This window comes from Podarcis melisellensis, assembly GCF_964234715.1.
Source record: "Podarcis melisellensis genome assembly, contig: HAP1_SCAFFOLD_325, whole genome shotgun sequence".
Lineage (NCBI taxonomy): Eukaryota > Metazoa > Chordata > Lepidosauria > Squamata > Lacertidae > Podarcis > Podarcis melisellensis.
Window position 1 is genome coordinate 1 of NW_028112884.1, and position 58821 is coordinate 58821.

A 58821-nucleotide genomic window follows, 5' to 3' on the forward strand; every position below is an offset into this window, starting at 1 on the left:
GCTTCTTGGAAAGATCTGGCTGGCTTAGCTTTGGAAGAGCCTGGGCAACACAAGGTCTGGAGCTGAAACTTACCCCGGGGGATCCTCCCGGTGCCCTGGCACGTAGGGCAGGTGACGGAGCCACGGCTGGCAGCGCCAACACAAGGAGCACAGGACGCCTCTGCAGCATTGCCTCCGTTGATGGTACCATAGTAGGGTGCTTCATCCTCATCACCCGAACTTTTCTCCCGTAGCGAGTCGCGTTCTCCTTTTTCTTCTTCGGCCTCTTCCTTGCCGCAGAGTTTCCTCAGCCATGAGAGGACTCTGTCCATTGTTCAGGGATGCTGTCTGACAAAGAGACTTTGATAAATGAAGATCTAAGGGTCTTGTGCAGGGGTCAGCAAACTTTTTCAGCAGGCGGCCGGTCCACTGTCCCTCAGACCTTGGGGGGGGGCGGACTATTTTTTTTTGGGGGGGGAATGAACAAATTCCTATGCCCCACAAATAACCCAGGGATGCATTTTAAATAAAAGCACACATTCTACTCATGTAAAAACACGCTGATTCCCGGACCATCTGCGGGCCAGATTTAGAAGGTGATTGGGCCGGATCCGGCCCCCGGGTCTTAGTTTGCCTACCCATGGTCTTGTTGGTCCCCAAAGGCAGTACCGGTACTTGATTTCTTAAATGAGCCTAAGAATCAAGGACACCTGGAAGGCACACCTGGCACAACAAAATTACATTCCCCAGCAATACCTTTTCCCCTTTGTGACTACTACTACTACTAGTAGTAGTACAGTAGTAGTAATAATTTTATTATTTATGCCCCACCCACTCTGGGCAGCTTTCAAAACATAATAAAATGTCAAACGTTAAAACTTCCCGATACAAGGTTGCCTTCAGATGTCTTCTAAAAGTTGTATACTTATCTCCTTGACATCTGCTGGGAGGGCGTTAAACAGGGAGGACTCCGCTGCCGAGAAGGCCCTCTACCTGGTTCCCTGTAGCTTCACTTGTCTCAGGGAGGGAACTGCCAGAAGGCTGTTGGAATGGTTTACCTCAGGGATGGGGAACCTGTGGTCCTTCAGATGTTGTTGGACTCCCACCAGTCCCAGCTAGCGTAGTCAGGGGTCAGGGATGATGGGAGCTGTGGTCTAGCCATGTCTAAAGAGCCACATGTTCCCCATCACTGATATACATTCAAACGTGTTTGGCTCTTTTGGTTACCATATTTTAACTGCTGCTGTTGTTATATTTATTTATTCGATTTATATACCAAAGATCCCAGGGAGGTGTGGCTGAGGCAACCCAGGACTCAGCTAGAATGGTAAAGACAAAGTGTTTTGTATGTGTTGTATATGCGATATAACACTGTGACACCAGATGGCGGTGTAGAGTCCCATTTTCCCCCTACCCGATTTCCCTGTATGAGTTTACAACGTGTTTAACTAAATCGCCTCTTAGATATGTCTAGATCCAGCCTCAGTCAGATGGGCGGGGTATAAATAATAATTTTTTTATTATTATTACAACCTTAAGAACATAATTTACACAGCATAATAATAAAAACATAATACACATAATGATAATTAAATAACCACAACAACAGTCTCTCCGCCCCTATTTAGCAGATTATTTAATGGCCAAAGGCTTGGGTAAAGAGGAATATATTAACATTTGCATTTTCCCTCTGTGCCATTGTAGGAGGGTGAAAATTTTTGCATTTTTTTTCCAGTGAGGGTGTCTTAAACATAAGTTTTTGAGAGTGAGGCACTTGAACCTGCTATTATTTTTGTGAATGGACAACATTTAAATTTGCAAGTCTACATTTGATGAAGAAGCACATAAAGTTCTTTGGGAAAACCAAATAATTATAATTTCACCTTCTGAAAAAGTCAGGTAACGCTAAATAATAAAAATAACAAATATATGTAACTGGAAGTACTTGGCAATCAGGCAACCATTTTAACAATTTTCTATGCAATTTTACACACATTTCACTCACCAAGCAAAACTAAATTATATTAATTTAACCAAAATACACCTTGAATTCCCATGTCATATTACAACTTTTGAGCACCCCTCATTTTTGCAATTTGAAAAATTCAACATGCCCAACTCTGTCATATTCAAACTCATCTCCTTCTGCCATTCAAACTTGTCTCCTCCTTCTCCCCTTTTCTCCCATTTCCTCCAGCCTTGTAAGTTCAAAAGCAATGCTTCAGAGAACTGAAAGCAGTTTGAAACCAGAGCCGTAGTTAGGTGATCTTGCGCCCCTGAAAAACCATCCAGATTGCGCCCCCTAGACACAGACAAATGAGCTCTTATTTCTGGGTCTCCTCCAACCCACCACCCATTCAATTCACCCTCTATTTATTGCAAGAGGCAATATTATAGTTCATGTTCCAGTGATGGAGAAACACTTGAGGGTGAGAAGCAGGGCCAATAGGGGGTGTGGCCTGGGGAGAATCTCAAGGGCCAGAGAGGAAGGCTTAGAGGGCCACATTTGGCCAATGGGCCTGAGGCTCCCCACCCCTAGGGCATAGACTCATACCACATTTGCCTGTAGTTAGATACAGCATCACAGAATTGCAGAGTTAGAAGGGACACCCAACAGTCACTAGTCCAAACCCCTGCAATGCAGGAATCTTTTGCCCAACGTGGAGCGTTCCTGTTCAGGGTGCTAGCCAGCCAGCCAGCCAGGTAGCCAACCCTCCCTTCAGGAAACCATAAACTGTAAGAAGTTCAAGCAGGGCTTCCACAATCTTCTGCTTTTCTTCTTCAACTGACATTTAACGTTTCATTGCGACTGAGTATGCTCAGTTTTCACATTAGGCTTTTAAAAACCTTTTTTTTTTTTGTAGTTCTGCAAACACTGAGGTTCCCGCTAAAACATGTTACCGTAATTCATCCCTCTTGTTTCTCAGTTTCTGTCAGTGCTTGCCACCTGAGTTTGCATTTATTGTTATTGTTATTTATAAAATTTGTATACTGTCCTTCATCCATAGATCTCAGAGCATAAAAAACACAAGGTTAAAAAAACAACATATGTAATAAAAGCACTAACAAAACAAGCCAATAACCAGTAGTTGTTTTCAGCAGCAAATTCTGGAGATATGGCTTAAAAACAGCTGGCTTCATGGGCATGGCCAGGATTTTTATGGGGGTGGGCGGGGACAGGACTTTGTTGGGGTGCAGAACTGATGTGATTGATATATGTATTGTTTTACTTGATAATGAGGGGCAGCTGCCCCCTCCCCGCTGCCCCTTGGCTAAACCCATGGCTGGTTTCTTTCAGCAACTGTGCGAAGGGATACTCAACCTATCTTATTGGAAGGAGCTTGAGGCGGGCACAGTTCTTACCTGGGAGTTGGGGAGCCAGAAGCAAGGAAAAATCACTCCCAGAAGTCCCTACTTAGGACAAGTATCAGAGGTAAATAGTAGCAGACTCCCAGAACAGGCCCCAACCAGTGTCAGATGTTTAACATTTCCTCTAAGGAAGTCCTTTCAATACCACAAATCATATCTAGGAGAGGCAAAGTAGGAATGATTGGGGGAGGAGGAGAAAAGAAAATTGGGTTGCAGGGGGAGAGAAAGGGGAGATACAAATTTGAGAAATCGTTTATCACCAGGTTTCAAACACTGCTGTTGAACTCCCACCTACCCTCAGAAGAGGAATCGTGGTACCAAATAGTATGGGAAACAGCCCTACTAGAAAAATTAACCAATAAACTGAAACTACTGACACGGGGACAAATAGAAGAAGACACCTTCACCCCGGTATGGCTCCCCTTTATCACATACACAGCCCAACAAGACAAGGACAAAAATCCACCAACAGCATACAAGTCAATATGGTTAACCTGATCCAAAACACCCACCCACCCCACTCATACATGAAAACAAAGACCCTCACAGCCAGCCACAAATGAACAACCACACCCTAGGCAAACCCCAACCTCTCTCGGCACCAAAGGAACATAAGCGAACAGCAAAGAACCTGCACAACACTGACACCAAACCCTACATATAGTAAGTAAAATAGAAACATTGCCACCCCACCCCCACCCATCTTTTCTCCTCCACCTCTTTCCCGCTTTTCTTCCTAATGTCTCAACAAATGAAACTGATTTGTAAAAACGTTACATGGGGGGGGGGGGAATACGAGAGAGAGACATTGCACACACTTTTGTAAATCAAGAAAATATTTAATAATAATAAAAAGAAGAAGAAGAGGAGGAGGAGGAGGAAGAGGAGGAGGAGGAGGAAGAGGAAGAGGAGGAATCGTGGATTTCTGCTGGGTAGGGTCACATGTGTACTCAAAGAAATAGAGAGGAGTTCAACAGGTTAGAAATGGAGAGAAACATTTTCCAGCAAGTCCACCTGCTAACTCAAATTTACCAACAAAATAAACGTATATTCTACCGATTCAAATATTTTACAAACATTCCCAATCGTGGAGGCTACTAGATACACAGTGTTGGAAACTACAAAGTGTTGACTTTTGACTTAGTGAACTATAACTTTTGACTTTAACATTAATTAGCAGTGTTTATCTTTCATAGCTTTTACAACTTCAGATATTAAACTGTTAATCTGATTTTGACCTGGGCTGATTGAAGCATTTGCTTTGAATCGGGTTCAGTGATATCAAGGCTTAGACAAGATAGTTCTGCTCCATAACCTAGCTGACTGACCTGTGGTTTCCTCAGCCTTTTATAAAGAACGAAAAGGAAAAACTGCAGACTCAGTATGAGCCACAGCCCACAAAACGTCACAATTCAAAAAAGTATTTCTCAACCTATGCAAAGCTTTCCCCCAGTTCCAAACTTGTGCCGATCTTATTCTATTTTAAAACAGGGTGGATTCTCAATACCTCTGCCTAGCTGAAAGCAGGATTTAGCAGCCAGAACAAGTACTGCATATCTGGGATTAGAAAAGGAGAAATTCTAGATAAACACACTCTTTTTATAAACTGACTACAGGAGAGATTCAGCTCTTTTAAAAGGGGCAGGCTTCGTTCACACACAAAGGAGACTTATCCCCTTCTTTGTGTTTTAATGGGCTGAGCTGTTCCTTCTATTCAAAAACTCAAGATCACCTAGAAAGGTAACCCAGAAATACAGGTTGCACATACCTCACAGGATGAGCACTGAAAGCAGCATGAAGGCTTGGGAGTAGTGCTGCCAACTCTTCAGTCAACCCCTGTCACTTTGCCTTTAACAAGCAGATTAACAAAACATTAGCAGGTGGCAACACTTCATCCTCAAATTGAGAAGAGTTTTAACTACTGATTTCACTACAATTTAGATTAGCTGCTGTAAATAAAGCCCAGGAACATCCCAGGCTGATGAATTGGCAACCCTACTTGGGAAGATATATACCAGGCATGTCCAACAGGTTGATTGCGGGACCCATATTAGGAGGTGTGACACGTTGACGTTTATTTCCTCCCCAGCAAGGAGGGCAAAGAGATGGGCTCATTTGTCTACTGGCTGCTGTAGCGCTGTGTGCTATTGTCAGCGGTGGACAACTCTGGTCAACCCTCCCCCCAAAAATGCCAATGGGTAGATCACTGCCTTTTCTATATACTGGGAGTAGATGGCGGGGAGCTAAATGTGGACAGAAAAGCAAAGAGTGACCAAGTTTGAAGCCTGTTTGGAAAGATTAAGGAGTTTTGGCTGGCAAAAGTAGCTTTAGATGGGGCTGGGATTACCTTCCTGCCTGTAGCAGTATAAAACCATGGAAATGTACAGTGGTACCTCAGGTTAAGAACTTAATTCGTTCTGGAGGTCCGTTCTTAACCTGAAACTGTTCTTAACCTGAGATACCATTTAGCTAATGGGGCCTCCTGCTGCTGCCGCGCCACGGGAGCACAATTTCTGTTCTCATCCTGAAGCAAAGTTCTTAACCCGAGGTACTATTTTTGGGTTAGCAGAGTCTGTAAACCGAAGCAGACTCTGGTTCCTGGTAACCTCACTTCTCGCAATGAGGGAACAGCCAGAAGGCCCTCAGAGCTGGACCTCAGTGTCTGGGCTGAACGATGGGGGTGGAGACACTCCTTCGGGTATATTGGGCCGCGGTCATTTAGGGCTTCAAAGGTCAGTACCAACACTTTGAATTGTGCTCGGAAACGTAAAAAGGTAAGGGTAAAGGACCCCTGACAGTTAAGTCCAGTCGCTGACAACTCTGGGGTTGCGGCGCTCATCTCGCTTTACAGGCTGAGGGTAGCCAGCGTTTGTCCGCATACAGTTTTTCTGGGTCATGTGGCCAGCATGACTAAGCCACTTCTGGCGCAACCAGAGCAGCGAACGGAAACGCCGTTTACCTTCCCGCCGGAGCGGTACCTATTAATCTACTTGCACTTTTGGCGTGCTTTCGAACTGCTAGGTTGGCCGGAGCTGGGACTGAGCAACGAGAGCTCACCCCTTGCAGGGATTTGAACCGCCGACCTTCTGACTGGCAAGCCTGAGAGGCTCAGTGGTTTAGACCACAGCGCCACTCTTGTCCCTTTCGGAAACATCTTTCAAGACTGGTGTTATGTGGTCTTGGTGGCCGTTCCTAGTCACCAGTCTAGCTGCCGCATTCTGCATTACTTGTAGTTTCTGGGTCACCTTCAAAGGTAGCCCCACGTAGAGCGCCTTGCAGTAGTCCATGCGGGAGATAACCAGAGCATGCACCACTCTGGCGAGACAGTGCGCGGGCAGGTAGGGTCTCAGCCTGCGTACCAGGTGAAGCTGGTTGACAGCTGCCCTGGACATAGAATTGACCTGCGCCTCCATGGACAGCTTTGAGCACAAAATGACTCCCAGGCTCATAGCTGTCAACCTTTCCTTTTTTTGCGGGAAATTCCCTTATTCCAGCATCGTTTCCCGCTGCTATACCGGATTGTTAGATATCCTGTAGACTGTCCCTGGGACAGGTGAGGCTGCTGATCCCTTATTTTCGAGGCTGCTGATCCCTTATTTTCAAATCTGAAAGTTGACAGATATGCCCAGGCTGCGCACCTGGTCCTTCTGGGGCAGAGTTGCCCCATTCATGACCAGGTAGTCCCCTAAGCCCAGAAACAATCCTTCTGTCTTGTCGGGATTCAAAGCAGTGGCGTAGCGTGGGGGGGTGCAGGGGGGGCGGCCGCACCAGGCGCAACATCTGGAGTTAGGGTTAGGGTGCGCAAATCCACGGGTTAGGGGGCACAAATTACTTGCCTTGCCCCGGGTGCTGACAACCCACGCTACGCCACTGATTCAACCTCAATCTGTGACCCGCCATCCATCCTCCAACCGCATCCAGACAATCACCTTCACTGCTCCACTCCCTGCTTGCTTTCCCATTTTGCTCAACCAGGCCATGTTGCTGCCAGTTAATAACTTTGCAAAATGGCCATTGTTCCTCTTCCTCGCAAAATGCCACCTTAGGGCCAAGGAAGGCGAGGCTGACACGCGCTTCCCCGGCGAGCCCGACTGTGCTGCAGGGAAGGGGGCTCTTGGGTGCCTGTTTTTTTGGGGGGGAGGGATCGGGGATCCTTTCCCCAGACCCGCCAGGCAGGCGGCGGTTTCAAGGGTTTAAATTTGACGATCCGGTTGTCGAGGCGCCGAGAAAACGAGAGCCAGGAAGAGGAAATGGCAGGGCAGTCGCAGCAAAGAAGAAGGGGAGAAAGTGGCAGCAGCAGGGGAAGGAAGCGAGGGGCGAGGGGCCGGTGGTCGCACGCGGCCCCTCAGAGGAGACCCAAGGGGGACACCTGCTCACCGCGCCCCGCCTGAGGAGAGCGGCCAGGCTGCTGCAGCGTCCGGCGGACTCCGGAACGAAACGAAAGCGAAAACCGGCGGCGCCTCGCCCTCCTCCGGCCACCGAGAGGGCGACAGCCGAGCGGCTCCACCCCCGGCGGGCATTTCCCGCCCGAGAAGGGGGCGATGGCGGCGGTCCGCTCTCGGCTTTCCCCTCAGCGACTGATTTTAGCCGGTGCTTAATTTCAAATAGATTGGGGGGGGTGGGGGAGCCGAGCTCGGACCCCGAGCCCCGAAAAAAGCACGGCTAGTCCGGCCACGCCGCTGGCATTTACTCGCGAGTAAGCGTGGGGCTCTCGGCGCCCTTTACTCGAAAGTAAAGCCTCCCGCAAAAGGCGGCATAGCGTTATATTCTCTCCTGGTCCATAAATGGCGACGGCCGCAGCTTCGTGGGTGAATCGCCCCACGGCTTCGAATAAGTCGCCTTCGGGGCTCGAAGATGCGTGTTGTTGCCCTTTCCCACGTCATGGTTGGCCAGCATCTGCCAGCGGCCCTAGGCTGCGTGAAGGTTGGCGCGTTCCGAAAATGCCTATAACTCGGTTTTTAAACCGTCTTTTGTTTTAAGGCATTTGAGATTCGCTTCTCAACTTGTAACTGAGGTAATGGCCTGAAGTGTTCCAGGTTTAGTTTTTCACTCGCTTCCCCCCCCCACCCCCTTTGCTACTTTTTTTTTTTGCGCTCAATTCAGAACATAAACCCCTTTCCTCCCTCCATTTATGCTCCTTCCAAAGTCCTCTTTTTCACCTGGAGGGCAGCCATGACAACTGGGCAAAGCCGTCCTTCCAGTTGCTCTCACTGCTCTGAGAGGAAATTGAGCAATCCAGGCTTTTCCATGGAATTTCCTCATTATGTCTGCACCTCCTCAGCCACAAACCAAGGTCCCCATTGTTCTCCCTATGGTGAAAAAAGCACAACCTGTTTCCCATGACCACGCCACTGAAGCCCAGTTTTACAATATCTAGATTTAAGGCGATGAAACACCAGCAGCCCAACTTTCCACCAGAGATCCCTTCCGCCACAGAACAGTGATATTGGTTGCTTATTGAGAAATCCTACTTCGTTGAATTGGGGTTATGCCTAGGAAAGTGTGCCAAGGACAGTAGCTCTATTTGTGTTTATTATTATTCTATGCATGCCTTGCAAAAAGAGCTAAAAATTTTTTATAGAAATGCAATCAAGGAGTCCAAAAATTGGAAAGGTTTGCCAAGGAGGACGTGGTTTCCTTCACCACATCCATAACATTCATGTGGTACTTTTACCTTTCCATACCATAAATAAGTGTGCCAACCAAAAATATTATCATGACCTAAGTCTAGAATATATGAATTCTCCAATATCATCCATTCTTTCAGACAACAAAGACAAGATGCTTCACAATATAATCTCATATCTGGCAGGGAGAAACCTCTCTCTTTTGCATCTCTCAATGTTTTACATTTTATTCTTGGGTTTTTCCCCTTGCCAAAAATATTTAGAAATATCCTTTTGCCATGTATTGAAACACCTTGCCAATCACCGGAATTGTTTGAAAGAAAAATAACATTCTAAATAATACATTCATTTTTATGGTTGACAGACTCGATACTGCCTAATAGTGAAAGATTCATTCTGTTCCAAATAACTTTCCAGCTTTTTAAATACTTATCTTTATACAGATTTATATTATTTGCTGTTACCCATACAGTACGCCTAAATACTTAGCCTTCCTTTCAATCTTTAATCCAGACGCATCTGGATTTATTTTTACTCTTATCATTCATATTCTTAACCAAGACTTTGGTTTTATCTTTATTAATCTTAAGACCTGTTGCCTCACCAAAAATTTTTATCCCTTGTAATACTTTCGTGATTGACTCTTGGTTCTTCTACCAATAATCATCACATCATCTGCAAATGCTTTTAATTTATATTGTCTCTGTCCCACTCATCTACCTTTAATATCTTGATTACATCTTGTTCTTTGTGCCAATACTTCTAAAACCACTATAAACAATATTCATTTAGACACAAGCTAGGTAGGAGAAATTGCAGGGCATGCTATGGCAGAGAAGTCCCCAAACCTGTCCAGTCCTGATCTTGGGAAGCAAATTCATCTCACCAGACACGAATGCTTATGAGAATTGCTTGTTCTGACAAATAATAATAATAATAATAATAATAATAATAATATTTATTGTCATTGCCCCCTCTCAGGGACAACGAAATTACTTGGCTGCTCCATCCACCCAGATAGGGCACTCCACTCAAAATCAGAACAACTATAAAAACACTAATTAAAACAATATAATATAATACAGCAAGGAAGATTAGATGACTTTCAAAGTCCAGGTTTCCCATTCAGGGCTGAGATCGCTCTGGAGAAGAAGCTGTTCTTGAGACGGCTCGTTCTTGTCATCATCGTCCTGTATCTCCGTCCCGACGGCAGGAGCTCAAAGAGACAGTGACCAGGATGCGATGGATCTTTTACTATGTCCAGTGCCTTCCTATGGCACCTTGTGGCATAAATCTGCTCTAAGGTGGAGAGTGGGCAGCCAACAATGCTCTCTGCTGCCTTAACAACTCTGCACAACCCCATCCTGTCTTGGGTAGTACAGCTTCCGTACCACACACATAAGCCATAAGTGAGCACGCTCTCAATGGCACAGTGATAGAAGGCAAGCAGCAGTTTCTGTGGAAGATGGTTTTTCCTTAGGATTCTTAAAAAGTACAGTCTCTGCTGTGCCTTCTTCACAAGCCCCCTTGTGTTGACACTCCAGGACAGATCCTCTTGTAATTCAATACCCAAAAATCTGAACGTTGTTACCCTCTCCACACAGACCCCATCAATCAAAAGTGGCTGGACATTGCTCTTCTGTCTCCTGAAGCCCACCACAAGCTCCTTTGTCTTCCTTGTATTTATGAGCAAGTTGTTAGCTCTGCACCACTCTGTCAGCCGCCCCACCTCATCTCTATAGTCCGTTTCACCCTCCCTTTCAGAGATGAGCCCAATCACGGTTGTGTCATCTGCAAATTTGACAACCCTATTACTAGGGTGAGCAGCGGCACAAATTGCCCAAATCCAGGCTATTGAGGGCTTTCAAAGGTCAAAACAGCACCCAATTATGTTTTGTAATTTTATTACAAGTAAATAATAATGACAAAAAAAAAGGTACCCCACCCGGCTCCTGAAAATAATAATGCAAGAGTTAATAACATTTTGCCAAAGATTACTATGTGTGCCTGGCAGTTGTAAACTAGGCTTACCAATAAACATGTACCAAATCTCAATAAAATAATTGCTTTTGTTGTCCCTTTGAAGCCTGCGTTCGTTCGGCAAGTTTCTCCATCGGAGCAATGGACCAAATTTATCGTTTCTATTGGTAAACTGCCCAAGCTCTTCCAGTTGTGTGCATCTGATTACCTCGCTGCCACCGACAGAAATATAAGAAGCTCTTTTATGTGGTTAAGTCTCTGTTCTCCCCATCAAAAAGCCAGGTAATTATTAAACACTTGTGCTATAAAAACTGTCACCTGGTTTGCTTAAGACAGTCAGGCATGGCCAAACTTGGCCATCCAGATGTTTTGGGACTACAACTCCCACCATCCCTAGCTAACAGGACCAGTGGTCAGGGATGTTGAGAATTGTAGTCCCAAAACATCTGGAGGGCCAGGTTTGGCCATGCCTTAAGTCAACCCTTGAGGATATTTGAAGCAGTTTGCTTAGTTTGTTGACTGTTGTGCTTTTCCTACTTCTTTTCAACAGTGGATTGTGCATCTAGCCAACAATCAGCTGAGTTTTTGTGTGGTTTTTTTTTTAAAGAGAAGTTTCAGAAGCTCTCTTAAAAACCCAGGGATACATCACTTGAAAAGTATTCCCACTGCTGTTTCCCCGAGACACATGTACACACTTACAGAGCTTCCACAGACCTCTGGCTCTGGGTTCAGGGGTGCTGGGCTTCAGCAAAAAACAGTGTGCCATGCAGTTAGGCAGCACTTAAATTATCTTAGCAGCTCTGGGGGCAAGGGGAGAGGCAACTTTTTAGACAAAGCTTGTTCAGTGTAATGTTTTTTTGTAAGCAAATCCTCAGACCTCCTCCATGTGCCCCCCCCCCCAAAGAAAAATAGATGCCAGAACTCACTGTGAAGTTATGGGAAAGCCAGACAGATGGGCGGGGTATAAATAATAAAATTATTATCATTATTATCATTACTATTACTACTACAGTAAGTTGCCGGGGGAATCAGGACAGCCCTGAACAAATGCGAGTTTGAGAACAGCTGCATTCAGCGCCCGGGGAGGTCTAAAAACCAATGCAAGCTGTCCCTTTAACTGGTTTAGGGGTTGCCTCTGGTTCTGGTGCTGGTCACATGTTCCCCCGCCTCTCTCCTCTTAGGTTCAGACGGATAGCTAGGGCAGCTTGGAAGGATCTTTGTCTGAAGAAAAGGAAATACGAATTGGCTCTGCCATGTAGCTTGACCAAATGCAGCTAGGAGCTAGGTAAAGTCGTAGATTAAAAAATTGTAGACTCGCCCATGTTGGCCAGTTTCCATTTTGATTTGAAATGTTTGTTTTTTGGGCTTCTTAGAAGGAGAATTGGGGGGGGGGGTGCCAGTCCTCAATGGCACCCACCGGAGAGGTAACAGAAATGTGTCCCAGCTGAAAGAAAGCACTAGACCTACTGCCATTGAATATAAACAAGTGTGCCTCGCTCGAGAAGCCCTGCCACCCCAATTTTACTTGAAATGTTTCATTTCAGTGGAAGTTACTTTTCTCGAAATAAGGTTAAGAATGGTTTCCCTCATAAACCCCACCCAGCAAGGAATGTTTGGTGAGCTGGTTTTATTTTCATAAACGCAAGGACGCTTATTTAATGTATACTTTATTTTAACATTTGTCACACCCCAAAGACTGTTCAAAGTGTTTATTCTAAGCAATATACAAAGATCTTAATATTTGCACTTTTTAAAATTATCATCCATGCACCCCTCTCATAAAATATATGAAGCCAACAAAAGAAAAGTTCAGCTTTTATGAAACCTAAAAAGAAAGATCTCTCTACCAGGGTTAACAAGAGGTTTGCCAATAGGATTGGTAGCAATAGAACTAATTCAAGTCAAACAATATGATCTACCTAGGAATACCAAGATTCTCACCCACCAACCCAAAGCAAACTAAGTCCTAATCTGGAGATCTCTGATCAGAGATATGTAGCTTTCCATGCACAAGTTAAATGAGGGTGGGGAAAGGCAGTGCACTGCAGAAGTAGGTGTTTCGTTTCGTTTTCCCTCTTCTAAAGCAAAAAGGGGTCTGAATCGCTTCCATCATTTCTGAATTTTCCCTCCCAATCATATTAGCCCAAAGTTGCAGGAAAAAACAGACCTGTGTTTACACCCCAACACACAAAAAACAGGTATGGGTTCAGCCACATCTCCAAGGGTAGGTGTGTCTTTTTTTAAACGATAGCAGCCATTCTTTTTATATTGTTTGAAAAGTCAAAGGAGCACCTGAGAGCTAAATAATCCAGTTGGAATGGGCACACATCCTGTTTATTCAATGGGGTTTGGGCAGAACTTCCTTCTGTCTCTTTTCCCTGATGGGATGGGGGAGACTTCCTCCCTTAATGCCATCTCTGATCCAGCATTTCCTCATGTTCTTTTATGCTCAATATTATGCAAATGCATATTTAAGGGCTTCATTAGCATGCTTAAATTGAATCAACGTTTGTTAAAAACTGTGCATCCCCCCCCCAAAAAAAATTGGTCCACTGGCTGGGCAGGGTGGGTCAGAAATCTTGGATGTGAGAGTCTAGTCATCTAAACAAGAGGAATGGGTCTACAAAAATAGTTTTGTGTCGTTTCCCCCACCAAGCATGTCTTGACCATGTGTCAATCAAATACTTAAGTTATGATAGCTATTAATAATACCTGTAAAGATTCACACAAGAGGAGCAACTGCTCTTTGTTTTGGTATTTTTATGGCGAACCACCCACCCAGTCTTGCTACCGACTTTGCTCCTTTCATAGTCTATTTCACTCCCAGTAACTAACAGCAAACAGCAGCATTTAGGTTTTGATGGGATTGGCCAAGAACGCCAACAGCTAGACTATGACGAATGCATTTTAAGGTAGCGTCTGCAAAACACAACATGAAAATGCTGGTGGAATTATTGCTCCAACAAAACGCAGGATGATTCCAAAACTAGAGGACGAACGGCTCCACCACTGCCTTCATGAGAGGACAGAATCTGGAAGAGCTGGTCTTTAAGTTTAGCTCCACCGCTGCCACCACCAGATGGGCAGGAACAATACAGGAAGGCCCCTCAAGTTCTTGCTTGCTTGCCGCTCATGAATGAAAGCCCTAAAATTCTTAGGAACACAGCTCACTTATATTTTGTGTGTACATTCACCTCTTTTTACTACAACAAAATCTGGTATTATGCCAGTTTGGGGAAGGAACAACCCTTAGTGTTTTAAAGAAATCCTAGCGCCCGAGTCATTGGATACTGGTGGTAGTGCTGGTGATGAACCATGATGCAATGGGAAACAGAAGCCAAGCCATCTCTGCTGTGCTGGAACAGAAGGGAGCTGGGAGCTGCTGGTGCCATTTACTGCTCAGGTTTTAATGAGCACGGTGAGGGAAAAGGTTCAGTACTGGTTTTCGTACCAATCGCTGTGACTCAGTTGCAGCAACTCAGTGACAACTTGGGATATATCACAGTTGTGTTTCCGTAGCAGCCTGAGGTTAAGGTGCCTGTCGCAGAAGCCCATCTCGCTCAGGTTGGCTAGGAAGGGGTTCATTTGCTCCTCGGTGGCCACAGGAAGAGCCTTGAAAGATGGAAGGAGAACGATCAAAACCAGGAAACGTGCATGCTTACATCTAGGGTTCTCTGCCAATGCTTTTCCCAATCTGTATGCATGAAATAAATCCCCACCTTCCACAGGAGAGGATGATATCTTGGCAATTATTTAATTATATTCATATCCCACCTTTCCTTCAGGAAACCCATTTCCCCCCATTATTTTATCTTCACAACGGACAAAATATACGGGTTACTCTTCCCACTCACTCCACAGCCAGCAGCATTTCAATAACAGAAGGCTTTCACATCACTCTGGTGGGTGAAGCTACCACCCCCATTTTGATCCTGCCTATTTCTGCAGCACTATGAGGGACGCGGGTGGCGCTGTAGTCTATACCACTGAGCCTCCTGGGCTTGCCGATCAGAAGGTTGGGAGTTTGAATCCCTGTGACGGGGTGAGTTCCTGTTACTTGGTCCCAGCTCCTGCTAACCTAGCAGTTCAAAATCATTCCAAAAAGTGCAAGTAGATAAATAGGTACCACTCTGGCGGGAAGGTAAATGGCGTTTCTGTGCGCTGCTCTGGTTTCGGTGTTCCACTGCGCCAGAAGCGGCTTAGTCATGCTAGCCACATGACCTGGAAAAACTGTCTGCGGACAAACGCTGGCTCCCTTAGCCTGTATAGCGAGATGAGCGCTGCAACCCCAGAGTCGTCTGCAACTGGACTTAACTGTCAGGGGTCCTTTACCTTTGCGATGTAAAGGATTTCTGGAATACTTGCTGCCAACTACAGGTGCAACCCTCCCCATCTCTTCTCCTCTCTGCATAGAGCAGGTGGGAAGGTAGCTCCACTTTTGCTCACACAGCCAAGTTCCTTTCCCAACCGCTATCTATTAATTTTTAACAGGACAGAGCACTGCGTGTGCTTGCTTCTCCCACTGCCCAGCTGTCGTCAAAGGGAAGAGAGAGCACCAGTCAACCAGAATGCAATGGGAGCAAGTAAGGTTTTCCACTCTGGTTCTGGAGCATGGTGAGACACAGGAGGCTAGTGGCAACTAGTCCAAAGAACAAAGCAGCTCATGGGTGCAGTCTGACAGAACTAGGCAGGTGACGGTCCCAATGAAACGATACAGCACCAATTTTCTGGAGCCAAGGGCCATCTGTGTGATGCTGCAGGTCTTCTGAAACCATTTCAAAATGGCTTCTCCAGATGGGCAAGGCGCATGTGAGCATTCAAGGGAGCGCAAGATCCCAATCCTTGTTTTAGGAAGCTACCCTCCTCCTTGCTTTTCCTGATAGCCCACGGCTTCCAAGGAATCCACAACTACAAGGTTGAGCTTTCAACATTCTGGAGATCAGAGCATCAAACCCGGAGTCTTTTGAGCCATCCAGTGCTGATTTGAGACACCAGCAATTGACCTCTTCGCCTATCTGCCCCAAAAAAAACTTCCCTATTTTCTGTCCAGGTTTCCATCAGAGGAAGTCTAATCTGACTACGGGGACATAAGCCTTCTTAAAGCAACATTTAAACGTGAAATGTTTATCTGGTGGCCAGCATCCAGCTCCTGGACATAGCAATCCCTGGGGCTACAAGTTCTCAAGTTCATTTTGCATCCACAAAAGCTAGAACCCTGTTTTCACGTGCACGTAACACCAAATTTGTACTTGCAGTGCGACCGTGGAGAGACAAAATACACAAACTCTGCTCCGATCCCTTTCTTGCCCATTCCTGGGGGAGCATTATCATCCCAAGGAGCTGCCTACCTGCTCCACGGTGGGTGGTCCAGCAAACAGCGCTTTGTAAGCAGAGGCAGCCACTGACAAGGCCCCTTTCATGAGGTCACCAGCGAGGCTGTTCCCATGGGTGTGCCTGCAGAGTTAAATTGCAATTAAAGGACATAAATAACAAAAGTAAAAGAACCGAGCAGGGTGTCTTAACGGAGCACATGATAGGGTTTGGCTTAACGGTAAGGTAAATGGGATGCACTGCTTGGGCCAAACCTTTCAGGAAAAGAGAATGCTAAAAGGGAGGATTTCTGTCTTCTGTGCCTAAGCCTAAATAAATAAATATTCTGTACTAAGAAAACCACGATCCTGTGACTTGACCAGCATTTGACAGTGTGTTATACCAAATAAGCCTAGTGGTTCATCTAAAGGTAAAGCTACCCCTGACCGTTAGTTCCAGTTGCAAACGACTCTGGGGTTGTGGTGCTCATCTTGCTTTATTGGCCGAGGGAGCCAGCGTACAGCTTCCGGGTCATGTGGCCAGCATGACTAAGCCGCTTCTGGCAAACCAGAGCAGCGCATGGAAACACTGTTTACCTTCCCACCAGGAAGGTAAACTATTTATCTACTTGCATTTTGACGTGCTTTCAAATTGCTAGCTGGGCAGGTGGTTCATCTAGATCGATATAAATTACAGTCATACCTCATGTTGCGTCCACTTCAGGTTACGTGTTTTTGTGTTGCGTCCCGCGGCAACCCAGAAGTACCGGAACAGGTTATTTCTGGGTTTCGCCGCTCGTGCAGAAGCGCTAAATCATGCCGTGCACATGCACAGACACAGCTCTTCGGCTTGGGTCAGTTCAGTGTTACAGACGGGCCTCTGGAACGGATCCCGTCCGTAACACGAGGTTCCATTGTACTTAGAATGGCAGCAGATCTCCAACCCTGATACTCGAGCCTCTTTTATGTGGAGATTCCACAGAATGAATATAATACAGAAACCTTGCTGAAGGCTTTACCGTATTTTTTGCTGTATAAGACTCACTTTCCCTCCTAAAAAGTAAGGGGAAATGTGTGCGTCTTATGGAGCGAATGCAGGCTGCGCAGCTATCCCAGAAGCCAGAAAAGCAAGAGGGATTGCTGCTTCACTGTGCAGCAATCCCTCTTGCTGTTCTGGCTTCTGAGATTCATAATATTTTTTTTCTTGTTTTCCTCCTCCAAAAACTAGGTGCGCCTTGTAGTCTGGTGCGTCTTATAGAGCGAAAAATACGGTATGTCTGGATGGAACAAGTGCCCAGGAACCCTTTGCACGCCAGATTCAAAGTTCTAGAGAAAAGGGGTTGGGTATTAAATGAAAAGAAGTAATCGTCCCCTCTGAGATTTCACAAGGCATTTCCCATTCATTTTCATGCCCATCCTAGCAGCCATATTAGCTAGAAGCTTGCCCCTTATTAAAAAAACAAAAACTATTGTGTTCAAGTTGCTGAATTCCCACTATGGGCCAAATTTTTGTTAAATTACAATCCTGCCTGTCTACCAAAATGGTGTTCAGGGGAGACTAACCACAATAATACAAATACAACAGCGATAAGATGCAAGGAAAGAAACAAGGCAGGTAAAACCAAAAAGGATAATCAGATAATACCAATCTATTTGCTACTGGTACAAGTCCACTTATGAACAACAGACATCTCTCATAAAAAATGTCACTGCCAGCCTACGTACTTGCACAGTGCAGTTTGCAACTCAATAAACACACCTTGCATAGCATAAATTAAGTTTACACAGCTGTCAGTAGGCATTTTGGGTAGGAGTGGGAGGCGATCTCAAAGCATACAGAAACAGACACTTATTTTTCAGTGAGAAATAGGACAAATAGGACAGATACCACTTGCCAACCAGATCACAACAAAATCCCAGCCTGACCCAGCTTCTGTTACCTGGAGAACTCTGGACATGTTGGTGTGCTATTTACATTCCCTGCAGGCGGAGGTTCAGGAACATTTGCTCCTTGGACCACTAGAAGAGAAATATTTGGGAGCTTGAGAGCAGGAACTGGCAGGAAAGAACCAAATAGCGACTATCAGAGAAATTTAATGGGAAACAGCATTACCCTTCATTGAATCTATTTAATGAAAGCACCTTTCATTGATTTGCCACCACCCACCTTGAGGCTCTGGAAGAGGGTGGGCTGTAAAACTAATGATTTGAGTTAAGAGCAGTTGCTAACCAATTATCAGCCTGTAAATCATAGCACAGTACCTTCTCTGGTTTGGTCTGGAACCCACCAAGAGGCATCCTCTCCACTGGGAACACTTGTTTCTTGGGAGCTGTTGCTTTGGGGTGGGGCCAGAGATCTATTGTTAAAAAATGGAAGAAAAGCAGGCATGTGGGAAGGTGTAGTAGCCAGAAACTGTAGAAAAAGCACACCCACCAAACCTGAGCTACGCTACACAAGCCATTTCCCTAGTAACACACCCTACTTAGTTTCGCCTGAGTTTTGATTTCTGTGCTTTGGTTGGCTGGCACACTAGGCCCAAACTCAGCACCGACCCCTTTTATATCTCCTTCTGAAGGTTGCTTATGACTACAGAGACAAAGAAGTCTTAGCACACTTTGGTTCCGGGTCCACTTGGTACCTTGCAGGCTGCGGTTCCAGGATCTGAGGGGTCAGGGGCACCTCGTCCAGTGTCTGCGAGGTGGTTAGCATGTCGTTGATACTGTGAGCTGAGGGCTGGTTCTCTCCCGCAGGGCTTGCCGAGGCCTCGGACACTTTTTCCAAGCTGGGCTGAGAGAGCGCAGAACTGTACATAGACTCGCCTAGAGGGCGGCTGGTGTCAAAACACTCTGGGAGGATGATGATGTAATCCTCAGAGGAGGAAGAGGATGCTTGGCTACAGACTTCATCCTTGGCCTCATCCTCGGCCTCTCCATCACTCGATTCCGCCCCGTCTTGCAGCAGGAGTTCCTCTAGGAGAAGCAGCGGAACAATTTGATTACAAAGACTACTGCAGCCCCTTTCTATTGATTCAACCCCCTGCAATGCAGGAATCTTTTCCTCAATGTAATTTGTTTTGCCCTATTGGGCACCATGGGATGCAGGTGGCGCTGTGGGTTAAAGCCTCAGCGCCTAGGACTTGCCGATCGAAAGGTCGGCGGTTCGAATCCCTGCGGCGGGGTGCGCTCCCGCTGCTCGGTCCCAGCGCCTGCCAACCTAGCAGTTCGAAAGCACCTCCGGGTGCAAGTAGATAAATAGGGACCGCTTACCAGCGGGAAGGTAAACGGCGTTTCCGTGTGCGGCTCTGGCTCGCCAGAGCAGCGATGTCACGCTGGCCACGTGACCCGGAAGTGTCTCCAGACAGCGCTGGCCCCTGGCCTCTTAAGTGAGATGGGCGCACAACCCCAGAGTCTGTCAAGACTGGCCCGTACGGGCAGGGGTACCTTTACCTTTTTTTATTGGGCACCATAAAACTAAGATAATCTCCACAAAAGCCTTTTTGTGTGACTGAAAAACAGTAAAAAGTACAGCCCTGTCGCCTATAGCTCACTTCCATAGATCAGCCTAAGCAATGCACAGCTGCAAACAGAAGCTGGGAGAAATAAAATAATAATAATAATAATAATAATAATAATAATAATAATAATAATAATAAAATTTATTTATATGCTACCCTCCCCAGCTGAAGCTGGGCTCAGAGCGGCTAACAACAGTAAAATAATACAGCATTCTAAAATCAATTCATTCTAAAATCAGTTCAAATCAAATTAATGGCAATCATTGGGCTAGAGTTCTGTGAGGATTACCAAAGGAGGGAGTCAGGTTGTGCCCTGGCCAAAGGCTTGGTGGAACAGCTCTGTCTTGCAGGCCCTGCGGAAAGATGTCAAGTCCCGCAGGGCCCTAGTCTCTTGTGACAGAGCGTTCCACCAGATCAGAGCCACAGCCGAAAAAGCCCTGGCTCTGGTTGGGGCCAGCCTAACCTCCCTGTGGCCCGGGACCTCCAATATGTTTTTGTTTGAAGACCGTAAGGTCCTCCATGGGACATACCAGGAGAGGCGGTCCCATAGGTACGAGGGTCCTAGGCCGTATAGGGCTTTAAAGGTTAAAACCAGCACCTTAAACCTGATCCAGGTTTAATGGAAAGAGCTCTTAATCTTGGCTCCTAAGAAAGGTTTCACCACCCCCACTATCATGCTCTGCTTTGAATTTATTCCAGTTTGAATTTATCCTTCTTGAGCATGGGGATCTATGATAAGCTTTTTCCACCCATGGGGCAGAGAGACTGATACTGTCAGTCCTGGTCTCTCTTTCAAAGAAGCAAACTCTAGCCACTTCTCCTTACCAAACTCAGGTTCTTGGGCCACCTCCATGCCTTGATTCTTGGACTCTGGTTCCTGTAGTGTTGGAGAAGGAACATTTTCTATCCTAACAGGGTCCTTGTTTGGGCTGCAGTGGGCATTGTCCTGTAGTGCTTGTAGAGAACCTAAATCAACAAAAACACAGGAGCCGATCAAAATGCGAGATCGGCTTAAGCTTTTTCTGTACATGTAATGCGCTCAGCAAGATGACAATGTAAACACTCACTCTGCAACGATTCCTTCCTCTGTGGGGGACTGTGGTCAGGCGCAGCATCCAAGGTGAGAGAGCGAATTACTGTTTCACAAACAAACTGGGTCCCACTCATGTCTTCCTCTCCTTCCTCGGAGTTAGCCGGATTCTCAGCCTTCCCTTTCCCTGCCTGGGCATCTGTAGGATGCAAAGTTCTCATTAGCACTCGCCGCAAGTTTTAGAACTCAAGCAGCCCTAGAAGCTGGAGGCTTGATCTTCATCCTCAGTAACCAACCCAATTTATTATACAGAGACTTGAAACAATGGGACAGCCTGAAGGAGGAGCCCAATACAGATCAGATCACCAGGTAATTGGGAAGGTCCATTATTTCAAAATAACAAATGAAGGCAACTAAGCAAGGGCACAATTTATTACTGGGTGCGGATTTCAGCATTCTAAGAATCTCAGCGTTCATTTTTGAAAAATACATATGCTCTTAGGACTTATGGAAGCGCTGAAATAGGCTTCAAATTGCTTGAGCCTGGTGAAATCTCAGAGACACAAGACAGGCTAAGTAAGACCTTCTAGTCTGGCAGTGGATGAAGCGTAGCTTATTGTCCCTTCCTCTAACGAGAAGAAATGTAACACAACATTTCAGGCTTCAAATTTACATGTTCTCCCCCTGCTCTCTTTCTGTATCTGGTCCCAGCCAGCCTTCTCCAGCAAGGAACTGACATGGGGCAGCAGTGACATGCACCAAGTCATGTCTAGAAGAGCAAGATGCCACCTGAAGGAACAGGAACCTGCTCCTGAGATTCCCAAAACTATTTTTGTGGACTGCCTCAAGTGCTGCGCAGGTGCAGGAACTCAAACCCGCCTGGAACTGTTCCAAATAGGCAGAAAATGCTAGGGATTTCCTTTAATTACTTAGTGGAAAAAGAAATGCACCGGACATGCTAAGTATGGCAACACAGCTCAGGTTTAAGCTAGAATGGGTTACAAATTCATCGCCTTTGGGCGCCCATGATTCGACTGGCCGGCAGTCTCGGACAAAACTATAAAAACCCTAAATGGTATCTGCTCGGGCAAAGCAATCAGGGAGTCTAAGCCAAGCAAATGATGGCCCACAGGCAAGCCAAAATCGGGGTACAGTCCTCAGCACAGCTTCAAAGCGGCACAGACAACCTCAGATGCAGCTGTGGCAATACAAGAGGGAATTGCCAAAAGAACCTGCCCTGGTCTGCAGAGGAGTTCCAGGCTGGTGGAAGCTTGGGACCTATTGGCGAAAAGCTCTGAGGGGACCAGCCTTGTCTGCCTCTTCTCTACCACTGAAAGGGGCAGGTAACAAGCAAGAACCGCAAGGAGGAGGAGCAGAACCAGGAGTCTCTGGGGACTGACAGAGGGGTTCCTACTGAAGCACGGGTCCCGACAGGTGCCCAACAATGTCAGCTCCTCCTACTGGCCCTGGATGGAGTGCTAGACTTGCATCTCTAGGGCATATGGGGCAAGGATGTGCCCATTACAACTACCACCCACAGGCTTCCTGGGGTTGGAGTGATGCTTACCTCCAGGAGTGTTGTGTGGAACCTGCTCCAGTTCCTGCACTATGTTAATGTCCAACAGTTCAAAGGAGAGCAAATCCTAGGAGGGAGGGAGGAAACAAAAGCATTCAAGTTAGGGGCTAAAAAGAGCGACAGTCCATCTCCGTCCCTCTCTGCCACGCCTGGTCAGCTAGACACCAGGTTTTAATAAGTTTAAGAGAAAACAGCCTTGCCTCACTGCAGAATCTTTGGTGTTGAAGGGCAGAACAAATGCGGAATTATAGATTTTCTGTGAACCCTCCCTGCCTCTAAGCTTGGCTTGCACTTGACATTTTACCTGAGCTGTGAGCAGGTCGACTGACGGGATGTAGAACTCTCTAGCGCTGAGGATGCTCTTCAGCTTTGGTGGAGCAGCCCGACCAGCCACACCTCCCGTCATGGCACCATCAGCAGTTTGCAGAGTTTGCCCCTTGAACTTTGAGGGTCTTTCCTACAAGGAGAAAGAGAAACAGTGAAAGGACCACGGAGGGGACTCTTAAGGCAAGCAACCTCATCCTAACTTAGGGCAAGCAAAAACTCCATCTTTTTACTGTGCCATCAACATATAGGACAGTTTCTTGGGCACTAGAGTTCCATTTCCTGGGGAAAAGGGTGTAGAGGGGAAAAAAAATAGAAAATGCTTAATTATGGGCTGTGCCAAGAGACCAAAGGAATCACAGGGACTAACAACCTTCCTCTCAATTCTCTATAGCTGACCGCACAGAATGTTTGCAGGATCTTGTAAAATCCTGCTGGTGGAATAAATGCCATATAGAAAGCAAGATACAGAGTGTTTGTTCTTTTCCCACAGAAAAAGATGCATCTTTCACATCTGTTCAATTACATTCATGCTCCACCTAGGAACACGGGAAGCTGTCTAACTACCACAGTGCTGCCTACACAGGCAGGCATCAGGGTTTGCAATAGAAATCATTCCCAGCCCCACTTGCAGGCAACAGGAACAAAACCTCGTGGGGCCAGTGGACACCACTGTTAGCTACTCTTTGCTCAAAGAGAGTGTTTTAATTCAACGAAGAAGGGAGACCAAGAAAAAGCAACACAGACATGTATACGTATGAACACAGTTACTAAATGGATGTCACAAGCCTTATCTCTGCCGCTTGGGAGGCCCAACTTGCCATTGGCTAAACTGCTATGACATCACTGACTTGACTTAGACTTTCTAATCTTATTTTCCATATACAGTGGTACTTTGGGTTAAGAACTTAATTCGTTCCAGAGGTCCTTCTTAACCTGAAATGATTCTTAACCTGAGGCGTGCTTTTGCTAATGTGGCCTCCTGCTGATTTCTGTTCTTATCATGGGGCAAAGTTCTTAACCTGGAGCAACCACTTCCTGGTTAGCAGAATTTGTAACCCGAAGCGTCTGTAACCCGAGGTATCACTGTATTCAATAAATATTTTTCCATTCTTCTTTAAATATATGAAGTATGGAAGGAGAAGAAGGGAAGTCATTGGATATTTTAAAGTTTGTAAAAGTTTAATTTGAAATAAGAGAGAGAGAGAGAGAGAAGGGAGAGGAATAGGGGTGCCTGGCGGCATGGTGGCTGAAGGAAGGTAGTTACATGGAAGTTTATGATATACACAGTGCTACCAACGTTATATTACACCACATACTATTATTAGTGCAAATACAAATGACCCTTTCAACAGTGATTTGTTGGCAATAATTCGAAAAAATCTTAAGAGGAAAGTGAGCTAATTTAGCCGAGGAACTTGAATAAACCTTGTTGCTGAAGGAAGGAGAGGGGAAATATATATGCAGAAAGCAGAGAAGCAGAGGCCTGAGGATAAAGATCTAAGGGAAGGTGGTAAGCAGAAAGCAGAGCTGGGGGGAAAACAACAACTTACACAGGCTCAGGGATATAAAATAAGGGCCTCACCTCTTTCTTACAATGAGAACTGCCCTTCTGGAAGAAACTGGACACCAGTTTGCTATTCTCTGGGCACTCTGTGTTGCAGGAGGGGTCTACCACAATGCTGCACCAGATCCGGGGCCCAAACTGCTCCCCTCTGTGCGATAACCGCCAATGAGACGTGTAGGTTCCTTCCATTGGAGGAGCTACAAACTCCACAGAAACAACCCCCTCTTGCCCAGGCAGCAGGGAGGGCACAAGGACATCCTTCTTGTCCGAGGACACCAGAGTTAAGTTCCCCCACATGAATTTCAGCTGAAGGATGGAGACAGAGAAAAAAACAAAAGGCCATTAACTTCTTCCTCGTCCCAACCAAGCATGCGAAGGGAGCCTCATTCACCGCAAGTATCTTTCGGCAACAAAAAAAGCTTTTTTTTTAAACCTAGCTTCCCCCCAAGTCAGTTCTAAGGAATTAACTAGACAGCTTTGGAGACAAAAATCCTAAAGGCTAGCAAACTAAGGTGGCAGAGGGACAAAGGCTGTTCCCGTATTGTTTTGGGTTAACGTGATAAATGATAAATATCTTTTAAATTAATGGTGTCCCAACCTAGGGCAGGTTAAGTTTGGAATGAGTTCAGAAGCAATGTGTGCGCTGTGGGGCACAGTTAGAGCAATTTTATCAGACAGACACATGGTCTCCTACTGCGCCTTCCACACAAAAAAGCAAAAAATCTGCTTGTCAATGCTTCACTGTGTTTCTTAAATCAATCCTGTGGCTTTGGATTTGCTCAGCAGCAAAAATGAACAACTACGGCAGGGATGGGAAAACTGTAGCTGTTAGGCTAGAATTCCCTCCAGCCCCATCCATCATGGCCAATTGTCAGGGATGATAGGAGTTGTAGTCCAGCAACATCGGGGGAGGGGATGGACAAAGGTTCCCCAGCCCTGAACACAATGGAACTTGGGGCTTTGCACCTTTAGGAGTCTGGCCAATGCCCCATGTCGGTTGTTGGCTGGCTGAGAATCTAAACCAACTCCTCACCCAAATAATTTACAGGTGGTGATAGGCAAAGGATGGCAACAGGGCTCTGTACTGAAGCCTGTGAAATAATAAAAAAGCCGTACAGTAACCTTTGGGTTACGTAACTTGCGCAGAAGCACTCTGTGCGCCGCGTCCATGCGCAGAAGCGGCGCCTCATGTTGCGGACTTTTCGGGGTACGTACGGACCCCTGGAATGAATTAAATTCATATCTGGAGGGTCCACTGTATGTTGTGCTTCTGCAGGGTGTCTTTCTGTTGCTGCTGAGTAACCAAAAACAGCACCTACATATCTGGGCTGAAGAAAGTGTGGGGACTAGGGCATCGCTTGCAAGGAGATCTCAGTTCCAGCACATACCTTAAGCACTGGAACGCACCTTAGTGTCAGAGCTCCACTCCATGTTGCCAGTGTTCCTCATGCGCCAGTGTTTAATGAAGGTCGTCCTTGGGTGCAGGCGAGTTCCGTCAGGAAGATTCTCATCCACAAAGGCAGCGCTCAGCGTTGGGACAATGACTGGGCAGCCCTGGAGGGGACTGCAAAGAGAGGGGAAAGTCAGGACAGTTGCTGATCTCAAGCTGAGAGAAGGAAAGTTCACTCCCTCCGCTTATGGGAGGCAGATCTACAGTAAAGTTTAAAGGATCTGCATTTAACAGACGTTCTAAGCTGCAATCTACCGCCGACTCTCCCAAGCGGAGTGCTCTGGAGAGGTAGGTCTAAGAAGGGACTGGGGATCTTGAACAAAGGATCCTCAGCAGCCCAACTTATAAATCCCGGGGGCGCTATCCAATGCATCTGCTCCGCAAGTGCAAGCAACTTGTGCTAGTGGAATGTACCGTATTTTTCGCTCCATAAGACACACCCTTTTCCTCCTAAAATGTAAGGGGAAATGTCTGTGCGTCTTATGGAGCGAATGCACTGGTTGGCAGAGGGATACCTCGGCTACTGCTGCAGTCGCGAGCTGAGGGATGCCTCCGCAGCTGGAGCCATGGCTCCCGTCCCTCGCTGTGAAGCCAGCAGAGCAAAAGCCGCTGCACAGCTATCGTTCTTGCTCTGCTGGCTTCAGCAAGAGCTGCCCAGCGCCTCTTGCTCTGCTGCCTTCACAGCGAAGCGGGAGGAGGGACGGATGGGAGCAAGCAAAGCGAGAGCCGCTTACATGGCTTCTGTCCCGCTTTGCACAGCTCTCACTTTGCTTGCCCATCCCTCCTCCCGCCTCGCTGTAAAGCAAGCAAAGCACCTGTCCCAATCTCTCCTCCTCCTCCTCTTCTTGCTCCGGCGTCACCGCGCTTTACAGCGAGGCGGGAGGAGGGATGGGCAAGCAAAATGAGAGCTGTGTAAAGCGGGAGAAAAGCCCTGTAAGCGGCTCTCACTTTGCTTGCTTTAAAGCAAGAAAAGCGAGAGCCGCTTACATGCTCTGCGCAGAATATTTTTTTTCTTGCTTTCCCCCTCTAAAAACCTATGGAGCAAAAAATACAGTAACTTTCCCCTCCTCTCTGCTGTAGCCCCATGAGTGCCTTGAAGATCAGCTCCACAAGACTGGGGCGGGGGGTTGGGGGAAGGAGAGGAAACAAGAAACACCACTGTGCTAGCAGAACTCTGCTGGCTCTGCTTTGCATATAACCCCAGGGTTCAGGGAGTCAAATAATGCTGGAAACGTTGCAGAGATTCACAATAGCCCATAGCTTGGCTAGGGCGCAGCACCCCCTAGAAGTGCTCCAAACACGCAGATAAAATTGCCTCCCCCATGTGGCCCAGTCCTCAGTTTGCTTACAGAAGTGTATTGGGCTGCAGGCTCTCCGATTTGGCAGCTGTCAAGCCAGCATTTTCCAGAGCATGGACAGAGTTCCACAGATGGATCTTCCGGTGCAGCTTCAGCTGCTTCTTGAGTTCCCGCACCTCAGCTTTGCGTTGCTTCTTCTCTGCTCGCAAGCGCTGCTTCTCTGCCTTCAGAAAGCGCTTGTCCATCTGTTTCTGAAGCCTGCGCAGGTTGAAAGCGGAGACTGGTTTGCTTACAGGAGGATCTGTACACCTAAAGCCAGACCGAGGCTGTTGGTTGGGGGGGGGGAGGCGGTGGCTGTCGAGGCCATTTCCTTCAGCTGGGCTGAGTGTCAAATCCAAAAGTCCCCCGGGTGCCAGTGGGGCATCTCATTGCAAATGGGGACATGAAGATTCTACGCAAAAGGTAAGGAACCTGTAGCCCTTGAGATGTTTGTAGGACTTCAACTCCCATCAGCCCCAGCCAGCAAGGCCAGTGGTTAGGGATGATGAGAGTTGGGGGTCCAATAATCTCTGGAGGGCTACAGGTTTACCATGCCTGCTCTACACAGTAGGCTCCTGTGTGCCTACTGGACAGAGGAAGAGAAAGAACTGCCGGGCCTCTCCAAACACTGTTTGGAGTTGAGGCTCATACCCTCAACTTAGCAGCCATTTCATCAGGAAATGCTGAAACACAAGCAATGTTTGGTTCCCCCTCTCAGTTAAAAATCTTCCCATTCCAGCTGATTGTTCTGCATCCTCCTGCCTCCCTATTCCTTTTGTGCTAGGCAGTTTGGATTCACATTGCATTCCTTGCATATTGTACACAGGTAGGCAAAAGAAGCTTGAAGACAGAAAGCCACAGAACACAGGATGCCAGGTGGAAACTGAAATTTACATACTGATTGAACTTAGAACCAAATCCTTTTCTGCAGGCCTCTGGGTATCCCTCTACTGGTTTTCTTAATTGTGTGCTTATCCACTACCAGCACACACCCCAAATATGTAGGCAAATCCAAGGTGACTCACAGTTTGCACAGCATGGGCTACTTACCTGGCTTGTTCCAGAGTGGCGAAGCGAGGAGCGAACTGCCCAAGATTATACGTCTCTGAGATACACAATACTGGCTTCCTCAACTTCAAAAGTACATGGTTAGGGTCGTGGGCATATGTCCCCGTTTCACATGATTCACAGATGCTATAGGATGGGCACACACTGTCAATAGAGGAAAGGCTATGAGATACCCAACAGCTTTTTCATCTTTTACTAACTGAACTGGTTAAATCAATTTGTGTTAAGATGTGATTACAAATGTGAGAAAAGCTTGAAATAAAACAAAAGAAATTTCAATTCTGTTAGCATGCAGGCTAAAAGATTTCACTTCTCATAAAACGTTACCTTGCTTGTGAACTATTCCACCATCCTTCCCGCCCCCAATTGGCTGAGCTTTTGCATTGCCACGACATGTTCACAAACATTCTAACAGCTTAGTGTGAAGGTGCCAGCAACAGGATTCTGAAAACACTGCAGCTTTTGAAAGGGAACTGAAATATAAATTTGGATGGGAGGCTGGTGGCTGGGAAACTGAGTGGGTAAAGGACCCAGAAAGTGAAGAGAAACTGACCCCTGAAAGATAACCAATTTTACTACCAGACGATGGTGGTGGAGGTAAACAGCAAAGCTCCTGATTTTTAGTAGCCCTGCAGCTGAGCTCCGTTGTCGTCTACATCTCCCTTTCACGGTTGCCAAAATGAAGAAGCATCAGGAAAAGACAGACATCAGTAAGAGAATTCCTCAACTTGCTGATGTAGCTTGATTTGCCTTTCTTAATGCAGATTTTTTTTTAAAGTATAAAAAAACTAAGAAAGGCAAACAGGTGAAGACAACAAATTTTTAAAAAGGGCAGAAGTGCCAATGAAAAAGGGGATTTAAAGGTCACTGGATTCCCCTCCCAATCCATAGAACATGCTTCCAATATTTATCTTGGATAATTTTAGTCATAAGGACTAGAACTCTGACATTTTACATAACTACACACACACACACACCCTCCCTTGCTTTCCCCTTGGAGTCTCTGGATGACAAATTGGGACATTCTGGACACAAAGAACCAACACAGCTGTACAATTTGTATTTTCACCCTTCTGCCCATGTCCTACCTGCACTGGTAGCGAATACCCACGATAGAGGCCTGACAGTTACTGCAGGAGAGAAGCCAGTCAAAGGGGTTTCCTTGCACAGAGGGGCTCGCAGGGGCGTGGGGCGTGGCGCTGCTCAAGGAGCTGGGGAGCTGGCCAGAAAGGAGGAGCTTCTCGCTCAGCTTCTGTTCAAGCATTTCAACAGTCTCTTGAACCACTTGCTCCCGGAACTGGAAAGGGGAAGAGGTGCGTCATAAGCAAAGTCTCCTAGATTTTCTCCAAAAGGTACTTCTGCTCCACTCCCCTGTCCCAGAACTGGTGCATGCAGAGATACGCTAGGATTGAGAAGCAATACGTAGGCTGATGACAACAAAATAGTGTTGGCCACAAACACACACTGTTATGGAACCCAGGACAATCACCATACAGTGGTACCTCTGGATGCGAACGGGATCCATTCCGGAGCCCTGTTTGCATCCTGAAGCGAACACAACCCACGTCCGCAATTCGCTGCTTCTGCGCATGACAGCATTTTGAGCATCTGCGTATGCGCAAGCGGCGAAACCTGGAAGTAACACGCTCCATTACTTCCAGGTCGCCCGAAAATACTCATCCTGAAGCCACTTCAACCCAAGGTATGACTGTATTTATATGCTTTTGATTACCAAATACACTCCTCCACCCATTACAACACTTAAGATCAACTAAGCGCCCTCTTAACAATATGAGCCAAGCATTGGATATTTATCCAGACTGCAATTTGATGTAGTGTGGTGTCAAATTTCAACTTGCGAGCCAAGCTCCATTATGTTAAGGAAGCACAAGTGTGTGTTTGCGTGTGGAAATCTGTGGTTCTCATGGTCTGCTTGAGAAACCCTCCAATGACCCCTTCCCCAAGGTCTAAAAAGACAAACAGAAATCTAAGAGCGGAGAGGAACTCACCCTTTCCAAATAGCTGGTGAACCACTCAGGAGGGGCCTCACTGGGATGCTGCTCACTCTGGGGAGACAAAAAGGGGGGGGGGAATGCAGCCACACAACTTATCACACAACTTCCTTGTACACAGTTCATAATTAATTTGAGACTGAGCAAACAGCGACATGCATTCTTTGAAGCAGGACAGAGTGTTTTTCCTCCAAAAGAAAGATGCACACCAACTCCCTGTTAGGAATAGGAGTTTCGTTCTTCTGGCAAAGCAAAATGTAAGCAGCACCTTTCTACTTATGGAGAGCAGTTCCTGAGCATTTGTCTCATTTGTTCAGTTGCCTTAGCTGTGGAAAAGCCAGAGGCAAGCAAGCATCTCCCACTACTTCTCAACACCACAGCTTTGAGTTTACAGAAAGCAGAATATCTGCTTGCCACTGCTGGGGAGGGTGCAATGTGGAGCTGTGTTATAACTATCTGTTGGAAGCGCATAACATGTTGATATGCTTCTAGCACATCAGGTAAACAGGATGGCTCCAGGGGCCCAAGGCACACACATCTTTTGTTCCTACCTGTCTCCTCTCATTCACTCTTCCAGTATCTCTGTCCTGACCCAAGGTCCGAGCAAGCATGGAATAGTGGGCAAGGGGCTTCCTCCCATCTCTGGGGCTCTGGGTTTTCTCAGCCTTCTCGGGGGCTTGCTGTGTAGGCATGCCCAGAGGAGCGCTTATTTGATAAACATTCATCTGTAGCCGATTGCCTTGTTTCACTGCAATCTAAAGAAAGAGCTTGCAATAAATATACTTTTACATGCACTCACACTACCCCATGAATCCTGTGCAGGGCTTTCTTAAAGAGGCAAAGCCAAAAATGAAAATCACATGCGAACCTGGAATCAGTCAATCTTATTGTTCAGGGGAAACACAGCTGTTTGGAGTTAGAATAAAACGCACAAGCACACAGCCTCAGAAACAGAGCAAACAAGAAGTTCTGAATCTGAGGCTGAGGAATGCTGCCTTGGTTTGTTTCCAAAGGTAGCTGGTAAAGTCAACATGTAGAAATGAACCCTAGGAACAGTGTCAGGAAATGAAAAATATCCATCAAAAGCAGGGGCCAGGATCAAACTAAGGTTAACTTCTAGAAGAGAAAGGCAAAATTCAGACAGCGCGCCCACAAGACCGCAAGTCTCTTTATGGGGCAAATTGACAAGCCAACAATTCTGCCTTGATGCACAGTGCCTTGGCCAATTCACTTTTCTCGGCTTTAATTCTGCCAGCCTGTAAAATGGAAACAGTGAAAAGGATCTCTCACACAGGGTGGCCTGGAGGGTAAAACACCCACCCACAAAAAATTAGCTTCAATGTACTCTGCAAATCCAAGTGCTATAGGTAAGAGAGAGGCCTTGAACCTTGAAGCATGACAGGCAACTCGCATAAGAATGTCGGGAAAGGTGATGTGATCAGAGTTATATGAGAAAAAGAGGAGCTTAGCGGATGTGTCCTGAGCCAACTGGAGAGGAAACTGGGAGTGGAGTTACAGCAGTCCAGCTAAGAGGAGATCAGTGCACAGACAAGTGATCACGAAAGTGTAGTGTGGATTCGCAAGAACATTACAGCACCCTGGAATGCATCAGTGTGTGTTAAGTGTAGCCGCTTTTACCTACACTGAAGTACAAGTAACACCGTGACTCAAGCACCATCTACTCAAGCATGGTGCTTATCTTCTCAAGCATGATTAATATTACAGGAACAGTCCTGCGAGGCTTAACATGACAGACAACAGAGCAAATATTTGATCTACAAAATTGGGGGGGGGGTTATATGCAACCTTCAGTGCAAGGACTTTTGGCTGTCCCTGCCTCCTCCTCCTCTGCTAAATTTGTTGGTGCAAACAGAAATCCTTGTGCCAAAAAAACGAGTGCACTAGATGTCACGCTGGGTCCCACCCCCTGCAGATTTCATGCAAGGTAGGCCTATTAGCATTACACTAAGCCTTGGCTAGAAAAATATGTAAATTCTTTTTGACAGCAGCAAGAGTGTGTCACAAGCAGACATACCAGTGAAGGAGGCCTTCAAACTTTGCCCCGCCTCCATTCTGCTTCAGATATGAAATTTATGTGGGAGCAATGCTCCTACAACCGAGAGATAACAACATCGCTCCCAATGAGTTTAAGGCACAGGGTGTTAAGAGAAACACTAGTAAAACCTGACAACCCTGAGAAATGTGGAAGGAAGAGATTTCCACAGATTCTTCCCACACCAAAGAATGCCCAGATTTTTTGGAGCAGTACTGTTTCAAAAATAGCCATAAATGCTGATCACATCCCTTACCTTAAGAGCTTCTTCATATTCCTCTGCAAAGAGAGAGAAAGCCACAGTGAGCTCTCTTGTATTCAGACTTGCAATAAAAGTCACATTTGCACATTTTATAAATCAACATCTACATTAGCCCTATGCTACGTGAATGTATTGTACGCTACTCACTAGGTTTCCTTCTGGCCGCTGGGTTAAACCCCGTTTCCCCCCAATTCAAGGCCCATTCAAGGATGTGAAAGGGAAATTCCTACATTCATTCTGCAATGCATGAACTTAGGGACTTATTTAATGCTGACTGCTATCATGAAAGCACATCCCATGTCCTGAGTTTCAAATGCTATATGCAAAGAAGTTTCCAACTTGAAAAGAAAATAACCATTGCAGTGTCCTGGATTGTGTGAGTACAACATATTTCAGCTTTCCTCCAGTTTGGGAAGTATTCAGGTTTTATAGCCTCTGAGTCAGTGAGGCCCAAATATTTATTATTGTATGCCACCCCTATTTCAGCCAAACGATGCATGAGACTTCAGGGGTTCCAGGAGCTTAACCAAGGTCCATGTTTCCTTTTGAGAATAAGACACAGTGCAGTTTGGGGTGTCTTTATGATACATGGTTTGTTTACGCATATATACAAGCTGGAGTCTACAATGGAGGAAGTTGGCAGCAGCAGCAGCAGCAAAACATGCCAGGTTATTCCATAGGAGCAGCAGCAACAATATACCTTTCGATGCTTTAAACTGGCAGCCGGTAGAATTAGACGTTTCAATTAACACTTGTTGATTGTGTATTAGGACAGTAATCCTAGCCAGCTTCATAAATCTGCCTAATTTAATTAGTGTTTACCTATGCTAACTACTGGTGCTTATAAGTGAGTATGTCACACCTCCCACTATTGCTAATACATACTTGGGTCTGGCCATTTCCGGTCTCCAGCTCTAATTCAATTCTAATGTTTATTAAAAGCCAAGCATTTGGCACTCTCAGACCTTAAACAGTGTAAATACTTGAGCCTAACTGACTCACAAGGGCCTAAAATTTTTTATAGGATGCTAAGAGACTAAACAAAAAACAAAAAAAACCTGACACTTGCCTACTGCCTGAGAGTCCTGATCTCATTTGCTATTGGCTGTGCTGCTGTGATGTCATTGAACAGAAAGGAATCAACTGTTTTGTATGAGTGGAGTGGAGTCAGAGATGCAAAGTCAGCAAGGAAGGTAGGAAAGACAGGCAGTAAAAAAAAGGCTGTGTGGAGAGCCCAAAGTAGTAGAGCAGGAACTGGATGACATTTTAATTTGAGCGAGCCAGTTAAATCTTTGGTTGCTAGTCTTAAGTATAATTACATAAAGGGAACCAGGAACACTGCAGTGAGAAAGGCTACTGTGTACAGGAGAACTGCTAGGAAAACCCTATAACTTCACTAAATGCAGACTTCTTTATGTGGTGAAAGTGAGGCATGTTCTCCTGTGCATAAAAAGTGCAATACTATTTGTACCCAAATTTCCCCCTACAGGATATAAAAATGCAGGCTTTATTCAGAGAAATGCAGCTGATAATCCTCATCAGATGTTACAAGCAAGCAACAGAAACTCACCTGCGGTATTGACAGACACCTGTGAAAAGAAATCAAGCACAAATGAAGGCTTATTCCCTGTTGCTGGTCACATTCACCACCCTAAAATTAAAAGGGGATTTCTCATCCAGGATTTCAGAGCAGTTGCCTGGCTTCTGTCACCACTCACATTGTTTCTAGCCACACTCCTTCATATCATTAGCTTGCTTCCCTTCTCCTTACCACCCCACTAAGTAGGTTCATACTTTAAGGCACTGTCCAGCCCAGTAACTCCACCCAGGCTATGATTCAGGAGATTAGACCCAGGGCAACAGATACACACCAGACAGACTTTATTCAAGTTTTATACGCTGCAAATCTCCCACTAACATAAAAGCTTTTCATAATCCACAACACTCTTCTAGGGGCAAGACTGTTACAGACTTCACTTCTGAAGTTCTCTGCACAATGACAATGACACCAATTAGCCTAATTACAATAGGAGACCCAGCCTCTCCTCAGCCCAGCAAGATTTCCTCATTTTGGAATCTTAGCATGTCAGTTCTCAGCAACGGGAGAAATGTGGAGAGGCAGGTACCAGACTGACTTCCGGTACAGTGGTGCCTCGCAAGACCAAAGGAATCCGTTCTGCGAGTCTCTAGCGGTTTTTTCGTCTTGCGAAGCAAGCCCATTGACGGATTAGCGGATTAACGCTATTAGCGGCTTAGCGGATAAGCGGCTTAGAAAAAGGGGGGGAGGGAAAAAAACCCCGCAGGAACTCGCAAGACATTTTCGTCTTGCGAAGCAAGCCCATAGGAAATTCGTTTTGCGAAGCACCTCCAAAACGGAAAACTCTTTTGTCTAGCGAGTTTTCCGTCTTACGAGGCATTCGTCTTGTGGGGCACCACTGTAAAAATGAATAACTCATCTCCCTTCTCTTGGGATAAGCAAGACCAGGCCTATTGGCATTAGAGGGTGGTGTTCAGTTTGTGATGTGCAACTGATCCAATGTAGACAGAAAACATCATACCGTGGAAAAGAGCCAGTACACCTTATGCAACAGGAATATCACAGCAGATGTCTTAAGACTACAACTCTCATCATCCCCAACCACTGGACATTATGGTCTAGGGCTGATGGGCATTGTGGGTCAACTGCATCTGGAGAGCTAGATGTTCCCCATTCCTGTTGTAGGCAAATTTTGTTTCAGGATAATTATTCTCAGACTCCTTTGAATCCCCATTCTGTTAAAACAGGCTTCACGACTGAGAAAACCCAAAGACTAAATATTACCCAATATAGAACAATAGCTCACTGATGAGAAAGGAAGCTATTTTGTAAGAGATGCAAGTTTCTTTATAGGGAGTTGACGGTGTCAGACTCCGTAAACCTTCCTCCCCAAACTTTCACATTTAAAACAGACCCTACACAGGAACTGTGGAGATAATGTACCTCGTCTTGATCCTCATCTAGGTACTTGATCTGGATATCATTCAGTTCAAATGAGACTTTCACCTGCAAGAGAATGGGAGTGCAGTGAACTAGGCTGCTATGCCTGGGGTCAGCAAACTTTTTCAGACCTTGTGGGGGGGGGGAGTGAACAAATTCCTACGCACACTGGGAAGAATGGGGTGGGGGAAGGGAAGGCATAATAAAATAAGAGAGTGTGCATTAAAGCGGGGTGGGGAAGGCTCCTCAACAAACAAGCTCACACACCACCAAGCTGCTCATCCTTCAGCCACCCCCCAAAACACACACACACAGACCCACAATTGCCCCATGGAGAAAAGGGCAGCAAGTTCAATATGTAGAGAACGGCCGATGGCGGCTCTAGAGAAGCAGCACCGGGGGGGGGGGGACTGAAAGAAGAGGCGAGGGGGCAAGTAGTCCTCCTCCCCACCCCCCTTCTCGGTTTGCCGCCTGCCTTATTTGCCGAAGGGCTGGCACCGGTGGTGCGAAACAGGCTTCCTCCCTGCCTAGAAAAAGAGCCACCACCGCTTTTCGTGAAGCGGGTAGGCAGAGTGAACATGTCTGCTCTGTTCTCTGGCCCACAGCGGCACCAGGGCGGCGGCGGGAGGAAGATTATTATTATTACAACTATTTCCCCAATGGCCTGACTTGGAGGGAGAACAAGAGGAGAAATGTTGGTGGGAAAGCAGAGAGAAAGAGAGGGAAGAGGATTTTTGTCCTTCCACCATCTACCTCCACATGCGCGCTCAGCTTCTGGGGGCATAAAACAATACATACAAACACTAATAATACTACGACTAATAATAATATTAACGGGGTAAGCAAGCAAGCAAAGGTGTGTGAAGGAGGTGTGTCGCTGGTCTGCAGGCGATGGGAGGAAGAGGCTGAGCTGACCACTGGAGAGTTTGCTTAGCAGCCCATCCTCCCTGCCCCCAGTGCCTAGGGTTTCATCAGATGCTGCTCACATGTTTTTAAGTCTATCCTTGCAGCCATTAGGGCTAGAAGCAAGGCAATAGAAATAATAGCAGATTCTCAAGAGAGCTTAATTCTGCACCCAGTATGAAATTCCAGAGAATCTGAGGACTAGGTAATATTCCAAAAATATTTGCCAGACTCTCCAGAGAAAATGTACCTTGCACCAATCATGTAATGCTCCACTCACTGCAAGCCAGTAGTGTACAAGCAAGGTAAACACCTGTGTACAAAGGGCAAAGCAAGCTCACGATAAAATCCAGCCAAACTATCCCTCCGCCAAGAGTAAGTGAGCAATTATTTTACTTTGTGGCAGACAGCAACACTGGATTTACATTCAGCCAGGCTTCTCTTTCAGCAGTAGAACTGCAGAGATCTGTGCACTTCCTGCCACTTTCAGTACTAGGTGCTGATCTACAGTGGTACTTTGGTTTACAAACTTAATCCGTTCTGGAAGTCCATTCTTAAACCAAGGCGTGCTTTCCCATAGCAGCGGGGGACTCAATTTACAAATGGAACACACTCAACAGGAAGCGGAACGTGTTCTGCTTCCAAGGCAAAATTCACAAAACAAAACACCTACTTCCAGGTTTGCAGCGTTCTTTAACCCAAGTTGTTCATAAACTAAGCTGTTCTTAAACCAAGGTAGCACTGTATTTCAAGCAGATCTGAGCAATGAGCTCTGTTTTCTAGCAGGTTCTCCCTTCAAATGAAAGTCCATCCTGTTGGATTGTAGCTCAATCCTCATCTAGCTCCTGATGAAGCTCCTACCAAGTTCCCGTGTGCCAGGCCTCATTTGTTTGTTCCCATGGAGCTTACAGAACACAAATGACACTCAGAAAGTTAAATGGGAACTCAGCTTACATTTATGGCTACCATCACCAGGGACTCGCCATCTTTGGCAAACCTTGGTAAGCAAGCTGAAAGTGGTGGTTGCCCCTTCCTTGTCACTGAGTCTCCACACAAGGTCAGGGACAATCTGCTAGATTAGGTTTGAAATGGGAAAGTTTTGATGAGGGGTTGCTGGGTTGGCCACTGTGTAGCTGAGGCACTTCAGCCATGTCAGCAGGGCAGCAGCCAAACAGCCTTTAGTATTCTTTCCTATCTCAAGAGTTGGTAACGGGTGGGAATCACTGTGCAAGGGCCAGACAATTCCCACTCACCTCTGCAGATCCTAACTGGGAAGAAGGGCTGGGGTTTATATCATGCTTGCCAGAAGGCAGTGGCAAGCTTATCATGGGGGTGGGTGATATCTGGTTTTCAATATCACTATATATCACCAGCTAAACATAATGATATACCAATATATCACAATGCCTAAAATAAGGGTGGAGCCATGTAGAAGCATTGGCTAGCTTCAGAGTTTCCCCCACTTAATTTTGAATAGAAGACACACACAACATGATTTGCAATATATGTCCAGGTCAAAAATATGAACCCAATATAATGATATGGATTCCAAACCGGTTTTGGATGCTACATCGATATAATCATCCAGCCCTAATCATGGCAAGCAAAAATGTGGAAGTCTGATAACCAGAGTCAACTTTCATTCTATATATAAATTTTGAAAATTCATCTACTTTTTTTCCTGCGTTGTTCAGTGTATTTCAACCATCAAAGATCCAACTCACCATGGCTTCCACATCAGCCCATGTGGTATTAGATGAATCTGACACAAGGAAGCTCTGTGTGTCACCTTGGAAGGTCACACTGAGATTTACCTGTGGATCCATGCCGCAGGACTACGGAAAGAAAATGAAAGCAATTAAAATCTAAACTGAGCCCTCCCAGTTCCACCCTGTCCTCCCTGCCAGCCAGCCAAGCACCATGATTCCCCAGTGCTTAGGCAATAACACTTGTACCTGCTCATAGCTTCTCTTTTAATATTACAACAGTGAACTTTGACTGGGCTGATTTACTTGTAAATAACTTTTGAAAAGCTGTATGTAGTGTAAAATAATAAAGTAACACACTTATTCTGTCTCAAGTGAGGCTATCAAGAGAAAAAGTTGGTTTTACACCAAGCTATTTGGTTTTAAACAGCCCAATATTTAGGTATTGCCACTCACTCAATTTATTTTCTTTTTTTACAGACACCGCCCAGATTCATTCTAGATAATCTCTCAACAGCTGTTTGCATGGTTTAGTGCTTCCAGTCACCTGACTCTAATTTTCCTAACGTCATAAACAAACTAGACCATATACAGTAGTTTACTAAACACCACCCACTAACATTTCTTACTCCTGTAATCATGTCCACCCAGTAACTCATCTTATTTAAAAATAAACAAATCCAACTACACTTTTAAGAAATTCAGATAAATTACAACTGAAAAACAGGGATTTCAACAACAAGAGCCGTGTCTTGCTAATGCAAATAATGAACATTTTGTAAAATACTAATGTGTTATGCCAACTGTTTCCAAGATCAGAAATGCCTTTTACTCCAGCCACCAACCCACTATTTAAACACTTTCTAACACCAGATTTCATTGGGGTTTATGTACATCTACCTCTGTTGACGTTCTTGCTATTGTTTTTCTCTTCATATCTTCTGTTTCGACAATGGTATTGATCTCTCCTTTGCCCTCCCCTCAACCCTGTTGAGCACAGACTGTACTACTTAGTTCATACACAACCCAATTACAGGTTATATGACCCACAGACTGAAGCCCAACCTGTTAAACAAATGACACAGCTAAGATAAAAGGGGTGGGGAGAAGTCCTGCAATAGCTGAAATACAGATACAACAATGCAGGTACAGATAATGTTTTAACTGGAACACTACAAAGATTCCCGAGGGGGAACCATCTTGGGAGTAAATCCCTGGGCACAGGAAATTGCATTCTTACAGGGTGCATACCGGAAACTCGGCTACCCATCTGACCTAGTTGCCTGTCTTGGCGAGAGATTGCCCTGAAGCGAAAACAACACCAACAACCCTGAGTTTAAAGGCCGCAACTGCCACACACTATACTTGCCTGATGGGAGAAAACTCCAAGACCATAACTGAGACAAGCAGTGCTTGGGGGCATTGGGATCAAGCAGCATTAGCCACGTATTAGGAAATGGGAGATATATTTTTGGGCGTGTGTGTGTAGATATATATATATATATATATATATATATACACACACACACACACACACACACACACACATGCGCGCGCACACACACACATATTCATTCATACACACACACACACACACATACATTACACTCACACACACACATATATCTACATATATAGCCTACTAACACTAAACATCCCTTTGGGCTTCCATGGTGTTTCTGTGCTGCATTTGAAATATGTTGGCAGGGGGTCTCCGTAAAAGGCGGATCTACACGGATCCTCATGGATCCTCCACTTTTTAAAAAATAACTCCAACAAATGCAGTGTCAAATCACACCTAGAAGGCACGCCTACAAACTGGACTATAAAAAACGTGGATCCAACACTTTGCCACGCTGCAGCACCACAAAAACATGGATCTGAGGCACGGATCCTCATGAATTCATATGATTTTTATATGGAAACAAAATAAAAACACCATGCTACTGTAGACCACATCTTAGTCTGTAGGAGGAACCAAAAAAATCACGCATCCACTGTTTCGTGGTGCCGCAATGGCGCAAAAACATGGTTAAAAAACACGGATCCTCATGAATCCTACTGATTTTTGCAATAGATCAGCCCAAACTCACTGTCAAATTACACATCATGTCCAGGGGCACAGCATCCACCACAGAAATCACGGGTCCATGGCTTCCTGGCCATATCGTGGCCCAAAAACGTGGTTTTCAAGAACAGATCCTCATGGATCCTCACACTTTTTGCGTTGGGCAAACCCAAAGTCACTGTCAAATGACATATCATAGCCAGGGGCACAGCCTACACCACAGAACACTCGGATCCACTCCTGCCTGGCCATACCGTGGCCCAAAAACGTGGTTCCGAACCACAGATCCTAATGGATCCTCATGATTTTTGCACTAGATCAGCCCAAAGCCACCATCGGATCAAACATCATGACCAGGAGCACAGCATGCAACACAAAAATCACGGATCCACGACTTCCTGGCGAAACCGTGGCCCAAAAACGTGGTTCCGAACCAGGGATCCTCATGGATCTTCACACTTTTTGCACTAGATCAGCGCAAAGTCACTGTCAAATCACACATCATTTCCAGGGGCACAGCTTACACCACAAAAAACTCAGATCCACAGCTTCCTGGCCACTCCATGGCCCAAAAACAAGGTTTTCAAGCACGGATCCGCATGGATCGCACGCTTTTTGCATTGGGCTACCCCAAACTCACCGTCAAATCACACATCATTCCCAGGGGCACAGCTTTCACCACAAAAATCACGGATCCACGGCTTCCTGGACACTCCAGGGCCCAAAAACGTGGTTTTCAAGCACGGATCCTCATGGATCCTCACGCTTTTTGCACTATATCAGCCCAATGTCACCGTCAAATCACACATGATTTCCAGGGGCACAGCCTGCACCACAAAAATCACGAATCCACGGCTTCCTGGCTACTCCATGGCACCAGAACGTGGTTTTCAAGCACGGATCCTCATGGATCCTGTGATGGTTATGGGTGGGTTACTCGTGTGTAAACTACCTCCACTTCAGTTAGATCGTTTGCTCAACCATGTTTAGGGTTAGAGCTCGCCCTCCGTGACCTGTTAGTCAATTGCAGAATCCGTCAGTGGGCGTTTCTTGAATCTCTTCCAGCATAAAAGCTGTTTGACTCCAAGTCTCCGCCTGTGTTCCCTGCGCGGAACGCGTCAGCGCAGGTAAGGGGGCGGCAAGGGCGTGCCAGTGCTCTCTCCGCTGGTCTCGGTTGAAGGGTCTCGGAGCCCTGACACCGATTCCTCCATCTTCCTCTCCTCTCTATTGGTGTCACACTGAATTCCTCCCCCCCCCCCGACTGGTTCCCTCTCCGGTATCGCTCTGGAGCCCTGCCTCCGCTTTTCTCTCTGATGTCAGTTCCCTGACAGATCCTTACACTTTTTGCATTGGGCCAACCCAAACTCACCGTCAAATCACACATGATGTCCGGAGGCACAGCCTGCACCACAAAAAACTCAGATTCACGGCTTCCTGGCCACTCAGTGGCCCAAAAACGTGGTTTTCAAGCACGGATCCTCATGGCTCCTCACACTTTTTGCGTTGGGCAAACCCAAAGTCACTGTCAAATCACACATCATAGCCAGGGGCACAGCCTACACCACAGAAAACTCAGATCCACTCCTGCCTGGCCATACTGTGGCCCAAAAACGTGGTTCCGAAGCACAGATCCTAATGGATCCTCATGATTTTTGCACTAGATCAGCTGAAAGTCACCATCAGATCAAACAGCATGGCCAGGAGCACAGCATGCAACACAAAAAAATCGGATCCACGGCTTCCTGGCCACTCCATGGCCCAAAAACGTGGTTTTGAAGCATGGATCCCCATGGATCCTCATGCTTTTTGCACTAGATCAGTGCAAAGTCACTGTCAAATCACACATCATGTCCAGGGGCACAGCATCCACCACAAAAATCACGGATCCACGGCTTCCTGGCCACTCCAGGGCCCAAAAACGTGGTTTTGAAGCACGGATCCTCATGGATCCTCACGCTTTTTGCATTGGGCCAACCCAAACTCACCCTCAAATCACACATCATTCCCAGGAGCACAGCATCCACCATAAAAATCACGGATCCACGGCTTCCTGGCCACTCCAGGGCCCAAAAACGTGGTTTTGAAGCACGGATCCTCATGGATCCTCACACTTTTTGCATTGGGCCAACCCAAACTCACTGTCAAATCACACATCATGTCCAGGGGCACAGCATCCACCACAAAAAACTGAGATCCGCGGCTTCCTGGACACTCCAGGGCCCAAAAACGTGGTTTTGAAGCACGGATCCTCATGGATCCTCACGCTTTTTGCATTGGGCCAACCCAAACTCACCCTCAAATCACACATCATTCCCAGGAGCACAGCATCCACCATAAAAATCACGGATCCACGGCTTCCTGGCCACTCCAGGGCCCAAAAACGTGGTTTTGAAGCACGGATCCTCATGGATCCTCACACTTTTTGCATTGGGCCAACCCAAACTCACTGTCAAATCACACATCATGTCCAGGGGCACAGCATCCACCACAAAAAACTGAGATCCGCGGCTTCCTGGACACTCCAGGGCCCAAAAACGTGGTTTTGAAGCACGGATCCTCATGGATCCTCACGCTTTTTGCATTGGGCCAACCCAAACTCACCCTCAAATCACACATCATTCCCAGGAGCACAGCATCCACCACAAAAATCACGGATCCACAGCTTCCTGGCCACTCCATGGGCCAAAAACATGGTTTTCAAGCTCGGATTCTCATGGATCCTCACGCTTTTTGCATTGGGCCAACCCAGACTCACCCTCATATCACACATCATTTCCAGGGGCACAGCTTACACCACAAAAATCACGGATCCATGGCTTCCTGGCGATACCGTGGCCCAAAAATGTGGTTTTGAAGCACGGATCCTCATGGATCCTCACGCTTTTTGCATTGGGCCAACCCAAACTCACCCTCAAATCACACATCATTTCCAGGGGCACAGCTTACACCACAAAAATCACGGATCCACGGCTTCCTGGCCATACCGTGGCACAAAAACGTGGTCTTGAAGCACGGATCCTCATGGATCCTCACGCTTTTTGCATTGGGCCAACCCAAACTCACCCTCAAATCACACATCATTCCCAGGAGCACAGCATCCACCACAAAAATCACGGATCCACAGCTTCCTGGCCACTCCATGGGCCAAAAACATGGTTTTCAAGCTCGGATTCTCATGGATCCTCACGCTTTTTGCATTGGGCCAACCCAGACTCACCCTCATATCACACATCATTTCCAGGGATACAAAATCCACCACAAAAAACACGGATCCACAGCTTCCTGGCCACTCCATGGGCCAAAAACGTGGTTTTCAAGCTCGGATTCTCATGGATCCTCACACTTTTTGCATTGGGTGTACCGCCATTGCCTCTGCAGAGAACTAGGGCCAGGGCCTTTTCAGTACTGGCCCAGACTTGGTGGAACGCTCTGTCACAAGAGACTAGGGCCCTGCAGGACTTGACATCCTTCTGCAGGGCCTGCAAGAACAGAGCTGTTTCGCCTGGCCTTTTATTTGGACTCAGTCTCACCGAAATGTTTCTCCTCCCCATATGATTTTGATCTATGGGCTACTTTTAAAATGAGGGTGCATTTTAAATTGCATTTTAACCTGTATTTTAAATTGGGTGTTCCCACCCATTATGTTTTTATTGTAATTTTACTGGTGTTAGCTGCCCTGAGCCCAGCTCTGGCCAGGGAAGGCGGGGTATAAAAAAAATTATTATTGTTGTGGTTGTTGTTGTTGTCTTTGGAGGGAGTAGGAGTGTGCATGCGTGTGGTGGGTGGGTGGGTGGAAGGGGAGAATTGAGCAGAGTTTTTGAGCTTTTTGTGGTGAGGATTGCCCTTAGGTTTAGCTTTTGGGGGGATGATTTCGCGATCTACCAGGATCAACCAGGGATCTACTGGTCAGGCATGCCTGGACTATATAACTTTGAAAGATATACACAAGATGAATAATGTAATGAATTGACATTGCTGGAAATGCCATAGACCTCAAGGGACCTTCTTCCATTTGCGTTGGACCTGTGAAAAGACCAAAAAGTTTTGGAGGAAAGTTCATTTCAAAATGCCAAAAAAGTAAAAAGTAAATTTGCATTGGATCCCAAAGGTATGCTGTTGGGAATGACTCCTTCAGCTGTTGTGAAATTGTCAGTGGAACTACTTATATGACCACAGCAGTCATTGGTGCTGGCTAACATGGAAATCTGACATGTGTCCTCAGATAGATGCATGGAAAGAAAAACTATCAGAATATGCAGTAATGGCAAAACTCACCAATTTAGTAAATAATAGACCCATGGAAGAACATCAAATAAACTTGGAATCTTTATAATTTGTATACAGCTTAACAGAACTAAGAAAATGGATTTGTATAATAGACCTTAGGTTGCAAATATGTTTCCTGTTTAAAAATAGAAGTTTTGTGTGTATTTGATAAAGGAATAAATATATTGTAAAAGAAATCTTGTCTGTCCAATTTAGAAATGAAATCATATTTTTAAATAATTTTTGCTTTAGACTGTTGTATATAATACTAATAAACCTTTATTGCCACTACACCACCTGTGTGCAGTGAAATTAAACGAGCCCCCTACCTCCCCCCACCCTCCACCAACCAGTCACCCATAGATGAAGATAATAAGAGCATTTACAAGTCCATAGCCCCTTGGGGGGAGTCAGTCACATATATTTGTTTGGTCAAGGGTAGAATCCATCTGCAAGTAGTCAATGAGGAGCAGTCTGGCACTTGCGTGTGATCTTATCTTCAGGAAGGGGAGATTGCTGCGAACATTTTTTCTTGCATAAAGGATTACCGGTATGTCTGCCAGTCACATGTTCCATACCTTCCTCCTTTGGCAGCCCTCCCTCCTCTTGTAAATCAAAAGGAATGGTGCAGAGGCATGGTGTGGTTTATTTTATATGAATATTTGAAAACGCTATGGTGTCCTGTGTAGCAAGAAAAACACTTCCACTCAAAAGTGAAAACAGTTTATCAAATCAGACATGGTCTATTGATTTGGATACATTGTAACGATTTGGTCAGGCCATTTGGGTGGGTGGGTGGGTGGGTGGGTGGGTGGGTGATGTTTGTGCCATGTTCATTGTAAGTGCTTACTCATGGGGTGGGGTGCTCCAGCCCCCCCCCCGATTAATGTCTGACATTCCTGTAAGCATGTATATGACCCACCACAGAATGAACCACAAAAACCACAGAGCACCGCCAAGGAATAAACAATATATTAAATACTTTGATCCTTAAGGAATCATCATGATTGTTAAAAGGACTCCACCAAATTAGATCACATCAATGCCCAAAATAAAATCTCTATCTGAAATGGTTCTGCACTAGAAAGAACAATGTATTAACGTAACATTCATATCCATAGCTTCCACTGTAAAGAACCGAACCTGGAAATTTTTGACGCTGCAAACATTGAAGAATTTCGAAGGCAGAGATGGTGATGATATTAACTGTGAATGTAAAATATCAAAGCAACTAAATAGAGACTGCCAAAGTGACCATGAAAAGCAATAATATATCTTTCATCAATTACGCTACAAAAGGTTTTGCAACAAAAGTTGTTTTTTGGGGGGCTGGAAATTATAAAAAGAGGTTTAACTGCAAGTTTTCTTGCCAACAGATTTTGTTAGTGCAAACTTGGAAATCAGGGGTTTCCAATGTGGTGCCCATGGGCACCAGGCTGCCTGCTGACAACTTTCCTGGAACAGATAGGTAGCCGTGTTGGTCTGCCATAGTCAAAACAAAAAAAAATCCTTCCAGTAGCACCTTAAAGACCAACTAAGTTAGTTCTTGGTATGAGCTTTCGTGTGCATGCACACTGTGTATCTAAAGAAGTGTGCATGCACACAAAAGCTCATACCAAGAACTAACTTAGTTGCTCTTTAAGGTGCTACTGGAAGGATTTTTTTTTTGTTTTAACTTTCCTGGAGTCCACCATGTGTTTTCATAAAGTTGGCAGGATCAGTGGTGAATTGTGCCCAGCATTACTTCAGATTGGTCATAGCATATTTGATTGGCTGCAGGGACATACTAAGTGTGGTCCCTGCCCCGGGGGCCACCTTGGGGTGTGTGCGACAAGATGGCCCGCTGCCTCCCCCCAGCTGTAGAGCAGCCGAGGGCACGCGGTCAGTACAGTTGCCATGTGTGTGTGCAAGGAAACAATTCTTTGGTATCGGCTATTTCATGTGTACTTACCTGAAACCATTAGATAGAGTGAACACACAAAAAAAGCATTACTGGCCCTTTAAATAAAGGCAGCCAAAGAATAAGGAGAAAACTGCACTATCACATCTAGTGAATGAATAGACCTGATGCTTTGAATTGTCTGTTTAAATAACCTATCAAGCTCCAACCAATGAATGTTACCAAACAGGACCAACTAGAGTATGTAACACTGGTACTGCAGCCAAATGTTATGTATCCACTTCAGTAACAGCCTGAAGTATCTGAAGAAGTGTGCATGCACATGAAAGCTCTTACCAATAACAAAATTACTTGGTCTCCAAGGTGCTACTGGAAGGAAAAATTGTTTTATTTTGTTTCAACTACGGGAGAGCAACATGGCTACCTACTTGTAACAAGCCACTATGAATGCATGTATCCTCCCAGGCAGTTAGAATGTTACAGTGTGAAAGTTCATGTATAAGTCACTGTATAACAAAAAATGTACAAGAAACTTTAGTAATTCACTAGAAAACAGCTGTTCTTTCCATGAGTCCTGTTCTGTACAGGGAAAGGTAGGCCCACCAGGAAGCATAAAGTCAGTAGGCAAATGGCCTCACCGCAGGGGTAACACCTAACCCAAGTGCCAGACAGATTACAAAGATGGGCAACCCTGAAATGGATTTGGACTCCAGGGGACAAAAGAATTGTGAGGAACTTGACCAGAGGGGTCAGGAACTGTAAATAGTTTTAATGTCTTGTATTAACGGGTGTCAGGAGATGGGAAAAGGGTGGGAAAAGACAGCTATCTGATACCCAGGTGCTGCCCCATAACACCCCTTGTGTGATGCATCAGTGATGTAGCAATGATGAAATATTGGAGGTGGGACAGGGAATTTGGGAAACTAATAAAAGTGGGGGGGCACCTTCTGTTAAAAGTTTGACTCATCTCGCTGCCAGAGGAGAGCGGACCCTGCTATAGCAGTTGCTTTTACAATAAAGGTCAGGACTTCTTCTCTTTACCTAGTGGGCTCACAGAGTCCCCCAAGGACCTGGAACTGCCTGTTTTTAAAAATATTTTATGCAACAAGCTTTCAGATTTATGTAGAGTGGAGGACTTTTCACAATGATCTTATACTGCAGGAAAGCCACTCCTTTTACAGTGCAAGAAGCTATTGATATTCTATCTCATCCTGATTATCAGAAGATTGTAAATGATCCACCATGCAAGCCTAGTGGTGGTGATGTCTTTCTGTATTCATTCAAAGGTTCTCCTGAGAAAAAAAATGATTGGCGCTGTGATCAATATTGTTGGATCAACTGTGGTGTCCGACTATGGCCAAAAATTAATCCAAAGCTGATAAAATTTTACCATAAAATCAAAACTTGTTCAAGTACAGGCAACTTTATAAGGCACAGTTATACTTTGCTAGAGCCTTCTTGTGAAATGGTTCTGATACACTATATTGGAAATGAGAGGGAATTCCATGCACTTCCTCATGGTAACAGAAAGAGAAATTTGCTAAGAGCACATGTACGGACAATGCCTTCAGTAATAGGAAAGATTTCAGATACAAGTGCTAAGCCTTCAAAAATCTATATAGACCTTTGTAATGACCCTGTAACCAGCTCTGCTCATATACCTGTAGCTCAGCCACGAAACCTGCACCAGGTAAGAAACAAACTTTAAAAAAAAATTAATTAATTTTTGCATGTATACTTCTTCTAACAATATATCTTTAACAATTTTTCATATTTCCACCCTCTTTCCCTGGACTTCCCTCATATGCCTATTTTGTTTTATTTCCATATTGTTCTCCCTGCATGTTGTTTCCCCAAAATTTCCAAGAATGCATATTTTCTTACTTTTTGCCACATACAATTGTGATCATTTACTCAAGGCAAGGAGTTCATTTCTTTATGTTGCCTCTTCATATATGTTGAAAATGGTCCCCCTTCTCTTTTAAAGTCTTTGTTGTCCTTTTCATATAGTTTATCTGATAGTTTTTGCAACTTCTAAATTTTCCATAAGTTTCCCTTGCCATTGATCTTTTGTTGGTATTTCTTCTGTCCTCCAAGTTTGTGCTAATAAAATTATTGCCACTGTTGCTGCATATATAAATAATTTCTGATTTCCTTTTTTTTATCTTGATCTACAATTTATAGGAGTAATTTTTCTGGTTTCTTAGCAAAAGTCTTTTTAAACATTTTACTCCAAATTCATTATATATCAGACAAGGCTGCTTATTATTGCTATTGACTGAATTAAAAATAACATCTTTGATAGTGCATTCATCTTTATTGCTGCTATCCTTCCCATCAAGGAGAGGTTCATTCTCTTCCAAATTTTCAAATCTATCTTCACCTCATTCCGAACTTTATCATAGTTGTCTTTATATAAATTTAAATTTTTATTATCAAGCTAAATTCCTTAATATTTTGACTTTTTTATGAATTTCTACTTCTGTAATCTCCTATGGCTCCTACAGTGATCCAAGCGATGGTCACCTCCAGGCTTGACTACTGTAATTAGCTCTGGGCTACTCTTTAAACTGTCCCACAAACTCCAGCGGGTGCAGAATGCTGCAGCGAGGCTCCTTACGGGGTCCCTGCCATGGCAGCATATTAACCCAGTGCTTTACCAGTTGCACTGGCTCCCGGTGCAGTATAGGGTCATGTTCAAGGTGCTGGTCTGAACCTTTAAGTCCCTTTGTGGCTTAGGGGCTTCCTATCTCGGGGACCGCCTCTCCTGGTCTGCCCTGCAGAGGACCTTAAGGTCCATGAACAACCATAGTTTAGAGGACCTGGGCCCTAAGGAAGTCAGACTATCCTCCACCAGGGCCTGGGCCTTCTCAGTGATGGCTCCGACCTGGTGGAATGCTCTGTCCCATGAGACTAGGGCCCTGTAGGATTTAACCTCTTTCCATCGTTCCTGTAAGACAGAGCTGTGCCGCCTGGCCTTAATTTGAATTCAGCCTGATCTTTTATTTCCCTTCCCTTCCCTTCCCTCCCCTGACCTTTTTATGAAGATCACCCTCTCTGAGACCCAAAGCTAATTCTCCCCTGGTCTCCTCGCTGGCCAAAGTAGGACCAATTCCTCCCCCTAGCCTTGGGGATTATCCAATTGATTTTTGAATGTTATTATTATTCATGTTTTTATACTGTATTTTATGTTGCTTTTATAATCAAGTGTTTTAAATTTGTTGTTAGCTGCCCTGAGCCCGTTTTTTGAACTGCGAAGGGTGGGGTATAAATATAAAATTATTATTATTTTCTCCAGTTCCATCGTTTTGTTAGTATTTTTGTCTTTCCTTTATTTAATTTAAATCCTCCCACTCACCCAAACTTATATTTTTTCAAAAGCTTTAGGGAGACACAGTTTTGTTTCCTCAACTGTAATTACCAAGTCAACAGCAAATGCTTTCAACTTAAATTCACACACACACACACCGTTCTTATTCCCACAATCTGTTTGTCTGCTCTTATGTTTCTGTTCAAAACCTTCAGGACCAGAATGAATAATAATGGTGATAATGGACATCCTTGTCTCATTCCTTTTTCCATTTGGGAATTCATTTGTTATCACCTGGTTAATAATTAGTTTTGCACTCTGTTCTGTATATACAGCTTGTATCCCTTTTATAAACTTTTCTCCATATTCCATTTCTTCCATCACTTTCCTTATAAAGCACAAAGATACATTAAAAAAAACAATCCACATCTATAAACATCATTGCTGCTTTTTTCTCATTTCTTACTTCTAGATACTCTATTACATTTTTACAATTTCTTATATTATCTTTCATCTGCCTACCCGGAAGGAATCCTGCTTGGTCTGGGTATATTTAAACATTTAAGACCTTTTTTAATCAATTAGCTAAAATATTAGCAAATACCTTGTAATCATTGTTCAAAAATGAAATAGGTATATAGTTTTTGACCAAGGTCAAATTTGTATCTTGTTTTGGAATCAAGGTAATATAAGCTTGCTTTCACGTTTCTGGAATTTCCACTTTTGTTACTATTTCATTCATTATATCTTTCATTGGATTTACCAGATGTTCTTTAATTTTTTTATTGAACTTTGCTGATAATCCATCTGTTCCTGGTGATTTGCCCACATTTATTTGCCTTATTCCTTCAGGGATTTTTCTGTTACTTGTGTATTTAAGAATACTATCTCTTCTTGTTTTTTATCTTTGGCAGATTACTCTTTTTTATATATTCCTGTATGTTGATTGCCTTTCCATTTCCTCTTTTGTATAAATTTTGAAAATGATTTTAAAAGGCTTCCCTTATTTCTTTTGTGTTATCTAGAAATTTACCATTGGAAATAATTTTACCTATATATATAATTCATCTGTTGATTTCTCCTTAATTGCCATGCAAGCAACTTTCCGGGATTGTTTGCATGCTCAAAGAATGTCGGCTTCATTTTTTTAACTTCCCATGCTATTTTACATTGATTATCATTGAATGCTGTGATTGTAATAATTTCATTGGCTGTTTTATCGATTGTTTATTTGGGTTTTTTCCAAATTCATTTTCTTTCTTTGATATGGCATCCAAAATTTATTTTTTTCTTGTTTCCCTGGCTCTCTCCCCCCCCCCCAGCATTTTGTTGTATGAAATGACCTCTCATGACTACAGTGGTACCTCGGGTAACATACGCTTCAGGTTGCATACGCTTCAGGTTACAGACTCCAATAACCCTGAAATATTACCTTGGGTTAAGAACTTTGCTTCAGGATGAGAACAGAAATCGCACGACGGCAGTGGGAGGCCCCATTAGCTAAAGTGGTGCTTCAGGTTAAGAACAGTTTCAGGCTAAGAACGGACCTCCAAAACGAATTAAGTATGTAACCAGAGGTAGCACTGTACTTTACGAACATTCCATACAATTTTGTTTTTTGTTTCCTTAGGTACAAAACAAACTTAAGCTTGAAAGACAACGTTCACAAATCAGTCATGATGATTTGTACAGTGTTTTTGAATTAACAGAACTCCTTGAAGGCTTCATCCATGATATCTCTCTGTGTCCTACAGTGATTGTTGTTATGGGCCTACAGGATATTTCATCCGAAATTGGTAAAATGATATCACTGAAAACAGATTTACCGATGCTTTTTTCATATGACACAACTTTTCAACTTGGAGACTTCTTCCTATCTACTTTATTATTCCAAAATGTGCTTTTCGCTGAATCACCACTGATTCCTGTAATGTTCATGATACATGACAGCAGGCGAGAGGACAATCACAGGAGATTTTTGGAAACCCTTTCAAAACAGTGTCCATTGTTCAATTCAGAAAAAGTTGTCATAGTGTCTGACAGAGAAAAAGGAATTGAAAAGGCTTTGGATCATGTTTTGCTCAAGAGCCACAGAGTGGTATGCTGGAATCACATCCGCAGAGACATCATGTTTTGGTTGAAAAAACATGGGGCCAGTTCAGAGGATACCAAGGTATACCTTGCTGACTTTTTTGATCTTCTGAGGTCAAATTCAGAGCAAGAGTACACATTCAAATTTGATAAACTCAGTAAACGTTGGAGCAAAGCATTCTTGGACTACTTTGAGGAAGACCTGCACCAAGCAATAATAAATCATGCTGGGGCCTGGATTCTAAAGAGGCTGAACATATATAAAGAAAAAAGTGGAATCACCACAAATGTCTCTGAGAGTTTTCATGCAGCTCTAAAAAGACTTTCACAATGGAAAGAAATGACAATGGAAGCAATGGTGTTATCCTTATATGCAATGCAAAATTTTTACTGGAGAGAAACTTTGCGTGGACTATGTAACACTGGAAACTTTCATTTGCGGCCTCAGTTCATCAGACACTCAAAATCACCAGAGCATACAGTCTTTCCTCATATAGCTTGTGATCCATCACAAATCATGGATCTTATACAAAGGGGTGAACTTCCACGGCCTAAGAAAGATGAAAGCTATGAGAAGGCACCATCAGTTTGTCAAATGGTACTAGCGGACCTTACGGTACTGAACAATTTAATAGCTGTTTGTCCACAGCTTGGTGTCTTTGTGGTAAGGGGAAGTAAGGAAAAGCATTATGTTGTCCGCCTTTTCCCCAAAGAGAGCTGCTCTTGCCCATCATCCAGGACTTGCTACCATATTATAGCTGCCAAAAAATCTATCGGCATGCCACCAGAACCAGGGAAGCCTCGCCGTTTGCAGCTCACACAGTTGAAGCGAAATAAAAGGCAGAAGAGTAGATCAGGAAGAAAGTTCTCCAGACTGAAGGAAAAGATAACTGTAGTTCCAGCATCTGATTCAGTGCAGGCTGCTGAGGATTTGGACTCCTTAAAAACAGATCTCCAACTGACAATGAGAGACCTGGAAAACACTCAGCCTCAGATGACCTCCACTCCAAAAAGTGGGAAAGAGGATTTTACAGTGACCAATTGTTTTGATAGCAGCCCCATATTCCCATCTCAAAGTGAGAAGTGTTTGGACAAATCAATGATTTCTACATCAGTTCCCCCATGGCACAACTGTACCTTCAACACACTCAGTCTACAAACCGAGGAACTTGTGGGCTCAGTTGCCAACATCTGTGTGTATGGTTATGACATAGACACACTGAAAGGATCGAACTGGATAAATGACCGCATAATAGATGCATTTCTTGCCTCCAGGGTGATCATGACCAAAGAGCTAGGTCATGATGGAACAATTTTCCCATTTAGTTGCCTCTTCATTCAGACCCTCATGTGTCAAAAATTGTCAGTGAAAGCCCTGAAGTCCTGTTTGAAATATGGGGTACTAAAGAAAGATGTTTGGATTATTCCAGTAAATGACAGTGGAGTCCACTGGATACTGATAGTAATCATTTTTAAAAGGAAGACCATGCTCTACCTAGATTCCAACCATGGATTAAACCACTCTGTGATTTATGCAATAAAATCCTTCATAGCATGTCTGTATGAGATGGATTCAGACTGTCCCTATAGTTTTGCGGACTGGTCATTTTTTGCACCAACTGATATACCCAGGCAAGGTAATTCCAATGACTGCGGTCCTTTCATATGCACCATTGCACATCTGATTGCTTCTGCTGCCCAATTACAGTACACACAAAAGGATATGACCGCCATTAGACCCTGGATTGCAAAAGAAATAATACATTACATTGGGAAAACCTATCTTGAAGGACAAGAAAAATATATTCCAGTTGAAATTGCCACTCCTCCTCCCACAAAGAGACAAAGCTTGAAAGAGAGTGACATTACTGTGTCTCGATCATGCCCAGAGGGATGGAAGGATACACTAACCTATTGCTCAGATCTTTTACCTACCTTGTTTGAAGGCAGCTGGTCAATATGTTTTTTGAAGGAAGGGTGCAGGAAGCCCAGTGGTGAGTGTGACCAATCTATGGTTTACTGTGAAGGAAACTGCAAGGACTGGTACCACTGCTTTTGCATAGGCATTGATTCAAAAGATCTTCCAGAGGTTTTTGTGTGTCCAGATTGTCAATCCACTGTGGCCAAATAGATTTTTAAACTGCGAACTGTCATATTCCACAGGTTGGTATAATACAGCAAAATCTAAACAGATAGTTTTCATCATCATAGCAGGGATGGTCCTTTTCCATAGAATTCTTATTCATGGAGTTGGTTTTTATATCCTGCTTTTCTCTACCTTTAAGGAGTCTCAAAGCGGCTAAAAATCTCCTTTCCCTTCCACCCCCACAACAAATACCTTTTGAGGTAGGTCAGGCTGAGAGAGTTCAGAAAGAAGTGTGACTGGCCCAAGGTCACCCAGCAGCTGCAGGTGGAGGAGTGGGGAAGCAAGCAGTTTCTCCAGATTATTAGTTCACCACTCTTAACCACTACACCATGCTAGCTCAAACGCAAATAGATGCCAGCTACTGTATACATAACCTTAAGCTTAAAAAATAGCAACAATATCAACATAATCAGGCATAGGCAAACTTGGCCCTCCAGATGTTTTGGGAGTACAACTCCCAGGATCCTTAGCTAACAGGACCCGTGGTCAGGGGTGATGGCAATTGTGGTCTCTAAGCATCTGGAGGGCCGAGTTTGCCTATGCCCGATCTAATGGAACAGTGCAGTGTACTAGCTAGTGTCATAGAATCAAAACATCATAGAATCATAGAGCTGTAAGAGATCACAAGGGCCATCTTGTCCAACTCCTGCCATGCTGGAACACACAAGCAAAGCACTCCTGACGGATGGCCAGGCCCACTCACCTCACAGAGTGTTTGTTGTGGGGGAGGAAGGGAAAGGAGATTGTTAGCCACTTTGAGACTCCTAAAGGGGAGTGAAAGGCGGGATATAAAGTCCAAACTCTTATTCCTAACTCTTTATAATAGTGACATTTCTCATAAATATGCTGGGACAAAACCAAGTGATGTTATAGATTTAAATGAGATTCATGGAAGGGCCAAGTTTATTCTGCACTTTAAAGGAATGGGGTATGGAAGTTCCCAAAAGATTTTTTATCAGGGACAAAACCTGGGGGGAAGTATCTTCAGTACCTGTAGCAAACAGCAGGCACAAAACCATTTTGTTTGGAATGCAGAGCCAGTTCTTCTCATAAGCAAGCAAGGGGAGACCCTGAGGTGCTGGGTGCACCACTAGAACTGGCGGCATAGTGCAAGTAACATGTAGAGGTCAGGTGAAGGATGTATTTCTTCTGGAGTCCCCACTGGGGAGAAAGGGGACTATACAGTAGTACCTAGGGTTAAGTACTTAATTCGTTTCGGAATTCTGAAACCTAAAGCGTATGTAACCCAAGGTACCACTGTAAATGAAGTGGGGGCCTCACAGACCTACACTGTAGCCAGTTGGGCTAAGGTAAGCCCACTGAGGTGCTGGCACGATTCTACTGGAGTTTTGCTCCCTCCCTGCATGTATAGCTAAGAAAAAACTTTGTCCCATCTCTCCACACATTTTTTGATTGCCAGCACACCAACATCTTCACAGGTAGATGTGTGGGAAGGGGGGCCGATTTGCTTAGCCCTCGCCCAAAGAATAATCTTTTCTTTAGTTACCTCCACACTGATGCAACAGTGGGTGTCTCATGTCAATGTTTGAGTCCATTTTAGTCACTGAAATGCAGATGGTTTGGGGAAAACACCTGCATCATCTTGTAATCTAAGAATGTTGCAGTTGTCTTTTTCCAGTCCTTAATAACATGCTTTGGGAAAGAGTGCAGTCTAAGTTGTTGCAGGAATTTATGTATAGGTTGTGGGGGGTTGCCCCTCCAGCAGATATCATGCACAATCACTATTTAGACTTTTGTGATTTGTCCCCACAAAACACTTCATCACAGTTTCTTCCTATCTATTCAAAGGGCCTCTGCTGCACAATACCAAATGTAACAATTCACTGATAGATGCATCTATGTACTGGCTCACTGGGAAAACTTCAGAAATTCATACAGACCTGTGAGCTCAGCTACTCAGCAGCCCCTCTGCCTGAGTGATAATCCCTGGCATCATGATACCTGAGTGCCAGAGAGGCAGCCATTCCGGGAAGAACAAACCCAGATGAAGACAAAAGGGTGTGATCAACTTGGCTGGGAAACAGGGAAATGTAAGTACTGTATCTTTTTTGTTACACTTGATAGGTGTTTGGTGGAGGGCAAGGGGAACCATGGGGCAGGGTCCAGGATGCGCAGATTACGGCCACCAGACCTCCCCTTTCATGATGTAACCATGCTGTATTAGTGATGTAGTTTGTGGGGGGTTGTAACATGGGGATTAGCAGCTAATAAAAGTTTGGGGGCTCTTTTGTTTGGGGCTTCCATCTTGTTCCACCTTGTGGCAGGTGGGAGTCCTGTCTTGGTCTTCAATAAATACTTTACTGGATGCTGTTTTGCTCTGGTATTCCTGAATGGTGTCTTTTTTTTTTGTCCAAGGGAGCCCTCAGATTTCTCCGTTAACAAACTGAAGTATCTGTTGGTCCCACGGTGTATCTTAGTGCAATAATTGCAGCCTGAAGAGTTTGGACTTGATATCCCGCCTTTCACTCCCTTATAGGAGTCTCAAAGCAACTAACATTCTCCTTTTCCTTCCTCCCCCACAACAAACACTCTGAGCTGAGTGAGTCGGAGAGACTTCAAGAGAAGTGTGACTAGCCCAAGGTCACCCAGCAGCTGCATGTGGAGGAGCGGAGACGCGAACCTGGTTCACCAGATTACGAGTCCACCCACTGGCAGAGGAAGGGGTATGGAGTGAGCCCACCGCACACGACACCACCATTCTGTTGAGGTGCGATCACAGCCACCCCCAGACACGCGCTGTGGTCCCTTGGCGCACCAGGCGCCACGTCCCCACTGGAGGCACACCACGTCTCCAGGATGTTCACCACACCCCTGGGATGCACCACCCTACGTGTGGCATGTCACACCCCTGGCACACACTCCATGCCTCCTGTGATGCGTGCAAGCCACACCCCCATCTGCTCTCCGCCAACAGTGCCAGAGCTTGCAGCTTCGCCACTGAGTCCACCGCTCATAACCACCACACCAAACCTGAAGTGCCTTTTCCTGTTGTCAAAAATGCCCTGTTGTTGTCCTTTTTGAAACATTAGTGTTATGATGGCACCTAAAGCCTGAAATATCTTCCTAAATGATAAGACAAATGTTTAGGAAAAATTGTAATGATAGGAGGAATGAAGAATGTAAGTTCAGCATATAATTCTCTGCATTATGCTTTCAGGTCTCCATATGATGAGCATGTGGACAGACAGAGGAGAAGGCTGCACGAAGCTGATAGTTAATTGCATGATGACCTCTGCAAAAGAAAGTTGTTCATATTTGATTTTTGTGACTGTTAAGTAAATGTTTAAATTATAGTTTTTTAATATCGATCCCAAGCTCTTATTTTCTCTGTTCTCCCTTCACCTGTGTGTATCCTGCTAGTTCTGCCCATTTCGCCTTTCTCTTGGCACACATGTACATAAAATTAAACAGGAAAATGTTAAATGATCACCTTTAATGCAGTGTCTCTGTCTCTATCTTTCTGTGCAATTGCTCAGAAATGTCACTAAGGAAGCTCTATATATTGGTATGGTCTCTTTTGTTGGAATAATCTCCCAAAGTTAATTTTAAATGGTTACATAAGACCAGTGGACCAGAATTTTTCTCCCAATAATATTTTTTTTTCCCTGTGGCCATCACCAAATCTTCATGCAGTTAATTCCACAGTTTAATCTCTCATGGAATAAAGTGGTTCTTCCTTTCACAGGGTGAGGTCAGTATTTTGAGAGAGTGATGAAAAGTTTTCTCTAACAACTTTATCTTCTTTGATCTTCTAACCTCTATCATGACTGCTACCCTCTTATAGACCTTTTATAGACCGAACATTTCCAAACTCTTCAGCCTTTTCTCAAAGGAAAAGCACTGTACCCCCTTAATCATTTGGTTGCCCAATTCTGGATGTAAGAGCAATCTGGTTGCCACATCTATCACCCTGTTGATCACCAGGATTGATCTGGCTGATCAGACTGGCAAGGAATGTGTCTGCCATCCCCAGCACTGTGCATCCCCCCCCCCAAGCCACACACTCCATGGAAGAGAATGACCATCCCACACAGAGCAAGAACACCCTCTTCGGCACTTTTTCCAGCCATATTCGTTTTAGAGATATTGCACCCAAAACTGTACACAGTATTCCAAATGGGACCACGCTATAGAACTGTACAGGGACATTACAATACTGACCATTTCATTTTCAGTTCCTTTTTCAATAGTCTCTAGCACTAATTCCACATCACAAAATGAATAAATGAAATAATAGAGGTTCTGATCCTTGTGGGACCCAACTGCTCACTTTCTATACCTTTTAACATGGCCTTGGCGATTGGAAAAGCCCCAGCACCCAAGAGATCCTATGAAAGCCCAAGTTGCCCCAACTTTGTGCAAAACAGTGGTATCCCTGGGGAAGGGAAGGGGTCTGACAACACTTTGCTAAACAAATTATCTTTGTCTGCTGAAAAGCAAATGTTTTGCCAGCATAAAAGAAAAGTCCAGTCAACTGTCTCAAGCTTATGTTGGCCTCCCTCTAGACACAAGGCTGAGTAAGGTACACAGCGTGGGACAGGGAAAATCTTCAATAGAAAGGCTGCCTGCACTCGTTCCACTGACTGGGTAAACCCTGACATCCAGAGTGAAATTCCATAGAGCAGTTGGGCTCCAACTTTAGCATTAAAAACCTTGAGGGCAGAAGGGATGTGTTGGTTACCTCTTGTTGCAAAAAAATGCAATATGGCCTGCATAGACAGCTGGCTTGTGTTTACCGCCACTGCGCAGTAAGAGGACCGCCGTAGCCTGTGATGGAAAGTGATCCCCAAATAGTTGAATTCAAATACCTGCTGGATGTGTTTCCCACCAAAAACCTGACTATATATCTTACGAGAGTTCCTGAAGACTAGTATTTTGCTTTTATCAAAGTTCATGCTCATTTTCATCCTAGACAAATTGTCGATACAGACATTTAGCAAACGCTTTAAGCCAATTCTAGTTCATGAGAGCAGAA

The 58821-nt window shown here is 45.0% G+C and overlaps 1 protein-coding gene and 1 long non-coding RNA gene across 2 annotated transcripts; both read right to left on the minus strand.

The window, feature by feature from the left end:
• Positions 1-3343: 3343 nt before the first annotated feature.
• LOC309362450 lies at positions 3344-7954 on the minus strand. Its single transcript, XR_014164963.1, has 3 exons — positions 7726-7954; positions 5117-5196; positions 3344-3505 (listed from the first exon to the last, which is right to left on the minus strand). It is a non-coding gene; the product is annotated as an uncharacterized lncRNA (long non-coding RNA).
• A 4652-nt stretch (positions 7955-12606) lies between these two features.
• NBR1 (NBR1 autophagy cargo receptor) lies at positions 12607-38203 on the minus strand. Its single transcript, XM_081931803.1, has 20 exons — positions 38063-38203; positions 35439-35501; positions 34029-34047; positions 32453-32475; positions 30695-30898; positions 30141-30197; positions 29220-29428; positions 28114-28275; positions 27076-27282; positions 25684-25840; positions 24295-24582; positions 22690-22842; positions 22377-22452; positions 20847-21008; positions 20605-20745; positions 18904-19234; positions 18527-18621; positions 18205-18283; positions 16304-16409; positions 12607-14567 (listed from the first exon to the last, which is right to left on the minus strand). Exons 1-20 carry the CDS (start codon positions 38162-38164, stop codon positions 14388-14390), a joined length of 2814 nt encoding a protein of 937 aa, XP_081787929.1. The 5' UTR covers positions 38165-38203; the 3' UTR covers positions 12607-14387.
• Between the last annotated feature and the right edge of the window lie 20618 nt (positions 38204-58821).

Bases quoted from the DNA above. Each gene is read 5' to 3' on its own strand.
- NBR1 (XM_081931803.1), bottom strand. From the start codon at position 38,164: ATGGATCCACAGGTAAATCTCAGTGTGACCTTCCAAGGTGACACACAG. The intron at 29,429-30,140 runs GTGAGTTCCTCT...TCCCCTTTCCAG, and splicing joins TCACCAGCTATTTGGAAAGG to TTCCGGGAGCAAGTGGTTCA. The intron at 22,453-22,689 runs GTAAAATGTCAA...CCTCCCTCCTAG, and splicing joins TCGACCTGCTCACAGCTCAG to GATTTGCTCTCCTTTGAACT.